The sequence below is a fragment of the Saccoglossus kowalevskii genome, chromosome 15, assembly GCF_978046115.1.
Source record: "Saccoglossus kowalevskii chromosome 15, keSacKowa6.1, whole genome shotgun sequence".
Taxonomy (NCBI): domain Eukaryota; kingdom Metazoa; phylum Hemichordata; class Enteropneusta; family Harrimaniidae; genus Saccoglossus; species Saccoglossus kowalevskii.
This window is the reverse complement of record NC_140655.1, coordinates 6,736,654-6,798,749: the sequence shown is the minus strand read 5'-3', so window position 1 is coordinate 6,798,749 and position 62,096 is coordinate 6,736,654. Positions and strand designations below refer to the sequence as shown.

Genomic DNA, 62,096 nt, shown 5'->3' with positions numbered 1-62,096 from the left:
ATTTAGTAATCCTCAATGGTAGATGCCCAGGAGACATGACAGGGAAATTTACATGTCACCAAAGAGGTGGCAGTAGCACTGTAGACTACACAATTGTTAGTCATAGCCTTTTTGATCAAGTCAATCTTTTTCACATTCATCCTCTTAATTTATACCTTTCAGACCACTGCCAAATCTCTTCACACCTAAAAACAAACGCAATATTAAATTATAGCAAATCTAAAGAAACGTGTACTGCACCAAAAACAAACTTCACTTACCTTTGGAATGAACATTCCAAACTGCAATTTAGTAATGCTTTACAGACAAAAGATATATGTAAACTTATTTATAATTTTAATAATACTAATTTTAACAATGACAGAGATTCTGTTAACACAGCAAGTACTTTATTGTCAAACATACTTTTTGAGGCAGCTGATATAAGTTTAAAAAAACGTAAAATTAAAAATATTTCATCTACAAAACATAAAATTACTAAATCAAAGTGGTTTTAATAATGACCTCCTAAATTTAAAGAAGGAAATACAGAATCTTTCATCTAAATTCAGTAAAGACCCAAACAATAAACATTTGAGATTCAAATGCTATAATCTTAAACGTGAATACAAACGAATGCTGAACAAAAGAAAGAGAGAATATAAAAATGAAATCTTAAATAAATTAGACAATCTTGGAAAATCCCACCCTGATAAAATACTGGGAAATGATAAATGAATTGAAAGGCAAGCAACAGGAAATAAATAACTCTGAAAATATTGAGGACCAAAAATGGTATGAACATTTCAAAAATCTAAATGAATCTAAATCTGACAACAGATACATTGAAGAAACTAGTTGCCTTCCAGACTACACATCATCCTCTGTAGACAGCCTGGATGGATTTATCTCTGAACTAGAAATCCAAAGGGCAATTAACAACTTAAAAAATGGTAAAGCTACAGGTACAGACAGGATTAAAAATGAAATGATTAAAACAGGGCGCAATGCATTAATTAAACCCCTGCAAAAACTATTCAATTTAATCTTAGCAAGTGGCAATTTTCCTACCAACTGGAACATAGGTATTATCACACCTATACACAAAAAAGGTGACAAAGCCAACCCAGACAACTACAGGGGTATAACTCTGCTCAATACTCTGAGCAAACTGTTTACATCCATCATGAAACAAAGGCTTACAGTTTATCTACAAGAAAAGAACTATATAATTAAAGAACAAATTGGATTCATGCCAAAATTTGGCACAAGAGACCACATTTTTGTTCTTAAACAGCTGCTAACTAAATATCTTCAAAATAAAAAATATATATTTGCCTGTTTCATAGACTTCCAAAAGGCCTTTGATTCAGTTTGGCACCATGGCCTATTATACAAACTAAGACAAATTGGCATTTCTGGCAATTTCTATCAAGTAATTAAAAACATCTATCAAAACTCAACAAGTACAGTCAAAACCAAAAATGGCATGACTAAATGTTTCCCTGTTCAAAGAGGCATCAGACAAGGGGATGGCCTTAGCCCTCTCCTTTTTAATATATTCGTGAACAATATTAAATCACACATTGAATCTGGCAAAAATGACCCACCAATGCTACTAAACAATAGGCTCTCTTGCTTACTTTATGCTGATGACTTGGTTCTTTTGTCAGAAACAAGTAGTGGTTTACAAAACGCTATTAACAATCTACAGGATTACTGCAAACAATGGATGCTACATATAAACATTTCTAAATCTAAATCAATGATCTTCAATAAATCAGGCAAGCTTCTAAATAATTTCAAATTGCAAATCAACAGGATCTGAAAAATAGGGCACTGAAGGCATGTTTCAAAATTAAACAGCTACTATATTCAGAAACATTAATCCCAATTAAAATATAATTAAAAATGTTTGACTCAATGATCAAACCAATTCTTTTATACTGTTGTGAAATTTGGGCGGGTGACATTGTGAATAATAAAAAATACTTTATGAATCTCATGTCACCCATGGAAAAAATGCACATTAAATATTGCAAATTCCTACTCAAGGTCAATAGTAGAGCAACAAACACTGCATGCTTAATTGAATTAGGGAGATACCCATTAATTATCACTGGCATCAAACAAATGTTAAAATATTGGCTTAGAATTAAAAAAATGCCTGATAATACACTAATATATGATGCGTACAAGCTTGGCATCGCTCTAGACAATTCTGGCACTCAAAACTGGGTATCCAGCATAAAAAATTGCCTAGAGTATACAAGCATGGAAAGTGCATGGAGTGATAAAAACATAGAAGATAACTTTATTGAACAAATAACTGACAAACTAATAACCAAATTTAAAGTACATGCCAGGAACACTCTAAACAACGATAATAAAGGCATCAACCACAAAAATAAACTTCGTACCTATAGGCAGCTAAAAAAGGACTTTACATTTGAAAAATACTTAGACATAATAAAAAACCCGCATCATCGATCTTCATTATCAAAATTTAGACTAAGTGCACATGTTTTGCAGATTGAAATGGGAAGATACAGTAATGTAGAAATAAGTGACAGAAAATGTCCAGTCTGTGATGAAAATGAAATAGAGGATGAAGAACACTTCCTGCTCAAATGTAAACTCTACACAAATGTGAGAGAACCCCTAATTACCATGACAAAACATCTTAATAATATTACATCAAATGAAGAAAAAATGATAGTCATAATGACTAGTGATGATGAGTCAATTATAATAGAACTGTCTAAATATATTTACAACTGTTTCAATCTGAGAGAAGAAAATATTAAAAAAAACAGTATGTCATCTGCCTCAAAATCTAAATAGTTACATGTATTTTAATTTTATTTAATGTGTTTAATGTTATTTTTTTATTTTACTTTTATTTTCTTTTTTTTTTTCTCTATACTTTATTGTACACTTTTGTCAAAATCCTAATAAGGATACGATTACAATAAAGATTATTATTATCATAATATTCATGAGGCTATTTACCCGGATGTCACTCGGACAAACAAACCAAAAATATGGCGGCTTCGCAAGCGTTTATACGTATTGCCTTAACTGAAGACGATGTACCAGGAGCAAAACTTTTGCATTCCGACATACTTGAAAATTCCGCGGACAGGTTGAGACGATGGTTGGAATGTCGTGGATTGAAGATTTCCGGCAAAAAACAGGATCTGGTTAATCGGTAAGTGAAAATTTTCGTGAGCGTCTGACGTTACCACTGGCAACCGTGCCTCATAACGTAAATATTACTTTGACGTGCATGAGGTGGTGTCGCACTGTCGGCGATCGACGTAATACATATTTGAAAGTTTTTAATTAGAATCATTTATCGTTTAGTCGTCTGTCGAATGATGCTTAGTTTGTATTGAAAAATTGTATGTGAGCGAAATGAAACTGCTACCGCGAGTTGCGAAAAAAAATATCGTACGATCACGACGGTCGGAACACTTTCACTGACTTGCATGATAATATTGCACGAATGACTGATCGGAAAGTAATATTGAGGCCTCTATGATTCACATATTCGTCAAAGTTTGTGTTTCCCCCAGTTTTACTTGCCAGAGGCGAAGTGACCATGGTTAGATCGTTGCAGATTTCGTACTTCCTGTCAGGTTGCTAATGTGACCTTTTACGACGGCTGACAAGTGTGAAATGTCCTATTAAATGCGTCATTGTTTAGTGTCTTTATGGTGTTTATAGTGTCTGTCCCTTATTAAAAGATTATTATGAAGTTCTGGAAAGTCTCAATTTAAAAAATAAGTTTAAGTATTCGGGGATGCTGTACTGTGATTTGTTTGTTTGGGAGAGAGTGTGTGTAAAATTGTATATTTTATTTTTAATTCTGATTGCTCTATATTCTAGTCAAAATTCCCTGAATTTAGGCAACTATTCACAGTTTCAAGATATAATTTGAATTGTCAACATTTAATAATTTGTACGATGAATGTTACAGAAAATGATTATTACACACAATAATTTGAATCTTATTTTTACCAGTCTTGAGCACAGTAAATATACATGTATTCTAATTTATTTATAAATTTCTAAATTTATGTACTTTTAACAGAATAAACAAATGTATCGAAGCAAATAAAGGCAGTGAAATTAGTATAACAGTGGATAACGGGAAATGGTATGAAATCAAATGCAGGGAGACAATGCAATCAATACCAGCAAGGGACAAAGGGCCACCACTTTTGCCCATCAATGGATGGAAGCCATTTCCTAGTCAGCACATCCCAGGATGTTTTAACAAAGGACACATCTATTATCACTTAGTGGAGTCAGCACAATTTGTGGAGAATGGTATGACATCAGCTATTGAATATGACTGCCAGACATCCAAGCCAATGCGACGAGGTCAACAGTTTTTCAGAAGTGGTAATGTCCAGGATATGAAGGACTGTAAGAGAGATGGTAATTACCATGTAAAGGCAAAAGTCCTAGCGTCAATGACATCTGTCACGTATGTCGTCACCATCACTATTTCTAGTGAATCTGGTATTGTGCAGGATGCCAGCTGTAATTGCAAAGCATCAGCTATGGGTCGCTGTAGCCATGTATCAGCCCTGTTGTATGCTTTGCTTGATTATACCAACAACCATGGCTATGCTCCTCCTCCATACACTTCCCAAATACGTTCTTATCCTTCTGTATAATTCTCTAATTCTTCCTCATATCTCCTATGGGTTAGAAGTGTGGGGTAGTACGTATCGCACATTTCTAGACCCTATATATAAACAACAAAAAAAGCTTGTTCGTATCATACTATTTAAAGACTACTGTGCACATAGTAAACCTCTTTTTCAGTCACTACGTATTCTCAATATCTATGACCAATTTAAGTATCAGCTATGTACATTTATACATGACCTACAATTTCACGAATTGCCACGTGACCTTAATTACTATTTCAATTTCCATACTCGCCATTATCACACTAGGTCAAGGGATAATTCAAACTTTCTTCTACCAATGAAAAAGACAAATTTGGGTCAGTTTTCAGTCGATTACCAGGGAACTAAAATTTGGAACAGCTTACCCCTGGATAGCTTACCCCTGGATATCCAATTGATTCGTATTCGAGCAAATTTTAAAAAAGAAGTGAAAGACTATTTAATCCACTGTAATCATCCATAGTTATATTCCAATATGTATATATAGAGGCATACAAACATGTATTAGTGTGTAAGCAAACCATTGTAAAAAAGTTTTTTTTTTACTGTCTATTTGATTGCCCTTTTTAATAAATAGCTATTTAAAAATATATTTTGATGGGAAACAGACTAGACTAGCTCTGCATGAGCTAATTTCTGTTTCCCAGCCATAGATTAATATTATTATTATTATTTATCAATATTTATTAGTTATTATTTATTGCTGTATTGTTATTTTTTTTATGTAATCTATGGCAAATAAACATTATTATTATTATTATTATCATCCAGCACAAGCCAGACTTGCAACTGGAACAAAGGCAGACAGAAAAAAAGAAATCCAAAACGTGTAACTGAAGCTAACTACCCATCCAAAGCAAAGAGAAGTGATAGTGATGTTTCAAATTTTGACCCTCGCCCACCATCAATGCAGAATTCTAGACTAAACTCTCAGGACATTAACAAATTTGTAAAATTACTGCAATCTGCAAACCAAAAGACAGTCAGTTTCCATGTGGCAGACACTATTATTTATTACATATGAGAACTATGAACTTGATGATACACGTATGGACATATTAAGGAAAAAGAGGACACAGATACTGGAAAACTTGTCAGTACCATCTCCAGTGTTCTCCACAAATAAAATTTAAAGAGGGGTGCTAATTTGCATAAAATTAGCATATCTAATTTGCATATAACTAGCATACCAATCAAACATTTCAAAGGAAATTCTTAGCACTTTTATATTTACATCAACCTGAAATATTATGTACAAGTACTATATTAATGTTCTTGAATGATTTTGATGAATAAGTTAAACCACTTGATAAGTAAAAAAAATATCAACTTTGACAAATGAAGAATATAAATTTTATTCTCTGAAAAATTCTAATGGAACAAGTTGTGAAATTCTAGCCTTTCATTTATTTCTTTTAAATTTCAAGTATTTTCATAGGTTTTATAAATACACTGACATATTGTAATAGTTGAAAAACCCAAGTAATAAGAAGAAAAATATTTTCACACAACAAAATTATCATTTAAAAGAAAAAGAAAAAATCGAATCCGATGACTGTAAATAAATTAATCATTATGTTGATTGCTTTATGGGTACTGAGGACAAAGAACAAATCAGATACCGTGACATCCATGTTATTTCAGTGTTCGCCGCATGTTTTGTTTTGGTGATTTAGGCCACACTGATTTAATTTTATGGATGACATCCTCTGGAGACCCCAAATCTAATGCGAGAGGGCGAAAAAAAGAAAAAACCTGCCAAAAAAAAAATGCGGAGCTGGTATAAAATTACGAATTGAACTACAGAACACAGTGTATCATAAAAACAACAAGAAATACATAAATACTAAATAAAGAAAAACTTACTGTGTTGTATTGAAAACAAAATTGAATTAAAAATGAACAATAGGTTTGTCAACAGCAACCTGGAAATTAACTTCTTTGACATTCAAACTACAGCTTTTAAAGTGACACTTCAGATAGACTAAGTGTAGACACAGATGCTCTAGAACTACTTCAACTACGTAACAAATTATAAGAGGCTCGATATTGAAAAAAAAACACCAACAAAAATTTGGATGCCGAAAATTATGTACATGTATCTTGATGAAAATTTATCATCTGATCAAAATATTACTGACTGTGTGTGCAAGCAAATTATCCAAATCAGAAAATAAAAAAAAAAATAATAAGAAACTTTTCTTCATCTCAAAAGCGGACTTCGGCGGAGGAGCTTCCTCTGCTTTCGTTGCAGTTTTGTCGGCTTCAATGCGGACAAAGCAACCAAACTGACTTGTCGCCTGACTGACTTTTAGGCCACCATACACCTCCGCTCCGGGACAGCCACTCTGGACAATATGTCCTTAAATTTGTCTGGGCGAAACTCGCTTGCCGCTACCAATCTCTCGTATAGCTGTGTAAACGTCACATCTCCCTGGCCGACGTCAATTGCGTACCAGTCTACAACAATCCCTCCGTTTTTCCTCTGAACTTTTATGGCTCACGTATTTTGGTGGCGTGGTCGCCATGTTGGAATTCCCGGCAACGCAATACGCATGTGCAGAAGATCATTTACGACAAAATTGGCACGTTTTGAGGTAGTCCAAAACGAGTTTTATGACAAGCCGGCGCTTTGCGACAATATGAGTCGGCATGTTCTGGACAGAAAACCAATCTGTGGAGACTCGTCTTTGGTGATTTTTTTTTTGAGAACAGGCGAAAACTACTGCACGCGCGGATGTCATCCATAAAATCACAGTCCCTCTATCACCGGTCTCGAAACGCCTATTGTCTTAGGGGGGGATTAGCAATAAACATCCAGTGAGTGCGTGTAGCGGTTGTTGGCGTCGCATAGTCACTTGACAGTATAGCGTCGCTTTCCATTTTGAAAACGTATGATCAAGTGCTCCGTATTTTATTCCTTGCTCTTAGCTGTAACATTTCATATATTTAACAACTTTTTGTTATTACCGAAGCGAAATACCATTAGTTAACAGGTGAGTTATTATCCATTCTTTCATTTCGAATATTTCGTAGTTTTTTCGATCTTGAAAATTTGACCTCGATTTTCTGACTTCCATTTTGTCAAAAAGTTCATCGCTCAAAACATGTCGGTAGTTTTTCAGTTCCCTTTTCTCGCTTGATATGCTAGCAAAATCTTCAACTCGCATCGTTTTGGCGGGTGGAAGTGTATTTGCTTCGAGTGGGAGTGTTTATATCGTATTATTTTTTGTCGAATTCTTGAAAACTGTGTGATCCTGGTTATTCACATACGACCAAACATCCTGAGAATAGTCGATTGTTGCGATAATGGGTCGTGTTTCTTAAATCAGATATTCTTACGTTATGATCACTAAATTCACTATTTTATGTGCTGTTGAAGGTGCCATTCACGGTAAAAGATGTTTTGTGCTGCCAACATTTTTTTGTGTCCCGAAAAATAGATTGTCTGTGTGTATTTTTCGAAACGCGTGGTTCAACTCGACGCCATTTTAGATACCGAACTGTGCGTAAATACATCAACGAGAGTTTCTCGTTTCGGTTCCTTTTTTGAGAATAATACAAATCCGGTGTAGATAATAATACCCAATACTGGTTGTTATGAAGATTAACAAATGAGTTGTGGGGTTAAGGTATATTTGGGTATCTGCTGTTTTGTTATATTCGGTGAAATATCTTTGTTTACATTTTTATTTTATTTTCATATTGTCAGACGAGAACGTGCAGCTGTTGAAGCCATACAAGCTCTTGACAACCATGCCTCGTAAGAAGAACAGTTTTCGGAGGCCCAAGAGTTACTACAAGCAATTTGAAAAAAAAGTCTAGTGAATGTGATGACTTTTCACAATCGCATGTTACCATTGCTAATGATGCTACAATGCAACAGGTAAGAATTAAATGTGGAAATTATTATATTCTCAAAGTGCTGGAAATGCTATGTGTCTTAGTAAACAAACGGTTGATGAATTGAAAATGACTGGTGAGTTGAGTCGCACTTATTTTTATTTTATGTGAAATTGTTATTCACTGTAAAGTTTTCCAGAAATTGTTAATATGCTAGTAATTTAAAATTTATCTTACGAGTTATTTTTATTTTGTTTTTCCCAGTGCATTCTTTTGTAGAAGTATCTAAATATCTACTAAACCATGGAGTGGATTTTATATTGAGTGAGAGGTTCCGTCAAGACCCACTACAAGCCCACTTCAGTAAGCATCGGCACAGAGGAGGAGCAAATAACAACCCAACAGTTATGGCTTTTGGGTATCAAGAGAATGTCATCAGACTTCAAAAATCTTATCATATGCAGTGCATCACAGGCAATACAGGGAGACACAAGAGACACAAGAGAAGGCCCTTACAGCATATAGTAGATGATACTTCTCTTCCCAAACAGAAGTGTTAGTATTTCTGTTTTTGAAAACAATGTAAAATAGTAAAAAAACAAGATATACTAATATATTGCTGTTTTTTGTATTTATTGTTAGATGTAAATAAGTTATAAATAAATACAAATTTTAATTAATTTTGCTTTTGTGCTTTGCCATTGCCATTGCCATTGCCATTTTCTTTAAGTTGTAGGGAATGTAATCAGCAAAATATCCGAGTGCCTGCTCTTCCTCAATACTTAGTTCACTTGTGCTTGCTGCTTCAACTGTTTCAGACTAGTAGTCCATGGTGTCGCTTCGGGTTCTTGCCAACACTGCTAAGTTAAAAATGCATGTTCTGAACAGTTCATCTATATCTGTGTCACTGGGCCAAAAATCCATAAATACATTATGTCATCTGTGGTTTTTCTGTCTACCCACATATTAAAAAAAGCATGCCAAACCATCTTGTGGTGTAAGGCCTTTGCAACAACAATTTGTTGTACACTGTGCTGGGTCTGGTAAAACCTGAAACGGAAAAACTTAATTATTGCACATGGTAATTGCATTTTTTAAATTACTATATTTTTATTTTAGGATATTACAATGCTCTTCCTTCATGGATACTAGATGGCTAGTAATAATTCATATTCAGTACATTCGAGTTGAAAAAAATATTTATTAAGCTTATCGAAAAAAAATTCTTTGAGCCTATCTTAAAAATAATTATAACATGGCTCTATGGAGATTAAACCTGTAATAAAATAAATGTCTACCTGATCTGCTGTGTTCTTCACTGGACCTGCTTTTCACAGATTGAATATTGCCAGTTTGCTATAAACTAGTGTTCAGGACCTGAAAACAATGTATTGCCCTCTCTACATATAACCATGAAATATACAGATTACCATAGATAGAAACTAAAACTTATAAATATATTCATAATAAATCATTCATATTTTCATATCCGTCAAGAAATCGTGAGGATTTTCGGTCAACAATACTCATTCACACTTTCACAAGAGGCGACAAGTTGGCAGTGATGTCGACTTCATGTTATCGTGTCTGCCCAGTTTGATTCATACACGGCGAGTCTGCCGACCCAAATAAAAAGCAATAGGCTCTTTTTCGTATAATTATTGTACTCAAATTTATTGCCTCCTCCATGCTCAAGATATTGTCACAGGAGCGCCGTGAAACGGAAGTACATGCAATCTCAGACAACTAATAATCGTTGGAGATGCAACCAGCTGCCTGATGTAACTGTGCTAAAAATATGAAAACAAATTCGAACAACATTTAGACCAAACATTTACTAATTCCCCTCGATCATACAGCAATAGTAACGGACATACCTTTGACGTTTTTATCATGAACATTTTTCATGTGCCCCTTGAAGCCACTTAAACTTTTGTACTGCTTGTCGCAAGTCGGGCAGACGTAGACGAAATTTCTCCGTTTAGCAGATTCGCGTACATGTACTTTCATATCGTCTGGAACATCGGCAGCATTAGAGGGGAAAAAGTCTTTCTGTCCCATCACAAAATCCCAATCGATATCTTCGTCCTCGAAGCCAACAAAATCATTTCCGTACTTCCACGACATGCTGCTCAAAAATCGACTTCCAATGTTTTGATTCTGGTTCTGAAAACTTCTGCGCAACCGCACAATTTTTTTTTGCAAAGCATGTCGGGTAAATCATTAATGGTAATAATATGCGGGTCAACTTGAAGATGACCCCTGACAAGTTGCGTCAACCAGTCAGATCGCCAAAGCCTCATTTGCATATGAAAATACTTTCTGCGCGCGTCCGCTACTATTTAAACTGCGATAAAATGACATCTGCGAGGATGTTTTTCTGTGTGCTATTTTATGAAAAATGAACAAAAACAGAAATTTTCTCTTTACATAACAACCTTAACTGAACCCTTTTGTTTCAAATGGCTATAACTTTTTAGACATGGTAAGAGAAATTACAACTAGCGAAGCTGTTTTTCGAGACCTACGTAAAGGTCACAACAGAAACTGTAATTCAATCATCTGTGAAGACGTGATCAATACGTCGGACACAGTTCAAAATTTACAAGTACATAACTAGTGTGATTATCATCAAAAGTAAAATAATATTTTATTATTTTCTGTGTGCGAAACACTAGGATTAAATTAAAACGCACCTGAGAACAGTTTGCTGACCCGGAAGTGGATTTGAGGTCACATACATAAGGTCAATCATGGAAGATACTAACGGTACCTTCCGTGGGTCAATTGAAAGAACCCCCGGACAAATAGAGGATAGAACGCCATACAAGACGTACAGTCAGAGGTATTATTTATTTAACCTAACATTTTTGTGTAAAATATCGATCTAATATTGTTTGTTGACTGTCAGAAAGCACTGAAATTACAACTGCATTCGTATTTATGTTCAGACAGTTTTCTTTTGAACTTCTTGCTTGGAATATTTCAGTGTGTTTAGATGTCAAAATTCATTTCTATTTTATTCACAGTCAGGAACAATTTGTATTGTAATTTTTAAAAAGATTTTAAAGGACATTCTTTATAGTATAATATACGAGTGAAACACATTTACTTGTCATATGGCTTGAAAGAAATGATTATTCCCAGCACACTTTATTTTACATTTACACAAAAATTGGGAGTATTCCACATATGTTGTAAAATGGTATAAATATCAGATTCTCATGGGATTGTGGTCACGGGCAAGACTTTCATATTGATTAGAACATCATTCATGAAATGTACAACAATGATAAATAATAAAAATTGAAAAGTTACCAAATCTGTGTTAGCAGTGTATTTTTTAGGGGGAGCACACAAAAAACTGGGATCAAACAATATTTGGGATTGGCTGTTTTCAATTTACAGATTACCAATCTGCAGCTTATTAATATTTTCAGCACACAAGGGAGGTTTTGTGTTATTGATGTGAATCTGTCCCGACAATTTTGGCACGCAGCTGATATATTATAAATACATGTGCTGAATAGATTTTGTTGCAATTCCGTGCTTATTAATTAGGTTTTTTGGCAGAGTTCATAAACGTATATTTGTTGTATAATAATGTTGTAATTATCTATTAAAAACATTTTGAGATCACTGGCCCAATCAATTGCATGATTGTATCGTGATTCACCTGTCCTACCACAGTGCTTGCAAGATGTGCAATTTGTATGTGGATGACATTTACTTTTCTGGCCATGTGCTCCACCTTTGCCATGGAATAATAATTGCAAGTTCTGATACTCTGCTGAGATCAAATCAGAGTCTTGCAGTCACTGACCATCAGCAATTAGTGTTGACCCATCATTAACACCAGATTCCTGTAACCTATTTTTGACATATTTGGCACTGGGGAATACGGGTGTGTTTTTAACAAGAACCTGTCTGTTCCCAACACTTACAAACAAATGGGTAGGATGACCCACGAATAATATTACACAACCAAACATCAAAACAATGCAGCACACTACAACTTTTGTTGGTATCACTTTGTTTACATCAATATTTTGTTTTCTTGCAGTGTGCTTTATTACATCAGTAATAGGTTTTGTCATTACTTTGTTTACAACAGCATCAACATGTGCTTTTCCTGCATCTTTTGCATGCAAACTACTGATTAGATGTGTTGGTGGCCCATACTTTTCCTTCTTTATTTCTAATCTGTATGCATGAAGTTTGTTTTTTGACGTAAAACCGCCACAGGCAGACAAATGTTGAAAGAATTAAATAACCAACAGAAATCAAGGTTGTAATAATCCATTTGTACAATAGGCATTGTAAAGCACAAGTGATGTAGACAACAGAATAGAACAATTTCTTCAATCAACCAGCCATATTTAACAGGGATATATGATGATCCAAAGACAACAAACAGAGTAACCAAACAGACAACATACATGATATATGGGTCAACAACCCATCCACGTTTATCATCTGTTGAACCATTACCAAACAATTTCAACATCAACCTCCTATGATGAAGCATCTCATCATGATACATGTTTTGACAAACAAAATAATCGCAAGGAAAGAAATACATATGCAGCATTTTAACAACCAGTTTAACACAACTCATAAAGGAAAACAGAAAGACAATTAAAACAAGAAGCAAAACAAATATTAGAAAGGGCAAAAACAAGAGGAACATAGTCCAAATAATATCAAACCACACACCATACAATTCACTGTGACGAACAGGTAGTTTATTGTATGAACTGAGAGAAGTCGATAACATTGTGCTTTCATTGGGTACACAAATAAAAAAATAACATTAAAACATAATCCTGATAGCAGTCCAAAGCAAATAAAATAAAGATTCTCCATTTCCACTTCTGGCACTTGATTTCTGAAAGATAAAAAAAAAGAGAAAATAATTAGAATTTAGGTTTAAATTACAAGTATTATTAGGGAGAATGACAAATGGATAGGCAAGGTCAATGTTCTCTACAACTGTATACCTAATTAAATGAATAAGTTTTTGAGGGGACACAATTCTGTGGTTAACATGTATTCATACCATAACATTAACAGTTGTGTTACACAACTGACATGTGCACACTATTTTTTTTTTCAACTGTGATAAAATTCCTTATCTGCACCATACTAGTATTTCAAAATTCCCTTTAATGTAATGTTGTGCGAAATGAAGACACTGCAACGCCGGCAATGTGGCGACCTAGATCTGACAAACCCGCCAAATATTATAATGAGGTCACTTCATGCTTGACCCCGGAAAACCCCGCAAAGACCGCAGAAAAAGAGGCATTTTACACCAGCCGTAAAACGAGATTTGATTATTGGACATTCACAAAAACACGTACAGAGTCAAAATAACATTTATATTTTATGTTGCCACCTTCTAACGGTATCAACATATATGCGAAACACTCAGACGAAACTTTCATTACGCAGATGCAGAGCGTCGTGAATAATGTCATTCATACTGAAAAGTTTACAATATCGCAAAATTTTGATCATAATTGCCAATAAAAACTACCCACAATAAAACTATGGTGCTTACCTTTTTGAAAAATGTTTTAAATCCTTAACCTTTCGCTGATGAGTGTAGCAATTGTATAAGTAAAGAACGCACTTCAACGACGAACAATTTACCGCAACTGCAATATGGCGACCTCAACCGTCACAAAGTTCAAAGTATAAATATGTAAATGATATGTTAATGAGGCTTTGGCGATCTGACTGAACTGCTGATTACGTATAGGTGTCAATGGTTTATTTACCTGCTACGCGCAATAGGACAATAGGACAGCGGCCGTTTCGAGACCGGTGATAGAGGGACTGTGATAGAGGGACTGTGATAAAACTAAGTCAGTGTGGCCTTATTTGATGATTTTTTACTTTTCGCCAATAAAAAGCAAGTAACAAGCAATTGACCAATAAATTGTTGCTGGTTCTTCTGTTCTTAAGTATCTAAGCTAATTCAGGAATGATGAGGGAACTTGTTTTGACTCTCCCATTGCGTGATTAACGCAATGCTTGTGACAATAACTTCACACATCCAGCCATTGTTTTTTTGTTTATTTATTCAGCCAGTTTTTCTCCAGACATCCAATTCATTGTCCTAGTTGTCACCTATGCCACTATCTGTCTCTTAGTTCTTTGTGTTATCGCCTGTCAATTAATAAGAGGTCTCTCAATAACGTCGTCGGGACATCTTCAGGGACTTGTGAAACAGCTGTTCACCGAAAACAAAGGAGGGCGCTGAAGAATAATAGAGGGGCGCTACAAATTGAAGAGGGGCGCAAATAAATTAAAGAGGGGCGCTGCGCCCTTCTTAAACCCCTCGTGGAGAACACTGATCTCATCAGCCATACATGTTGGTAAAGCAGCAAGGTACTGATGAATGGTTCTCCCAGAGATTGTTGCGTATTACTGCGCCAAATTGCTGAGAGATTTACATGGCCAATTCTGATAAAAGAATAATGGATGTCCTCAGAAGAAAGCTATGGGAAAAATCCCCAACAACATTTGCCATGCAGTATGGAATTGGGAATAAAGATCAGGCCAGAACAGACTTCATCAAGCTGATGGAAGATACTGAATCAGATATGAAAGTCATACCGACTGGTACGTGGGTAAATCCACTTTTTCCAGAACTTGATGTGATCCAGATGGATTAATATATCAGCCATCTCAACCTAGCAATAAATATGGTGTACTGGAAATAAAATGTCCGAAGGTGCTGGAAGATATTGACCCCAATAAAGCGAAGTCAAAGCTCTCTAAAGAAAAGTGGTCGTCATTATGCTTAAGAGAACATGATGATGGAGTGCTATCCCTGAAAACCTCGCACCAGTACTACTTTTAAATACAGATGCAGATGGGTGTAACTGGATTGTCTTTCGCTTACTTTGTTGTATGGTCTAAGAGGGGCATTTTCTATCAGCGAGTGACTTTTGATCATGAGCTATGGGGGAAATTAAAGCCCAGGTTACTACAATTTCATCACAGTTTCATCTGTCCAGAATATTTTGAAATGAGAATTCCATGAGACCTGGAACCAGTACATTTAGAGTAAACTTTATGTACATGTATGTACTGAATCTGTAGATTCTGGATTGATTGTTCGTTGCGGCAATGAAATTTGTTGTTTCCGAAAGGTCTGGACTATTTTTTATAAATATTTATGTCAGGAATCCAAAGTTTAATTTATTTCCAAGTATTACGCCCTCCCTGTTAGGCTTATAAGCTTTTAAATGCATACATGATTTACATAGAAAGGGGAATACTTTGTGACTTGTTATAGGTGGAGAAATAAAGAAATACTTAATACATATATTGCATGCACGAATTGTTACATTCTTCGCAAGGGGAGCAGCCTGATTGGACGACAAAGAATTTACCTGGGTTGAGATTTGTCTCCAAATACTATGGTACCGAAGACTTGATTCCCGAGAATCAGGATGAATTTGAGGTTAATAAACTTTGGTGAATTTGGTTAGCCGGGTCAACAAACTCGGTTTTGCATTTCTGTCAGTTTGCATAACATTCCTGTCGCACCTGATGTGGTAGTTTCTCGCAATTCTTCTGGTTTCGACCAATTAGAAATGAGCAGTGTAAACAAAGGGGTGTCATCTTGATTTACATATGGTCCACAATAAATTGAACAAGAAAGCGTGCCTTGGTTGGCGTGTTGGACGATCCACCAGAAGTACGGTATAACACAGATAACGTCACCATTGAACTCCGGATTGAGAATTCACTCTCTGGTCGTCCTGGTGTCAGCTATAGTACTGCACAGCGTCCTCGTGAGGTGAGCCACCCCTGGAAACCAAGCCGTCTGAAGTTTGTCGCCACGTTTGTTGCTGCAGTTCGACATCGTTACGTCCGGTATAGTACATCTGCCTTACACGCACAAACAGCCAGGTTTCAGTTTCCCCTTGCCTTACCTGCATATTTCGACCGCGGTTACGTTTATCGGAACCGTCTAAAATATTTAGGCAATGCAGTAATATTTAATTAGCCGATTTTGTGAAGCTATTTGTGTATTTACTGTCAAACTTTTGCTCTTGTATTAAAGTGTGCGTACGCACATTGCAGTTAATTCAAATTTGGTGTCATTCAGTGCTGTGCGTGTATGATGAATGTGTTCGTTCCCTTATTTATAAATTCTCTATGGTTCTTAGATGTCCAATTGTTATTGGCCTGAGATCATTGTCGTCTTGTAACGATAACCATCTTAATGATTTCCAATGCCTTTATGGCCCGTGAAAAGAACCCACAACAAGTGTGATCTATATAGTTTAAGTTATACGAATCACTGTTTGGCATTCCCATTCGCTTTGTATGAATTATTGCAGATTTAATACAAATATATATATAGACCTCTTGACATATTTACAAGATTCAATGTTTTCACCTTTTTTATGTACAGTTTTATCACAGATATTTAAAAAAAAAATATTTACAGTATTTGATAATTAAGGGATTGGTCAATTAAATTTGAATGAGTTGGGAATATTTATTATGGCAAGGACAGTTTTGCAATATTGCTCAGCTATTACTGCTAAATTATTTTGTTGTAAATATGCAACATTACATTTACATTGCACCAACAGTAAAAACAACAAATACTTCAATTCAATATTGTGTCATTTTTTTATTTACTAATTCTGTCATGACAAAGAAAACTTATTTATTCACTGAAAATAAAGGTACTGATAAATAAAATGCATTTCCCTTGACCTTTGTAGTGCTTTCATAAACACACGACAGATGCAAGTTTACACACAAATAATCTTGATCACAAAATCATATCCATTCTTAACTTTTGTTTATTTCTTGGTAGTTTACAGATCATACAAAGTGAATTTCAAATCTAAAAAAAATGGGGGGTAGCCATACTCGTTTCCATGGAAGGTAAATTAGCTAACCAGTGGCTCTTGAAAATTCATAAGACAGCCAACAACAAAAAACATTTGAGAAACTACTGGAGCAAGCGACAATGGAATTGTCCTCTGAAATAATCTGTAAATCTTCAATCTCTCAATTGCCCTCTCTACATGAATTCTGACTTTGGCAATCTGTTTTGTTTCTGCCTCCTCCTGCACAGTAAACCTGTCACGCCCATGAAGAAAAAGAGGTATATTCAAGTCAGCCTTCTTATCAAACAGTACATCCCTAATTGTAAAGCCACGGTCAGCTAGAATAAGATTACCTGGTTCTAATTTGTCTAAAAACCCTGACTCAATTACTATGTTTCTCTCTGACGCAGCACCTTCAAATAAACCTGACAGGTAAGTGACTGCCCCATTTGGAGCTATCCCTACTAAAGCTTTAAACGTTGGGTGAGATTTATAACTACTATACAAAGTTGTTTGCTGTTTGGACAAAAGTCTCTGTACAATCTATGATTGACCTGACATTTTTATACTTTTTGAAACACTTTGGCAAAGACTTCTTCAAAATATCTCGTGAATGGAACATAGAATCTTTCAGTGTGCTGAATTGAAGAAACATGCACTGTACCCAAGTTATCACACTACTAGAGACTTTGCCTTTACTAATTCCAAAACGATAAGCCAAATCTGAATGTAGCAATCCTAAACGAAGTCTAACTGAGGTTAAAAACAACTCGTTCATTGGTTCTAATTTCCGTTTTGAACCAGGTCGTTTTGACGGTGATTTCTCATTATGTTTCATTGGTCTGCTCCATAAAGACAATTTGTTTGTTGCTCGTTCCAAAAAATCCCACAAACAAAGTAACTGCAACCAAGTAAGCCCAGTATAAAATTTACATTTCACATCATCATCACTGACATCTTCTACAGAGAAATGTTTCTTTTTACTGGAATTGTTTTTCTTACTTTTTAAGTCCATAAGTTCATTTTTTAAGCACAGATTCTCAATTTTGAGAGCAACAATATCAGCATCTTGACTGCGATCTGTCTGTGTTGATGCATCGTTCATTTCTGGTATTGATTGAATGCCTATTGAGTTAGTTGGAACAGAATTCTGCCATCGCACGTCACAAGCTATAATAAATACATAAATGAAATGAATTATTTTATGAAAATTTTCTGTTTAAAATGTATTATAATAGAAAAATAATTCACAAATCAGGAACATAGTATTGAAACTCTTGCTCGAAAAACATCAACTAATCCATAGCTATTATCACTAATTATGGGAAACAAAATGTCTGACATTCTAGGGGCATAATTAATTTGTGTAAGGGTAATGGGGAGATAGCTGGGAGATTAACTAAACATGCCATTAACTCAATACTGTGATAAAATATGTCTGATCATTTATTTAATTAAATATGAAAAACATCTTTCATGCAAAAAATCTCAGATTTTAATTTCCACATCTTTATTTTCAGTATTCTGACCCCATCAATTTTTCTTTGTACAACGAACAAAATATTGTTTGCCAAGTAAACTTTTTTTAAATTAATTTTTTTAATTAAGTGATGACATAAAAATACCTACATGCTGAAGTATCCGAAAACACAATCTCATTTTGAGCAAGGTCAAGAAGTGTATCAGCCATCTCGTTGTCAATTCCATCTTCAACAACAGTCTTTCTTTTCCGTGGTGGTGCAGCCTGACGATCCGTGGGTGCTTTTCTCTTCTTCATTTGTTGGACCTATGCCAATATATGAAAAAATGTATAAGCACAACGTAAAACCGTTTAAGGATCCGTGCATCTTTTTCAGGTCGGTCAGTATATTTATATTTTATTGGTCTGCAAATATACCAGTCGATCTGGCGTACGGAACCTAAAACGCTGCTAGCGAAAACAAGATGGCGGACGAAACTAGTGGTGGGGAAACATACTATTCTAGTGTATTTACCTGCGTCGAAGTGGCTGTGGCTGGAATGGGATCTGGATGTTCAGCTGTAGGCCCCTTTCCAACAATAAAATGCAGCGAACAAATATACGTGTCCTTGGTTATGTTGCTGACCGTAACATTTTCGCGACGACATGCCCTTACCCATCTTAGGGACTTTTCCATTCCAAGGTGTGGTTTTGGAAACTGGATAAAATACACTCCTTTCATGGATTCTCTATATCCATACCGTGAATCAGAACGGCATAATCCATAACAACAATGTCGAGTAGCCACCATAGTAAAATTATATTGATATTGTGGAAGAAAAGCGATTAAAAATATCCACAGTAACAGACGCACAGTTTTGGTTTGTTCGAATGTGTTTCAATTTGCCGCGCGTACATGGTAGCCAATTACGTCATTAGTTATTTTTAGCAAATTGACACAATTGCAACCAACGCTATTATGAGAAATTGTGAACCTCGTAAATTTTCTGCGAGCGAGCGGGCAGTGATATTTCGTGTTTTTTTTTTGCGATCGAAAATAAAGCGAAAATTGTCCAGTCGAATTCAACAAGCGGTCACAAAAACGAGCGAAAAAAGGCGAAGTCATTGCTCTTGTTCCCACCACGGTTACTAAAAAAGAAACCGCGTTCGCACGCTTGCTACGACGTACCACACGGCTATCAGTTTTACAGTGAACAGTAATCAAAACAAACTTGAAAATATCTTGTGCACACGGCTTAAGGTAGAGATGCAGTTTATTTGTGAATTTCAATCAAAAATAGCTTTTTTCGTTTTTTATATAGATTTTAATCTAAAGAACATTCTGTGAAAATTTGACCAATGAATTCTTATTGGAACACCGTTAAAATTGCTGTTTATTTTCTGGTTAAAAATAAAAAACACTCACACGTGGCAATGTTTATGTTCAATTGCCAAATTTGCATGAGTAACCAAATAACAGGACCTTTGATTGACAATATGCAAATCGAGATTGTACGGGTCATAGTTCATTCAATTCACGCATCATTCAGGAATGATTGAAATGTCCGAAAATGACGCCAAAATACACCTTAAAAGTCCTATTTTTTTTCTAAATCCCATCCCGAATTTACGGCAGAATCTGGTCCCTCAAATAAGGGACACGTGAGCTTTGATTCTAACCGGATATATTGCACTGGGTCGGGGAGATACAAACTTTCGTGTATCTTTTGTCTAATGGGTACCTGTACTTCGATCATTCACAAGTTTTGCTAGGTAGTGCGAGACAGCTTTGTTTGCAACCGGACGAACTCCGTTTAATTCAATGAAGCAAACAACTGACAATGCTAAAATAAATTGCAGAGGTACGCTAAAATTAATTGAAAACAACCAATTAATTTCAATGAAAAGGTAACTTGATACATTACGGTAACAACTCTTTTGATGCGCTGACCGCTTCTCCGCGTCTGATGTTTTGTTTTCCTTGTCATAATACTTACTGATTGATGATTTTGTTTTGATTTTTGAGTTTTTTAGCCTGCAACTCGGCCACGACCTTTGCTTTTTCCGTGAAAAATGGGGAAGTTTACGTCAATTTGACGGAGATTCCATTTTTTTTAAAACTAACACACTGTTTAGCACTCCGATTTTTTTCATTTGCTGATTTCTATTCGGAAAAATTCGACCGCTCGAAAATGCACCTTAATTTTGCACTCTTAAAACATGTCAGATTTCCAACACTAATTATTTAATCCAACACAAATTTTTTAAAACCGGTCGAAATTTTTGAACTTTTACGTTGCAGGCGACCGTCGCCGGTAGTACAACAGCATGTTTTGTACGTACATCCGTGCGCTGATTGTCTGCGACTGTCTTAGAAAATCCCTGAATAAGGCGTTACCAAAATCGTAAAAAAATAAAAAAATGCCTCCTTAAAAAACGAACAGAATTCAAATATTTCTTTTAACAAATATGTTGCAGTGGGAAAAATGGGATTGGAAACGCTGAACAAAACTTCTATGCCTCGCGTTTCGATTCTAGGATTACGCGATTTGTCATTATTGTGCGTTCGCTTCCTGGAGTTGGTTCTCAATACTACATAACAATTATCGAGGATAAATAATTTAATATCCCACTTTGTACTCTTCACGGTAAACCATAGGCTCTGAAATACTCGTAGATTTGTTATTGAAAATACATCGAAGAGAAGCCATGATGTTTTGATCGTGATAAAAGGTCACCTTCCTAGGACCGCCTCTTGTTTAATAATTCATGAGATGACGTCATATTTACTGGGCATTGACACGTGTTTTTACCGACCCCATCAAAACACTGGTATGAATGACGTGTTTCTGATTTATATATTCAAGAGCAGTTGTTCTGGTCCAACGATTTTACATAAAATGTCTATGTCTATACGTTAACTTTCAATTTCAATAGTCTAGAAAGTATGACAAAGCAGTAATTCCCGGTTTAACGCGCAAATATGCAAATTAGCCTTTTTCTCGTCTTCTATTTTTGGTGAATTCTTGGGTTTTAAATTAAAATAGCTGATAGACGCTTTGGCCATTTGCCTCGAAAATTTCACACATTATTGACAAGGTGTTCCCCCTTCAAAATGCGTCCGGACAGTTTATTACGGCGAGTGGAACAAAAATAACAAGTCCGCAATTAACATGGATATATAAATTATGCAAAAATAGAAAAGAGTGAACTTTGAGGTCATGCTGTGCGACTTTGAAAGCCGTTAGAGAGATGAGTGGACGCATTTGAATTAGTAGTATACCAAGGTATCCAGTGATGTAATTTTACCCACAAACGGACTTGAAGTTTTTAAGCTAATTTTTTTTTAAACCACTTTTGTCCAAAAAAGCATATTTTTGACCCAAAATCAAAAACGCATTCTGGATATTTAAAATAAAGAAAAGTTTTACAAAGTTTGTATAATAAGCTTTCAGAAAATATATAACATGTTGGATATATAATACCATCTTCATTGTCTAATTACTCAATTAAAAAGCAAGCCAAATAAACTGCATTAAACCTTAAACCATTTTCTTTATTTGGAATAACTCCGCCTCCACACCATATTAGTAATATGCAAATCACTACGTCACTTTCGCGGGAAGTCATCACGTTGTCGGTTGACACACGGTAGGGCCGTTCTGAGATTTCAAAACATATTTCATCCTGTCTTTAACGCGTATAACATTTAGCCCCGACATTAGAAGGCATTATTTAGTAGCTGGTCGCTAGGCAGACATGTTTCGCTAATTATAACTCCATATTTTTCAAAATTGTTAGGCCTAGTTTGAAATTCATTGACCTTGGACGTTTTTTGCATTTATCTTGAAATTGATTTCTACGTAGTTCTACAGATTCAGTACGCAATTTCTAACAAACGAAAGGTCAGATCGTCGCCATTTTTGGTCAACTTTACCGCTATATAGAGTACTGGAGGAATGTTCTTGGATTTTTTTCTGTCTGCCTTCGTTTTGATTTTTTGCTTATTTTTATGTAGAGACATGTTGTTTTTACTCAGGTATTAACGTCCAAACATTTGAAATAAGGCTACATAAAAACAAATTATAGTTGCAAAAAAACGAAGAACATTGTACATAAAGCACCCTTCCATAATATTTACATAAAAATATATTCAGTCGTGCTGCAAATTAATTATTAATTGCGTCATTAACCGTTTTATTCAATTTTCGCGTATTCTTGTGATCACGTGACTTGGTATTTGCATAATTTAAAAAATTGCCATATTTTCAAAGTTTGAAACAAGGTCTTTATTATGGTATATAACATGTCTGGGTAAAATATATGTTTCAGTCTCTGCACTAAGGCCAAACAATTGAACCAGTGAACGTATGCTAACCCCTTAACAACGATCACATAGCAGCGTACAGTGGAAATGAACTGGACGAATAGCCACTTCATTCATAATATCCAAAACATACGTACACAAAAATTAAATGTAGGTAGATATAAACAGTTCGGATAAACAATATGTGAAAATATAATGTTGTATGGCAAAAATCGGAATATCTGCAACTTAAATTGTGACCCGACCCGACGATCTGATTCGACCCGATGCGACCCGACCTGGATATTTTCCTTCCGTATTAGTTTGGTTTAAATACGACAATTGTTTATAAATATTTATGTGTGTACTCCTTACACTGAAAACTGCACGGCAAATGTGATATCCCAGAGTTCAATGCGTTTTGTACCATCCAATATACACTTTATCTCCGCACGAGGGCGCAATTTCAAATTGAAAGAAAAACTAGCATACACGCTATTACCATTCTATGACCTCAATTGACCCACCAGCCTCATTCCCAACTTGATACTGGAATTCTCATTTTTTTGATGTATTTAAAGTTTTTTAAAGTTTTAACCATTTCAATAAATAGTTATAGACTATAATTGATTATGCGAAATTACTGCATTTTTGGTGGTTTTTGGCCTACTCCTCTCACTGTTATGTTAGAATTACCGCGAGAGTGCCTCCTATGGATTGTCAACATGGCGGCTCACAAAGTTACGTTCGGTAAGTCTTTTTTTTTACGTTTTACACAAGAAAAAAGCAATTTTTAGAAAATAACGTTCGATTTCTTCAATTGTTGGCGCCTTTTTTGTTGCAAAAATGCTGGTCGTGAAAATGAAAAACGTAATTTTGTTGGGGATTTCGAGAGCTTTACAACGATATGTAGATCGACCATATACACGTTATGTCCCTCATAGGAGTAGTGAAAAAAGTGTCATAATGTATTTTGTCATTAATTTGCATACCATATATTCACTATTGAGATAATATATACACTATTGAGATACTATGGGTATAGGGATAAAATGAACATTTTCCATGTATCTGTTTTTGATACCAATGCATTTCATTCGTTTCTCTCAATATTATTTTCTGACATATTATTGGGGATTTCGAGAGCTTTACAACGATATGTAGATCGACCATATACACGTTATGTCCCTCATAGGAGTAGTGAAAAAAGTGTCATAATGTATTTTGTCATTAATTTGCATACCATATATTCACTATTGAGATAATATATACACTATTGAGATACTATGGGTATAGGGATAAAATGAACATTTTCCATGTATCTGTTTTTGATACCAATGCATTTCATTCGTTTCTCTCAATATTATTTTCTGACATATTATTCATAATAAATTATGTAATATTAAAGTGAGAATATACTAAATATAGTTAATAACAAATGATTTTCAAAAAAAATGTGCCACGCCCCCTCCACTTGCCCCATTTCTCCAGTAAACGTGACACACATTGATGTGTTTGAAGTTGAAGAATTAATACCTAGAAAATAGTGTCATTACAAATTTGACAATTTAGGCTGACTTTAGAATAGTTTTACCAAGTGTAAATAATAATTTATTATTATGACAGATTTTTTATATTAAATATTGAGATTAGTTTAATAACAAATGATTTTCAAAGAAAATGTGCCAGGCCCCCTCCACATGCCCCATTTTTTACAGTCAAAGACTTCATAGAAAATAGTGTCATTACAAATTTGACAATTTAGGCTGACTTTGGAATAGTTTTACCAAGTGTAAATAATAATTTATTATTATGACAGATTTTTGATATTAAATATTGAGATTAGTAATGCATCTTGTGTTTTGTTTCAGATCTTTTGTGCTGAACTTACCATGGACAGTTTGCATGTGACAAGTGATACCTGGCTTGATTTTATATACAACATGGAGATGTGATGCACATAGTGTGCATTTGTATTCCTTGTGTGTGCCAAATAAAATTTCAAAATGTGATTCAGCAGAATCCAACAAATTCACTTCAATGTGTTCAGTGTATTTAATTTCAAATGCTAGTGAAGCTGCTTCAAGTTTCTTATCAAGTTTGTTAAGATCATCCTTTTTAGTAACTTGAAGTAACTTTGCTGAATGATTTGCTTCATTAATTTCAACCTTGGTATCAAATTGGTCGACCAGTTTTGTTTCATATTGCTTCACATCATGTTTTTGTATAAATTCCAGTTGTTGGTCGATCTTTTGAGCCTCGTTGAAGAGCTTGTCAATTAGTTTACCCACGTTTCTCAATTTAGCATGAAGGTGATCCATAGTGTATTCATTTATGGGGTCATACTTTATAAGAGGATGATTACTCTGACCATTACTTTTTCCTTCTGCCCATGAATTCATATCCGCAAGAGTGATAGACATATCCCATTCATGATTTGGATTGTGACATTTATGAACTGTAGCCAAACATAAATTGCAGAAAAAACTGGTATTCTTTCCCTGCAAGACCAAACTTTTATACTTTTCATCTCGTTCCAGTTTTCTACAGTATTTCATCCCCTTTATACCATGTTGGGCAAATTTTTCAGTGCATGCCAGAACAGGAAGAATATCAACTTCTATCAGTGCATCACTCTCTGGGGCATTTATAATGGCAAATGGAATGCGGCTTGCATCAGAAGACTGGATTTGGATTTCTCCATACTTCATTACCATTATATTTTATCAGACGTATAGCACCACTGATGGCAAATACTTTGAAATTTTGGGACACTCCCTTGAAATCTTGGAAAGTGTGGCCACCCTCACCTACAACTATTTCCAACTTCTGTCTCTCATTTTCATCATCAAGGTCATAATCCAATTTCTTTTCAGTCAATATGTTGAGGACACTTCTCCAAACCAGGCCTTCAATATCATGAACAAACCAGCCCTTTTTATCTTGAGAGGCAGTTTCTGACACCATAGTGTGGAACCATTTCAAATTATTTGAGAATTCTTGAAACATTTTCTTGTGTTCTCAGAGATTTCTCTAAACCATCATTGTCAGATTCAGATAGACCGCCCCCTAGATGGATAAATATGTGTTCTGCTTCAGAATCATTCCATAATTTAGCGTCATTTGTAGTCTGATCTAATTTCTGGGAAGATGGTGCTGCTAATAAAGCCAATTTAACAGAAGGAGGCAGAATATCTGATGTAATGGCTTCCTTGAAAAATGATACAGATAATACTGATTTGGCAAATGTTTTATCTTTATTTAATCGTAATTGCCAAAGGGCACTCTCATCAAATCCAGACAACTTTTCACCTACTGCCTGGTGCTGATTTAAGATTTTACTGATGTAGGCTCGACTCCCAGTGGCTTTCTTAGAAATTGCTGATCTTTTCGTGCTAAATAGAACTGCAAGAGAGACTTCCAAATATTTCTTTGAATCATCCCATTCGTGACCCTTTAAATTTTCCAGCAAATTTCTCACCACTTGTCTTACTTGAGATGGCCCTTTTTGAATGATCAAATCGGAAAGTTGCCCTATTTCATTAGCAACGAGCGATCTCGCCTTCATCAGCTTAAATCTGTGAAAAGCACGGCTGGCAATAGAGCTTGCCGTCATTCCCATAACGAACAAATCATTCGACGCGATAGCATAAAATCGCCTACAAACCATTCGAAGTGAGCACATCGTTTTAACTTTCTCGAACTGTGAACTATAGTCATCACTGTCATTAAAAAAGCAACAAAACCCGAATATTCGAGTCAAAATCTCGGAAGAAAGATCAGAAAGCGAACGACCTTGTGTGCCGACGGACAACATCGGCGATCGAGTGAGCAGTTGAAGCCAATTTCCCACGTAATTTTGCGGCTAAACTTGCCTGCTTGACTCTTTTGGATACTCTTAGCATGATTGTGTAGGAATACGTCCAGAAAATGTGATATTGGTACAATAAATCGCACGATAAGCACATGGAAGGCTAACCCGGAAACAACTCAAGCGCTAAAAACGATTTTTGCGCAGAACGATGCCAGAATTTCAGTTCTGCGCATAGCAATATGCGTTGGTACAGAACGTGTTGAATTCTGGGTAAAACCTCGTACCGTGAACTGTAGCAAGCTTGCAATCATCACAGCACCACAGCGATAACGCGTATAGGTAAGTTTATATTCAATTCATCTTTTCATTTCAGTTCAAAACCAAGGATCACATGCCTGTTGTGTAGGAGAGATGACACTTCTACGTAATAACAGGGTTCCGTGTCTCCACTCTTTTCACAAATATAAAACCAATAACGGCATTGTGGTAAATTTCCAGAAAACAATGTGTGAAACCTACGCGATACTATTCTAGCGACGTGGCAACACGTACTTCACATCGCTCCGTGTCATTGAATGTTGCTAGTGATTTTTGTTCTCGCTGTGCTATCACAGAATCTCGGCTTTCAAGCCAGGTATTTGTAAATATTGTACAGACTTTTTACCGTGTTTTTATTGTAGTCTTTTACCGGGTTATTTTGCCGTTTTGGGAGGTGTTTTGATTTCTAGTTCTGGCAAGGTGAACGGCAACCAAGATGACGGCGTCTGCTCAAATAAACACATTGACCACACCTAAGTTTAAACTGTCAGGAAACTATGCCGTTCGCTGTACAGGCGTACGTTGAGGCGCTTGCCGATTTAATAGAAATAATTATTGCAGCTTCTCGTATGAACAGGGCGGTGGTTATTTTTCTTGGTGACGTGTCATTGGTTGCATTTGTGTGTGCAGTGGGCATTGATATTGCTGATCAACTGTGGAACCTTTGGTATGACCATATACCAAGGTAATTTTATCAAACGTCCCCCCGTTTATGCCAAATGACTGTATTGTTACGGTCGTAAAATGTGGAGAAAATATACTAATATGAAAATGTGAGAAATGCTACATTGCCAACAATGTATGGGGTGAGAATACCGCCAAAATTATCTTGGTGTCATTATTTGAACATTGTTTAGTTGTTTGGTCTTTATTTGGAAACTTGTTTGATTATTATTTGGTCATTATTCGGTTATTTGGTCTTTATCTAAACATTATTGTGTGCTTATTTTATTAGTGTGTTATTACTGCAGCATCGTATTGCCATTGTTTCATTATTCCAACTTTATTCCTTAATTATTTCATTGTGTATTTATTACAATATTATTTTGTCATTGTTTCATTCTATTACAATTGTGTCGCTATTTAGACATTATCTTGATATTCAATTGTCATAAGATTCGGTTATTTTCACGTCCAAATGTCTTGACATTCGGTTCGCTTGACTTGCGATTACCTCAACATTCGATTACCTGACCTACATTAGCTGACCCCGCTATACATGTAATATTCAATCCATAGTCCCGGGCCGCCTCCGACAAAGCGTTGCTCATGACGGCAATGTAGCCTTCGTAAAAGTTAGCGGGAATTTCTGAATGATGGCCGTTTCATCAATATCCAGGGAACTGACTGAGGTCGTCAGAGCCTGTCGTGACGAAATATCAAATGCCGCAAAACTTGTTGTTGACTTTATCATTATATGATGACCAGAATGTGCTAAGAACCGTTCACAAGACTCGTTATCCTGTCGTGAACTCACAAAATTTGAAAGAGCAACTAATATTCTTCAAGCTGGTATTTTTATAGATTTTATTTTTCATTCTTTTTTCGCCTATTTTTCTAGTTTAAAAATGTGAGCTGGCTGGAGCCTTTTTTGTAGGGGGCGGGAAATATCAGTACCCCCCCCCCCAGTGGGCAGGGCAGATTTCTAAAAAAAATGGACAGGGGAACTTTTTATTAGTGAATAGGATACTTACAGCCAAACAAGGTCAGCTTGGACGTTCAGTTGCGAGACATAACAAAAAAACGCAGCCAGTGATACATTTCGAAAATAAAAATAAAAATAAACTCAATCAGAGGCGTCGACCACGCGCGTTGGAAATAAATATTACACATTGTGACACAGTCTCACCAGCCTCTTTCACTCAGGCAATATAATTATGCCATTTCCCAACGCACTTATATTTAATACCTTGACAAAAACACAACAAGAAAAAATGTACATCAGGCTTGTAATTACTAGTAACTCAACTCGAACGTAATATTCATCACTGTGAAAGTGGATAAATAAATTCGAACCAGCCAGCTCATGACCGGAGACGTCCAGTCGTCTTCGTTGAAAACTCGCCAATTCACCATAATCGTGGCGGTGAACTGTTTAGCTGATTTTTCAAAAGATCTTATGGATATTCAATTCATATTCATCCCAACTTATTTGAATATATCCTTTCGGGAATTTGAAACATTGTTCAAACGATCCTGTACAGGGTTATGTCTGATGTCAACTAATAATTCGCAATTATCCAGGCAGTACTAGAAACTATTGCTGATACTAATCATGTTTTGTAAGCTGGGAAGTTGGATACTTGAACGTGAAGTCCCCGGGCGTGTAGTAGACGAGAATAATCGTACTGTCACATGTGTTCGTCTTGGCCTTGTCTTTTCGTTTTAACCGTCACAGTCCGCTTCGTTGAATGTTTAGTTTGATAATTGATGAACATATATTCATTGTGAGACTGTTGCTTTCAAGTTTTGTTAATACAAATATGATTTAAACTTGTCCTTTCCGTTGCCAACGTATTCAATATATGGAAATAGCATATGTGTGTGCGTTTGCGTGAGTGATTGGGGGAAATAACAGCGAAAATTATTTCCAGCTAAAATATAGTATTTTACTGTATACGAATTAGCCTTTGCGACCCCGGAATAAGACACTAGTAGTTGACCCTAAAGTACTCCTAACCAAACTACTATAGACGCAGTGACATGCGGGCATCAGTGTTTTTTTTCATTCAAAAGATTTAGGGACACGGAAAAAACACGCAGAAATATTTTTTCCTTGTTTATACTCCACACAACGTAATTTGTCAGTCGTGGCGAGTATGTGTGACAGTTTATTACTTCTGTGTGAATATAATTAAATTATTAATTAAACGAATCTATGACCCGCGTATGTATGTGTGTGTGTGTGTGTGTGTGTGTGTGGGGTGGGGTGGGGGTCGATCTTCTTAGCAGTGAAACTGAAACGGGCACGTGAAAATTACAACTCAACCTCGATTTATTGTTCAATAGCATACATACACATTGGCAGCGGCAGCGGTCACCCCACGAAGAAAATGTTGGGAGCGTCGCCCCTCCAAATTTCCCCCTAATGCAGAAAATTTTGCATGCCCCCGGACCCCCTAGAGGTTGTGGGCAGATCTCACCCCCGATGTAAAATTTCGTGCCGCCCCATTTGAATTACAGATGTGCCAAACACGTACAACGTTGCCATAGATCTCGTCGAGTAACAATTTTTAGGGCGGAGTCGTTCTCATTGACCTAATACGGTGTTTACTCCGATGTTCGAACAAATATTGGCCAAATTAATGCTCGGTGTGCTTACTAGTAGTTTCCTGTAGGATTACATGCATAAAATGAAATACGGAGAAAACATATGGTTATGAAATGATGATTCTAAGAAGTATACTGTCAATAAATGTGATATGAATAAACACAAACATACATTATACTATAAACCGTCAAAGGTTATATATAAAGATCCATAAAACGAATGAATCCCGCCAACACATACTGATATTTCTGGAAATTACGTAAATACATTGTGTGGTGATACTGAACAGCAAATGTTTTTAACTACAGTGCCATCTATCAAGAACCTTGTGCAGCAAGCGAAATTTCACAGTTCAAGTACAACTGCAGCCCAGTTTATTTAGTTCACGGCGCAACTTATGAAAACCCGTTGCAACCGGGGCACGCGTTTCGATGGAATTCAGCTCCCCGTCTACTAATTTTTATAGCAAATTACTAGTCAACCACAGAATTGGGTTTTGTCAACCGTCGGAATAAGCTACTTTGGCCAGTAATATATGGGGGAATTTGACGGAGGAGACATTCACAGCAATCGAATCAAAACAAAATTGAAACTGTGAAACTACTTTGCGAGCGGAAGTCGACATTTACGAAAACCTCGAAGACAGCATAATTATGATAACTGCAAATGCGAGGCATGGCTGGCGAAAAACTGTCGTGACACTGACGTGATTGCTATTGGCAATGAAACCCACAAATTCATTGCCAATGCAGTTGTTACCAACGAAGACTTCCGATTTCGTAGCGCCATGAAATGAATGGCGCGCTACAAATCAGCCATACAAGTATATCGGCATCTTGACAATAATGGAGTGAACGTAAAAAATCACGCCCATAACAGGAATATGTCTGTCAATAAGTACATGAGATAAAAGAGGCCGGGGAATGAGAATCAGAATGATACATGGTTCAACTTTTTACTAAAAAAAAAGAACCGTGATGGCACTACCAAGTCCGCTGAAAGGCCGGTTATTGACCGTGTCAGCCGTGTCACGATCAACTGTGTAATAATTCCTCCTCACTTCAGTCATCGCATTTAGAGAAGTAATATTCTCTAACCAACAGGCTCTGACGACCTCAGTTAGTTCCCTGGATGTTGGCGAAACGAACATTATTTAGAAATTCCTGATAACTTTTACAAAGGCCGCATTGCCATCTTGAGCAATGCTTTATCGGAGGCGGCCCGGGACTATGGATTGAATACTACATGTATAGCGGAGTTAGCTAATGTAGGTCAGGCAATCGAATGTTGAGGTAATCGCAAGTCAAGCGAACCGAATGTCGAGGTAATCGCAAGTTAAGCGAACCGAATATCAAGACATTTGGACGTGAAAATAACCGAATCTTATAACAATTGAATGTCAAGATAATGTCTAAATAACGACACAATTGTAACATTATGAAACAATGACAAAATAATATTGTAATAATTACACAATAATGAAATAATTAAGAAATGAAGTTGGAATAATGAAACAATAGCAATACGATGCTGCAGTAATAAGACAATAATGGAATAAGCGCAAAATAATGTCTAAATAAAGACCAAATAACCGATTAATGACCAAATAATAACCAAACAAGTTTCCAAATAAAGACCAAACAACTAAACAATGTTCAAATAATAACACCAAGCTAATTTTGGCGGTATTCTCACCCCATAACAATGTGCCTGCTTCTAACAATTATTATGTAAAGTCACTGTTATCAGGCCAACAACAAAAATGTTTTAATTTGTTAGCACTTTTACATTATTTCATCATTTTTTCATTTTTATCATGTTTTCATGTTATCTTTATTTCATCATTATGTTAGCATTTTCATGTTATTTTATCCTTATTGTATCATTATGTTTTCGTTTTTAAAGCCCACTTTCGTTTTCATGTTTTTATTGACATTTGAAGTATAATTATATCCTTTTTATGATTATTTTATCATCATGTTCACATTATTTTTTAATTTTGTTTGCATTTTTACATTATTTCATCACTATGTTCACATTTTATCATCATGTTCACATAACTTTTTAATTTTGTTTGCATTTTTACATTATTTCATCAGTATGTTCACATTTTTATATTTTATCATCATGTTCACATTATTTTTTAATTTTGTTTGCATTTTTACATTATTTCTTTATTTTGTTCACATTTATATATTATTTTGTCATTATGTTAGCATTATTTGATATGTTTATCTGTCTAATTATGATAATTTATGCACGGTGAACAAACTCCCTAGATCAGCGTAGGCGGGAGTACATGCGTAGTTGGTTTTAAACTATATACGCGTTTTGGGCATAAATATACTGGTATCTTGTATTTATATCCCAGTGTAGACCCTTGTTTCGCCGACTACAGATTTTGTATTATCAGCGCCATCGGCATTCGACACCACAGCGTGAGCCGACAGATGAAGCCAAAAACCCTCTATTGATTCAAATGAAAACGAATTTTACAAATAAAAATGGATTTTAAAAACGAAAATGGGTTTTGAATACAAAAATGGAATTTGAAAACGAAAATGGAATTTGAAAACGAAAATGGATTTTAAAAATGAAAATGGAATTTAAAAATGAAAACGGATTTTAAAAACGAAAATGGATTTTAAAAATGAAAACGGATTCTGAAAACGGAAATGGATTATGAAAATGAAATGTGACAACGAAAATTGATTTTAAAAATGAAAATTGATTTTAAAAATGAAAACGGATTTCAAAAATGAAAATGAATTTAAACAATTCGTTTTTAAAATAAAAACGAAAGTGGGTTTTAAAAATCGATTCCAGAACCGAAAATGTTTTTTTTTTTAAAAAGTATTATAAAATAAAAATGAATTGTTAAAATGGTTTTATAAAATACCATGTTGTGAGCCACCTCGGTTGCCGTACTACACTCTCCTCGTGGCTTTCTTTGAATACACCGCATCTCGAGTGAAAATAACTTCAATACGCAACGAGAGCCACGGGAAGGGTGTGGGGTTCTGTTATTATTACACATGTTCCATATTTGATTATTTCATATTAAAGAAAGTACATGCAACAAACCGGGATGGAATTTAGGTCGGGGAACCCCATTGCCCAATATGTTCCAAGATAGTGTTACGCCCTAGCAACGCGTGTCAGTGTAGAACGCGTGTCACTATCTGTGTGAAATCTGAGTCACTGTGCGAATAAATAACTCGTGGACGTTTAGTTGGGGCCACGACAGAACTTGAACTGGACGACTGTGATACACAGGTTATGTTCAAGTTAAAAGTTCCTCCTCAGAATTGTGCACTGGCAAACATGCCGTGCAACACACTACAACTTCGTTTGTGATGTCGCTTGCTGGTTGTGTATTGAAGGAGTCTTGGTTACCGGTTAAAATTCTGCTGGTTTGGCGTTCGTAATTTTTATTTGGATCTGAGTAACGCCGCAACGTCGCCAGCAGAAACCTACTGGTACAACAGGGAGCCCAGGAACTATTATCAACTGTACGCACTCGCCGGGGGGTTCACTCTATATGCTGTTACTACCCAATGTGCGTTCCAAATTTAGCGGGAAAGCGGGGTGTTTTTCACCTTCCAGAGCGGGCCCGCGCGGGAGGCAAATAGGCCCCCGAGTATACGGAGAAGGCTTATTGTAATCGAAGAAACGAAACGAAACAGGATAATACACATAAAAAAAATTGAACTGTATTCAGTGAATATGGGTTTTATATGCTCAATATTTACATAATATTTGCCGAAAATAATAATATTTAATACGTATATGGCTTGTTTCGTTAATTACAGATAATCACAAATCTGTAATTAGCGAAACGAGGTTCTTACACGTACAAAATTTACAACTGTCGGTGGAAACTTGACCAGTATATTTAGCTTTCAGTAGTGTATACAATAACATAAAACATTTGCCGAAAATAACAGGATTTTAATTAGTAAATGGTTTGTTTTGCTAATTACAGATAACCGAAATCTGTAATCAGCCAAACAAGACACGTACGTGTCAGACCCTTGTTTCGCTGATTACAGATTTTGAATATGTTTTATATCGTTATATACACTACTGAAAGGTCACGGAATATACTGGTCAAGTTTCAACCGACTGTTATTAATATTGTACGTGTATTCGCTGATTACAGATTTTTGATTATCTGTAATTAGCGAAACGAGCCATATACGTATTAAATATTATATTTTCGGCAAATATTTTGTAAACCCATTTTCACTGATTACCGTTTTGTTTCGTCGATTACAATAAGCCGCATACAGAAAGTCATTCCCCAGAGTCATCCACACTTCCGAAACTTCTTTCGCGCCTCGGTATCATTTGCATCCAGCTCCTGCTTTTTTTCTGGATTTTCTACCCTGTATTCATGCCAAAGTCACTCGGAGCTGAACATAAAATTGCGTAATGATATCTGATGGAATAAGAATCCTGGCAAAGTCGTGTGCATTGTAATATAATAAATGATCAAATTCACTATCATGTCAATAGTTCTCATCTTTCTTCATCAAACAACGAATGACACCAACAGGAGCTGCATACATAATAACTTGTTTGAATTGATCACACTCCACTTGACTGCAAAAAGAAACGGCAGAGAATGCTCGCAATATGGGGTAGGATGTTCTCAATATGTGTCTGAAATAGGGGGTGTTTTTTCTGGTTACGTAACCAGTCTTGTGATTGGTTGTTGACAAAATGCTGAACAGGCCACGCCTCCAACTGTGCCGTGCGTTCGGGCAAACCATTAGGAATTCCTAAATGGAGTCAATTTATGTAGTTTTTTTGATTTATTCTGCAGATATCGGTAAAATGTGGGTAAGGCTTTGGCGAAATTTGAAGGAGCAACTAATATTCTTCAACCTGGTATGTTTTTTAGATTTTATTTTTCATTCTTTTCGTCTGCTTTTTCGAGTTTAAAAAATGTGAGCTGCCTGGAGCCTTCATCCCTTGGCCATTTTTTACACTAGATACCAGCCGATACCCCCCTCCCCGCTCATAGAGACTGCGTACTACAGTTGATTATAGTTCCTGGGCTCCCTGTGCTGGTATCTCGATGTTGATGGTTGCGGCTCCATGTAATCGCTGATTTTACTGCGGGTGGATCTTCCGAGAGCCCTTCAAGGTTTATAAAACTCAGTTTCCAGGTGGTCAACATACATTAAGTTCTCCCAATTGTAGTATTCCGTGTGATGTACACCTAATATGCCAAAAATGTTGCTGCCTAAAAATACCATTACTGTTGTTCAAATTTCATCTCACTCGGCAAGTATATTCATGTATCCCAAGGGAAAAAATATCGTACTTCTAAATATTGTTTATTTCTGCCATGTTTCGAAAAACGGTACTCCTGAAGGGACTACTTTGTTTGCTCTCAGACCCCAATTGCATATGGGTTGTGGAAATACCGATTTTGATTTCAGGGACAAATCAAAATAGCTGCAGTAAATATGTAATAATACGCATTATACTATGTGATCCAGTGTTATTTTTCTATAACATGGTAATATTTCAGCAAACGGCATGTGGTGGGTCATAAGGGATTGGTCAGTTTCTTCGGCCTAGGGGGGGTCGACAGATTCTATTTTGCCAGCTGTAAATCTCAGTTGACCCACCCCTTATCAAATGAAAAAAAAACAAAACACAACATATTTTAAAACATCCTTACCCCCTGAAAAATAAAGAAACATTAACAGTTTTGGCTCTGACATGATCACAAAATGTATTACATGTGCATTGAAAATATCATGGTTTGCCATAATTTTTAGTGTTTGATTTTAAAGCGGGAGGATCGTCACCTGCGTACGCGCGGGAATTGAGTTCCACGCGACGATAACAACACACATTAAAAACTCAAAGGCTCATGGGTAGATGCTTGTTTGTAAACAATGACACGCTATGGCCACCTGACGCATGCACAGGTGTCGACTCTCCCGCTTTAATAGACCTTAGGAGGGAAGGGAGGGGGAGCATAAAGCCAAACAACGACTACAGAAAAGGTAGCCCAGGACCCATGTCGTTGTGTCGAGCGCACGATATTTACATCGGTCGTTTGACTGTCCGCTCTACCACAGTATCCTTCCATAGCATTTTGACATAATTTACTAGGAACAGAAGTGTACCTCTTTCTAGACTAAAACATATCAGAACGAATGTATTTATTATTAGCATTATCATTGTATGACAACGAAAAGCCGCAAAACGAGAAACCAGTTTGGTAGCCGAACGTTGTGCGCTTATGCAAACTGCAAACAATCACCTGACAGGTCATGTGATCGGACAATTCCCCTTTAGGTAACACTGATTTAATTTTATGGATGACATCCTCTGAAGACCCCAAAACTAATGCGAAAGGGCGAAAAAAAAATCCGGCCAAAAAAAAAATGCTGCTAAAACCACAGGACTACGGAGCTGTTATTACGAATTGAACCACAGTGTATCAACAAAACAACAACAAGTCTTTATTTGTAGGAGGCACATGTTGATGTACACATCTCGTACTGTATTGCAGTCACAGGTATCATCACCTTTGAATTTGAAAAGGCAAGAGGATAAGGTAGATGTTAGCTTTGCCAAAAGCATACACATCAACTCAATAATAAAGAAAAACTTACTGTGTTGTATTGAAAAAATATATAAAAATGAACAATAAATTTGACATTCAAACTACAGCTTTTAAAGTGACACTTCAGATAGACAAAGTGTAGACACAAATGCTCTAGAACTACTTCAACTATGTAACAAATTATAAGAGGCTCGATATTGAAAAAAACACCAACAGAGAGTCAACAATTTGAATGCAGAAAATTATGTACATGTATCTGATGAAAATTTGTCATATGATCAAAATATTACTGGCTGTGTGTGCAAGCAAATTATCCGAATCAGAAAATATAGCTGTGTAAACGTCACATCTCCCTGGCCAACGTCAATTGCATACAAGTCTACAACAATCCCTCCGTTCTACCTCTCAACTTTTATGCTCACGTATTTTGGTAGTGTGGTCGCCATGTTGGATCATTTATGACAAAATTGGCATGTTTTGAGACAATCTCTTTCCCATAGGTCTTTGCGCTTTACGTAACGCGCATCTAACTGTTTGGTGTTTGGTTTTGAGTTAGTCCAAAACGAGTTTCACGACAAGTTGGCGCTTTGCGACAATAGTCGGCAAGTTCCGGATAGAAAACCGATCTGTGGAGACTCGTCGTCGGAGATTTTTTTTTTTTTTTTTGAGAACAGGCGAAAACTAATGTGCGCGCGGATGTCATCCATAAAATGAAGTCGGTGTGGCCTTATATAGTGGCAAATTTAGTTCATCAGAAAAGTGCAGTTCAAAGCTATGATGTGAAAGAGGTTGATTACACTTCCCGTTCCCTTTGAAGTAGGTGTTGATAGTATCTTTCCATTTGGTAGGAATAGAATCGTGAATGACCTTGATACTGAGATGGAGAATACGCTCCGAATGTGGATTTTAATTTTATCCGACATATCAGCGGCCTCCAACCAAGTTTTATTCGTTTCTGAGACTAAATCACATACTTTGGTTATTCCCGCGTCAACAAAGTGTTTGAGCGCAAAAGGCTCATTTCTTATGGAATGTATGATGAGTGGGTTGTTAAACAGTGGCTCATTAAGAATATCAGTTACGTTATTATCATTGAACTTACGCACTTTATCTACAGATTTCCAACACTGGAGGAGCTCACAATAAAATAATGGCAATCTTTGTAAAGGTGCTTGGATAGTGGAGCATTTTCTGTACCTTCAGAACTACGTACGATGGCGTATTAAAGCGATACATTAACTGCGATGAAATCAGATTATTAATAATAAGAGCGCGCGCTCTGTAAGACATGCTGTGAACAAAGTGATCCCAGAAGTTGATCTTATTATTTACTTTTGCAACAAGTTCAGCCCAGTTCTGATTCGTATAAGTTAGATTATTCCCAAGATAAAACCCAACAGTTTCAACCCCTCGCTGTTCCATTTGATATTGAGAGGGGAGTAGGTGATGTTGCGCCAGCTACCTACCCATAACCCTTCTGATATTTGGAGATTGATTTTAGAGTTTGACGCAAGCTCATAGACATGTAACCAGCGACTTAGTAAGTTGAAATCCTGCTTGCGAGTTATGAAAAATTCCACGTCGTCAGCGTAAGCGGTGAGTTTTAGAACGTTGGTTTTTTCTGTGAGGTATAATCGACCCTTCAATGTTTTCATCATTCCTGATTTTATGAAATAGTGGTTCAATGGCAATGACGTAGAGCGCAGTTAATGCGGACCAGGGACTGGGTATTGGTATACTTCAGACGAATGTAAGAAAGAAAACGGTCACCAAAACCAAAGGCACGAAGCGTATAAAAGAGGTATCCGTGATGTATCCTATCAAATGCCTTTTCCTGGTCAATGGCAACAATGGCCAGGGGTGAGTTAGTTAAGTTAGCATAGTCAATACTGTCACGAAGTAGATTTATATTGTCGTGAATATGCCTGTTTTGGTATGCTGCATGTTTGGTCTGGATGAATAATGCTGCCTAAAACACCGCGCAAACGCAATGCAAGCGATTTAGTGAAAATTTTGTAATCGCTACATAACAGACTCACAGGTCGCCAGTGTTTTACGTTGGTAACGTCACCTTTTTTAGGGAGAAGAGTGACCACGGCCCTTGTGCAGGATAGGGGAGCACATTTTCGTTAGTGGCAGCAGTAAATACCTCGCACAGATCACCACCGATGATGTGCCAAAACGTTTGGTAAAATTCGTTTGGTATTCCGTCGATACCGGGAGTACGACCATGGGGAAGTAGTTTGACCATGGCACTCAGTTCGTCAAACGTGATTGGTTTGTCAAGGTCATCACGATCTGTTCATTTAGTTTCGGTAGCCCTTCATGGAGGCTATTTTGGGCTTCAATGTCAATGTTGTCAGGTGTATACAGGTTATTGTAAATTGTGTTTATGATTTTCCGTATTTCAGTTTGATTTTCAGTAAGAGTGTTATCCTGGTGCCTCAGCTGAAAGATCGCCTTTTTGGTCCCCTTCTTTTTCTCTAACTGGAAAAAGAAGGAATTGCAAACATCACTTTCATTTAAAAACTGATGTCGCGCACGCGTAGCACTGCCTTTGTGTTCGCGTTGAACAAGGCGTGCGAGAAGTTTTTTTCTTTTCAGTGTAACTGTTTAAAAGCGGTGCATCGTGTGCAGTACAACGTTCGATGGTTTTAATTTCCATTTCCAATGCTTGTTTTTCGGTTTTGTATTTATCTTGTTTGAGTGTGCAATACTGTTGTGTGAGTAACTTTATTTTAAGATAGCCACATACACTTCATCGCGCAGAATTTCTGTATTCATACACCACACTGAACTTTTGTTTTTACTGTCACCAATGGCGATGTTGATGTGGACAAGGGAATGGTCAGAAAAAGCTAATGCACCATTGCTTATGTCAATATTCTTAATTTTCTCACGCATACATTTGCTGACATAAAACCTGTCAAGGCGCACAAGCGTACCACCACGCCCCCAAGTAAAGTTTAATGTGTTCCCGTGGTATTGGCGCCATGCATCAAACAGTTTGTGATGATTCAGGACAGATTTGAGGAGCTTTGCAGTGCGCATGTCCAGTTCAGTCCCTATATTACGGTCAATGTCGGGTTCAGTAGTGCAATTAAAATCGCCTCCTATGATTACTGGGTCATTATTTAGAGAACTGATGAATTGTTCAATTTTAGTGAAGCATTCCACATGCTCAGCGCCATTAATGGGTGCATAGACATTAATTATGTGAACAAGATTTTCATTAGTTTGAACATGAGCGTGCAACACATACCCAGGCATGATTTCACTTTGTGATAAAATATTCACAGTTGCTGCTGGAGAAAACAAAATAGCCACACCCGCACGATTAACGGTGCCATGGGAAAAAATACCAAGGCCACGCCACACAAGTTTCCAAATATTTTCAATGGAGACAAGAGAGTGTGTTTCTTGTAGCATATAAATATTACAGGGATGGTCACGCTTGAGATAATTGAAAACACTGTACCGTTTGAGGGCGTCCCGGCAACCATTGTCATTGTAAGTTGCGCATGTAATTGTGTTTGCCATCATAAAAGGGGAAATTAAAAATCAGCGATAAAGTTACCAGTTTTGATTTGCTGTTTAATTTTTTTAATGAGTCTGTGTATGCGAGATTTATCAGATGTGTCCAACTGCGTGGTATTGCGGTAGTTTATCAGATGTCGGACCAATATTTTAAGATTGGGACAAAATTCAAAACACTTGTCTATAAATCTACGTGAGTGAAGTGTAGACACCAAAAAGGTTTTGATATTAGCGTTTGATATTGTTGATTCGCTGTTATCAGTACATGTTGAAACATTTGAAATGATAGACCCCTCATTCTCACTACATTCGCTGGCAGTTTCCTCCATATCACCAGCGGTTTTATTTTGTGACATAGGTGTGCTGAAAAGGTCTTGTGATTGATCAGTTAAACCACTTAAATCAATAGGGATTTCGGATAGCGGCGAATAACGCGGGGACTCAACTGTGAACTCAAGTGAGGGAGATGATGGAAATGGGGCAGACTCCGTAAGCTCGGACTGTGGCTTTGGAGTACACACTGTTACATTGGCATAGACGTGGGGGAAGGGTTTGTGGGGTGGAGGGGGTAGGGGAGGCGATGGTGAAGCAATGGAAGGGGAAGGAGGGGTTCGTACCCTCTCTTCAACAATCGAACAATTTTGTTCAACAATTTCGATTTCATTTCCATCATTATGCTTTTTAGAGCTTGGTTTACATTTATTTTCGTCATTCAACTGGTTATTGTTTTGTTCTTCTCTATGAACAGGTGATTTAGAGCGCGTGCGCTTTTTGCTCATATTTTTTGATGAATCTGTATCCATTTCAGTTTCAAGTTCAATGTTATCTATTGTACCATCGGTCTCATGATTGTTTATCTCAGTATCTGGTGCTTGGGTGTTAATTATATCAGTTATGTCTTTGTCGTGCAATGTGTCAGGAGAATTTAAATTAGTTATTACATTCACTTGTTGAGAGTCTGTTGGAGAACTATTTTGAACACTCTTGTTTTCATCATTTGTCATTTGCATATTCATTGTTTTAGAGTTTGGGCATGTTTTACGTGTATGTCCCTTCATGTTACATGAAAAACAATGTTCGTCAGACGAAACGTAATATTATATGTCTGACCTTGAAAAGTAATAGGTAATAAACCGTTAATATTGAGATCTTTTAAATAAACATAAACTTGGCGACGAAAAGACTTTACGTGTTTTAGTGCTGGTCTTTTGCACCCGAGTGGGATCGTTCGCACCGCGCTCATTACACGCCCGTATTTAGCTAATGCGTCTGTAATAGAATTGTCAGGTAAAAAAGGGGGAACGTTTGAAAGAACAATTTTTGTTGAGGGGCGGACAAGAGGTTCAACAGAACATGGAGGTCTCCAATGTCAAGGCCAGCGGCAGAAACCATGTCGACCCATGTGACCTTATTTAAAAATACAATAACTGACCGGTTCATTCGGGATGCTGCTACAATATTACTGGCCCCGACTAAATCCGCAACCGACTCCACATAAGTCTCTACTGGAATGCCTTCAATGTTTTCACATCGTACCGCATGGTTTCTAGTGTGGTGATCTGTTGGTGTTGACGGTGGCCTTGTGTGAGCGGCAGCCATTTTGGTTGCCGACCACCTTGCCAAGGCAAAGGCAAAAACCACAATAATAACAAAAACAACAACTATACATTACTCACTTTATAGACAACTGTTAGTACGCTTCGTTCTTCCAATGAGTACTTTCTTTGCACCACCAAATATAAACATTCGAATCACTTGTCCATCTGACATGCGTCAAATCACTGCTGTCAACTTATTTAGAAAAAGATACATTTATTCACCAAAGCCTACAGCGTGGAATACCCCCCCCCCACATCGCATTTGAATAAATACGAAAAAACGTTAAACAGAATAAATACAAACTCAGCATTTATTATACATATAATACTGGCCGTTCATATATCAACATGTTGATTCATATCTTAGGTCAATAGTCATCGGAATAAAAAAAATATTGAAAAGTGAAATGAATTCTAAACGAAAACAAATTTGACAATGGAAACAAAAACTGAATTTTAAAGTAAAAATGAAAATGCCTTGAAAAATAAAAATGAATTTTAAAATAAAATGAAGAGGAATTTTAAAGTAAACATTACTTTTAAAACGAAAATGAAGTTGAACATCAAAACGAGTTTTTTTGTAAATAAAGAAATATATTGATAGTTGCCCAAAATACCAATGCCTGGCTTGACATTTTTGTCTATTCAAACATTTATGCAGGTATTGACGTCACAATGAAATCCCTGGTCGCCATGTTATGCTTAATGTTATTGATATCCGTTATATTATTGGAACCATGTGAAGCTGCCGCTAGAGGTCATGGGAATGTTCAACATTCGAAAAATCACGTGAAGTATGTAAATATTTTATCAAGTGGACATATATGACAGTTTAGTATTGCATTGATTTTTTTTATTTTCATATAACAGTGTTCAACATTTGAACAATCGCCCATCTGGTCTGCGAAAGTGTTTATCTATCTTAGATGACAATGGCCGCTAAGATCTCGTCTGCATACATGTATGCGGAATGTCGGAAAAAAGACAACAGTAAATATCAAGAGGTCCATAACAAGCTGAAGATTGGGGGCGTGCATGACACGATTGCTCTACAGACGACTGACATTGTTGTCCTAGTTAGATAACGCGGTTTTCGTTTTAGTGAGTGTTTAATAAACATGCTATCGATTGCGTGATATGAAAATGGTGTACTTTTATTTGCGATGCAATTTCTGAAATTTCCAGGTACTGTTGTCCTAGTTAGATAACGCGGTTTTCGTTCTAGTGAGTGTTTAATAAACATGCTATCGATTGCGTGATATGAAAATGGTGTACTTTTATTGACTTTTACTTGCGATGCAATTTGGGGTTGCACATTTGTGTTTCACTTAATTGCTCTTCTGTGTCGATAAATATTCAAAATATCCAAAAATAGGACACCTAATGTATAAAAAATGACTAAATTACAATTGCAAAAACAAAAAAAAGACACTAAAAGATATATATATATATATATATATGCCACGATGACAAGAGTGATTGAGGATAAATCAATTACTGCTGCTCTCCAATTCCCCAGGAGTTCTAGGTGGCCATTTAGGGTCTAAGGTTTATCAGATTGCGGGAATAATGCCTTAATTATGGTAATGTGTTTCTATTTTTTCAGGACTCCAAGACGTGATCCTTTCCACAAAAGGCGTATTACAGAAAATTCACGACCACATTTTTGACATCCATTGGCATGACAGTGGAGGGTGAAGGTGAACCGTCTGGCGTTTTGGTAGTACAATAATAAATAATATACATCAAAGAGATCCATATGAGATTGCTTGTTTCTCTTTATTGGGAATTGTTACTGATCTAAATGAAAATTACTTAGTAGGCATCACTTGTTAAAAATCAACTCGCCCATGTGTAAGAACTCATTTCACCAGGGCAGAGGGCCCAACAAACCCAAATCTAGCCAAGTCATCGATGTCTGACTGATGTACCAATCAACTACTCATTGATAATCTCCACGCCAAGCCATCAGTTTGTTTTGCTGATCGTCGCCATTTCACAGGCGCTTTGGTATTAGACAATGATTGCATTTTATTCAAATAAACATGATAATCACCTCCCTTTTATTACCAATAGTAAGCAAGACATGAATACTAGAAAGCCTGCAATATTCAGCCCAGGGAAGAGATACTTCACCCATGGGGTTAGAACATTTCATATAATTGATAAATGTCAACCCAGGTGAGTCGGACTTGAAACAAATAGAACAGCAACGAAGGATCTCCACTCCTGTCTTTTTTTAGCTATTTTCTGGACATCTCCTTGATGAAGTTCATTGCTTTGCTATCGTCCAATGCCAGGCAAGTAGTATTTGGCTGTCCTCTTTTTTTCCATCTGCTATTCAGTGCTACTTTCGGGAGGCTGCTTGGTTTTTTCTCATCACATACCCGTTGTGTGCTACCTATCATGTCTCAATGTGCTCCTATGTTCAGATTATTTTCATCCATTTGGATTGGCAATAGTGTGCAACATTTAACTTAGCGTAAAGCAAATTTGCTGAGCAAAGTTACTGAGAAGTGATGTTTTCGTTTGCAAGGCCCAAATCATCGGCAAAAACAAGATCTTTAATGCTGAGAAGAAGGTCCATCATATGCCTCTTTTTTTGTCCCCTGTTGTCCGGTGCATTAATTAGTCAATCACATCACATCAGTCAATCACACCAGTCAATCAATCACATCACCTCTTAGCTTGTGCCTTGAGGTCCATGTATCTCTCTCACCGATTTGACAGTGTGTTTGTTTTGTTTGTGTGTCCCCTGTGTATTCTCGGATTTGTAAATATTGCCTTTTGACATTGATTGTTTGGATTATAGTTGGGTATTGTTGCTTGGATTTTCAATAGGGATGTCAAAGTGTAATGCCCACATGACACACTCTTATTTTGCTTCAGTTTTCACATTGAACGATGGCTACTCGTTTCATTTGATGTTCGTGTGTCGCATACGTATACACATACACAGAGATAACACATGTCGATACATATTTACATGGTAATAATAACATGGTTCCAATAGGGCTGACACATCGGGTATAAGATAAATGCTGCCATTACACAAATACCAGCATTAAACAATGCTCAAAATTTGAGGCCATATATGACAATGATAACATTTATTATATATGGATAGAAACAAAATATGACTTGCATTGTGTGAGAAGTGTAAAATAAACGACATTCATTCCATTTTTGTGCGTATTTTTATTCGGGAATTTTTGGTCTTGGTAGGTTAAATTCCCATTCCTGCATTCGTATTGTAAAGAACACTGAAGAGCTTAGCTTGTATGAAAATGTATGTATTGTATTTCATTATGTTAAAATGTACAGACTATAAATTTGCATGTGCCACTATGTTTGTAATACTAGGAGGGAGGTGTGGTGTCCATGTTTTATAACATTAACTCATATGTGTTGATGTTTTCAATACATCGCTGTATTTTTTTGAGAAATGAATTATTTTAGTTTCTTCTCTCCAATTAATAATCAAAGAAAGCTTAGAAAGAACTCCCGTGTGCTGAGAGTATTGAAGACACATTAAAAATTAATTAAAAATTACTTGTACCTGAGATATTGATGGAATAGCTGAAAACTAATTATGTAAATCAGGTAACTGATATGAACAGATTTTATTGTAAAACTAATAAGGCCTGCGTAATGTAATATCTATGTACCAAGTTTCATTGAAATGTGATTAGAACAAAAAAATATGAATTATTACTAGAGAATTAATATGAACAAATTTCAATCCAAAATTAATCGGGCCTATCTATTGTTCTAGAACATGTACCAAATTTTATTCAAATGTGATGATCAGTAATTGAGATATCAGTGTTAATTAATTATTTTAATTAGGTGATTAATAAGCATAAATATTTACCAAAAACTACTTGGGTCTCTGCATAGTCCTAGGTTCATTGAAATGTGATAATGAACATTCTATAAAAGTTTCAATAAAATCCAATTAGTTGTTCTTTATATATCAGTGGAACATTCATGGAAAAAAATAACTAATTATGCGAATTAGGTAATTAATATACACAATTATACCCTAAAACTAATCAGGTCTCTGCATAGTCCTAGAGGATCTATGTAGCAAGTCTCATTGAAATATGATGATCAGTACTTGAGCTATCAGACGAAAAGCTGAAAATTAACTAATTATGCTAATAAGGTGATTAATATGCACAAATATTTACCCCAAAACTAATCAGATCTCTGCACAGTCTTTAAGTAACTATGTACCAAGTTTCATTGAAATGTCATAAGTACTTGAAATATCAAAAGCTGAAAATTAATTAGTATGTACTGATATTACCCTAAAAACTATCAGGTCTGTGCAGTGTTCTATGATATCTATGTACCAAATTTTATTGAAATGTGATGATTAGTACTTGAGATATCAGTGGAAAAGCCAAAAATTGATTAATCGTTATGCAAATTAGGTAATTAATATTGCATAGATTTTTACCCAAAACTAAATCTGCGCATTAGTTCAAAGCATCTATGTGCCAAGTTTCATCAAAATCTAATGAGTGGTTCTTTAGATATCAGTGGAACAATCATGGAACAGCTAAATATCAGCTAATTATCATGCAAATTAGGTAATTAATATGCATGGATTACTAAAACCTAATCAAATCTGCGCATTGGCCCAGAGCATCTATGCATCAAGTTTCATCAAAAATCAATGTATGGTTCTTGAGATATCAGTGGAACGAACACACACACACACACAGACACACACACAAACAGACACACGGACAGACACACTAACTGCAAAGACTCCCCTTTTGTGCTTCGCACACGGGAGTCAAAAACAGTGGATGTGATAAAGCTTAATGTGTATGTATGCATGTGTCCAATAATAGTAACAAGGCGGACTATTTGTGGATAGTTCAGATTAAATTGAAATTTAATCCGGTTGTTGTTCGTGAATGGAAAATATATAAAGCTGCAGGTAAAATTCACAAATAAATAATCTTATGATCAGAGAAAACTGTTATATAGGCGTTGTTTATTCGTGAAATAGCAACCGATGAATAGTCTAGTAGACTTAATCGCGGTAAAACATCTGAGCACTAACATTTTAAATCGCTACACAACAATCACCTTTTCATCTATTCTAAATATTCTAAATAAAGTGATGTATCGTGATATAAATTATTTTGATAAATTTGTATTGTTTGTGCGGTTCAAATGTATAACGTTTCCGGGAACACAATAAAATGTCAGTGTCCTGGTACTCATACTGGTACACATAATAACTGTTTGTGTTCAGGGTAAGTAATTGGTACACTATAGTAAATAAATAAACAAGTAATAAGGCTTCATAACTTGATATCCAGATACCAGGGAACACGCGTACATAATAAACATTCATGTGTCAGCACTTGGGTACAGGGCAAGGGAATGCCACAAGTCATTGAAACTAGAGACACAATGGTCTCTGGATGGCTGAACACATCAATATTATAGCAACAATCATCAATGGTAAGATATATTGTCATTAAAATCACTACGTATAGTTCAGTTGGCCACTGCAGGCATCGCATCCAGTTGAAACAGAGGGAAATAGCACTTTTACAGCATTCAGAATCAAAAGTCACGTTGGTTTAGGTCAAGTTAGGGGGTCGATTTCTGGGTCAAAGTCACAGGTCACTGTTGGATATGCGTGTGCTCTACACATTGTCGTGGGCATTTACACTTACCAGAATATTTAATTATCACTATAAAACCACATGTTTCGATGTAGGCCCATGTACTATGTATAACCCTATACTTTAACATGGGCAAACATTTCTGTGAGTGTCGTTTTTGTTTCCAGTCTCGTGTATTACAACGCATATGCAATACTAGAGTCAGAGCGAGGTCACACAGAGCATCAGCACAGTTCGGGATATGATAAAGTCAACACGCGTCCAATGTATACACGCGATAAAATGGTAATAAGAAGCTCGAACATGAGGTCTATGCAAATGAGCATGATGCACGGTTTTCCCGCGATTAAACGTGGAAGTGTTATTTCACAAATTGCTCACAATTCTCTAATGGACTGTCAGACTTCGCTTATTTTCATGTATATCTTCCTAACACTTTGTATAGTAAGGCAAAAATTAGCTACGTCGCATAGGCACTGTAAATACACAATCAGTCGACGTAGCAAGGTTACATCCCAGAAGGACCAATTTTTATGATTAAATCCTGCGAGAATTAGTTATTAAGTCACTGACATCGGAATGTACTCACTGTTCTTATTTTGTGTTGATTCAATGTCCGCCGTTCATATCGCTTATGCTCATCGAGATAAACAGGTAGTAGATTCAGCAAAATAAGTAGTGACAGTTGGTTGGAAAATAGTAAATGTAGATTAGAAAGCCGAGAAATTAAGTTGAAAAGTCATAAAGTTGTTAATGGTTAAGCAAAAGAAGCTGAAAAAGTTGGTCTGAAAGTAGTGAATTTTGGTTTGAAAGTCATTAAGTTAAGTAGAATTTGTTTTCAAAGTTAGTTTGAAAAGTGCAAATACATGTTGCATACGTTCAATCATAGGTTGGAAAGTCGATTGTAGTTAAGCAGCATCACCATTATTTCGAACCAACGATTTCCACATAGAAAAGCTGTGTCTGCACGCATGGCCACGTACATGCACCAGGTGCGATATTTACAAGTCTTGTGGTGTTACTTAGATAAAGTATGGCAACTTGGACATTATCACAAGTCAACAGTCTGTTTAAGGTCTTGGTTCTAGGCGCCATCCTCGAAAAGAAAAAAATATTGGTTTGAAGGCCATAAATATAATTTGACATGTCGGCTGAACAGTCGTAATAGATGGTCGTAATGGTAAAATTCAAAGTAGGTTGGAAAGTAGTAACAGTATTAACAACTAGTTTTATGGAAAGTATAAAAAATGTAAATGAAATGTCACAGGTTGAAATGTTGGTTGGATTGTCGTGAAATATCGCATTAAAGCAGTAACAACTGGTTAGAAAGTCAAACTTGGAAAAGCGCAATCACATATATGTAATAATATCAATGGCGAAGGTTATCATGACATGAACAAAGACATACGGGTTAAGGTAGAAGATAGAACACCCATCACAGAAGAACCTTCCACGCTTGAGAAGAGAGAACACTTGCAGCTGACGTTCCTATGGCGGAAGAGGACTTGGATATCAACACGGGAGACATCGCAGTAGATAAGATCAAGGAAGCCATTCTCAAGCCCCAAAAGATGGCATATGCCACGAGATGTTGAAGACAGAAACGTGAGATGCCACTTATTCTCTAATGTATCCTGCAGAATATATGGAACCAGGAGACAACCTTATTTGACTGGAGAACTGGTATCATCATCAAATTGCCAAAGAAATGAAACCTAGGAGATGGAGATGACTAAGATATATGTGCCACCCAGCTCACTTCCCAAAACGGCCCCATGCTGCCCCCAAGTAAAAGAAAACGGGTACAACCAAAAGAAACCTGGCACAGGATAATAGAGCGGGAGCTAGAAGACACAGACAGACAATTAGAGACAGACAGGTGGTGATCTCTTGTTTTCGACTCAAGCGCCAGTCAGCATGAAGAGGAAATTGAATGAATAAATGTATCAAGCGTAGATATGCAAGTTACATTACGTTTATGATTTTTTAAAATACTTCCACAGCTTCATAAGTATTTATAAGCTAGTGCAGATAAACACAGTCAGGAATGCTCATTATATTTTCACAAAATACTTAACATTATATATATATATATTTGTATGTACATAAATTAGTAGCCTCAACTTGCATACCAATATGTTACCTTAGAATAAGTCACACGGTACATATAATTAATAGCCACTGAAGTAGATTCTTCTATAAATTGTATATATAAATATAATTATACTATAATAATCACATATTTTATGTAAACCCACGTATATGAGAAATTACATACATATGTAATTGCAGAGCAATAGTGTGTAATTGATTTGATTTGAAACCCAATCGTACAAATTAAAAACAGTTGATATCATTTTACCTTCATGTAGATCATTCTCAAAAGCGCTTTCTACCACGACATCTGTAACATGATCACTCGTGAGTGTGCATATGCACTCGCATTACGAGACACATCCATGCAATGACATCAGAGGCTATGAATATAGTAATTGAATAGTCTAACTACGCCCTCTTAGTTGTACTACTACGAATGTTCCCGCCCAAAATTGTGTTGCAACATGTTACAATTTATTTTATAATTTCTTTGTTAATTTTTTACCAAATTGATTTAATATTCGGCTTACCTAGCTTGTTGGACATTAAAAAAAATACTGAAAACAAAATTGCCAGGTTGCGAAATTCCGACTTTGGCGTTTGAAGAATAAACTCATAGAATGTGCTACGTTTCATATAAGCAGTCTCTTTTGATTGGGTGTTGACGATGTAGTTGTCATCCGCTGTCGGATTTGCATTTGTCAGCATTTGGTTGGATGGCATTTATAGTTTTCGCAGTTAGCCAGTATGTTGTACAGCGACCTTTGCCCTGCAATGAAGAAGGTCATCATTATTATTCATTCTATTGTCATCGCCTGCTGCTGCCCTCTGGGGGATTAATTTAGAAAACTGATAACCGTCAGCCATTGTTATTCACTTCACTTCCCAGCATTTACTATGTGTTCTTACTACTTATAAATAGGCAAGAGTCTAATGTCACGAACCCAGCGTACACATTCAGACAGTTATTGCGAATCAAATGCTGGACATATGTATTTATAAATTAACCAATGGTGGTCATTTGCGTCCAAGGTATACATCTTTTCATGTTAACCGTTCCTTTTTTTGGGTGTGATTAAACCATTTTTTCAATTATTTTTATTTATCTAATTGTAATTGTCTGATCAGGAAAGTCCAATAATCTGAAAAACCTCTACAGGTAATTTCGTTCAGCTCTCGCAAACTTTAATAACCAATCAGAGAAGCATGTTTATACAGCCATGGTTGGATATTGACGATTGCACACAAATGCAACAACCGCTGTGTACGAGGCTATTTCTGATTGGTCGACTAATCGAACGAGAACTTCACAAACTTATAAAATGAAAGTAAGAAACTATTTAAAAAAAGGATGACTAAAATAAAGAAGAAAAAAGAAAAATGATCAATTAAAAGAATGCAAAGAAAAGCCCAATAGAATCTGATTTTAATCCGAATCTGGGAATTGCGTAGTTACAAAAAACATTAAACCAACGTACCTCTATGTCAACCTTGCCTCTCTGCTCTGTTATGTAACCACCGAGCATATCTAGAGCTGCTTTGCAGTCAGAACTAATATGAATATGATTAGCTGTAATAAGAGGGTTGAACTAATTACACATTCACGAATGAATATGTTACTGTAAGATTTAAAAACCACACACGCCCACAAATCGTGGTAATCAGCTTTAGTCAAAGACGGTCACTGAGAAATCATACCTATAAGTCGCGCCCTCTACTGTGACGTGAAAATACGTACATCATCAAAAGCATTGTCGTTTAAAACGACTCGGGTATCTGGTTAAGTAGTCATTCGTCATTTAGAATATAATGGATCTGTCAAAATTTCGACATTACACGACAGACGAAAACAAAATAGACACTGTAAACGGCCATACTTTCACACATTTACGGCGCGGGAACTTCTCGGATATAGTGGCTGATCCAAGATGAAATATTGAAACCACAGGTCGAGACATTGTATTGCCAACACGTCCTTATACCACATAGGGGTTCGAATACGTAGGTTTTATTTTAATTGAGATCATCCGCCTACACATTTAGGGAAGTCTTATACTTTTGATGATATCAACGAACTATATGTTATCAATTATATACGTACATATTATTATTGTGTAGCTGTTAGTGTACAAAGAGTGTCACACGTCAAACACCGAACATAGTTTTCGTGACAATGCATGTACCGTCAGACAGTATGTGTCCCAACGGTTTACATCTTTTCATTTCAGATGGCGTAATTTGAAACGTAAAGCTATTTTGAAACATGCCAGTATATGGCTTCAATTTACAAATACATGTGTCGAAGACCATCGAATGTTAAATTGTAAAAAGCAGACGAAAAAACCAAGCCAAATAGAATAACGTTTCACAAAATTTTTAAATCACGTTCTTTTATTTAACAAGGAAATGCATAGAAATTTGCAACGGGTTGCAACAACAGTTGGGTGGGTGAGGTTCTAAAATTTTGAAAAGAGTTACAATGTGCACGAAAATGCGATAGCATGACGTCATATCATGATATTCAATTTTCAATATGCATTTTATACTTTTGAACTGTTTTTGCAATCAATGACGTCAGCGTGACAGTATTTAAAAACGATACCATTTATTGCTTCTTTTACGGCACATGAATTGTTTTATTATCACTGCCGTCGTAAACATAGTGGTTGTGACGTAAGCGGTTGTTGTGAAATGTAAAATTGCGATGACGGGCGGAAGAACATCATTTTCCCGTTTTAAAATTAACGCCTCTGACGTCATTATATAACGATATCGGTATAAATAATGCATATTGCGCTGAAATTCTGGAGCACGATACACATACTTGAGAGAAAACTGCAACGCCCACAATAAGTCTCAGACAAAAATTGCAGGTTTCCATCATCACGATTACATTTTGTTTAGAGAAAGTTCAATAATTATTGCACATTCCACGTGACGGACGCCTTAGTTACCGACATATAATATGCGAAAAGCTATAATACGAAAAATGAAAGATACAGATAAATAAAAAAATAGAATAACTCATTTGTGTGGTGTATATTTCTATATCGCATTTCAATCAAACCGAGTACATGACAACATATTTCGCCTAATTGATCTAACCGAGCTACATTGGTAGAAACAATGGTCTATGCTAAGCTGCAAATCAAATCCAAGTAATGTTGTTTTTATATTTTGTATTAAGTTAACAGCCAACGTACATCACTGACAAGCAACGGCATAGAATGAGTACGGGACGTATGTTGTAACTTACGCAAACTATTCGATTGCATTCGAGCTGCGTGGTTTATCGTATCTCCGAAGAGGCAGTACTTGAGCATCTTCGACCCGACAACGCCTGCTGCACATGGACCTTTAATAAAATACACATATGGTAATGTGTTGATTATATTGCGTTACGTTATGATGTGTTCATTTTGTATCATGTTATATACTGTTACGTTGCACTAATTACTATCGTACAATATTATGTCATATTAAAAATGTGGAAATTGGTTCACCTGTATGAAGCCCAATCCGTACTTTTAATGTTTCGTTCGGAAGATGAGTAATTCTAAACTGTCGTATTCCACTCATAATATCAAGAGACGCCGAGGCAACTTCCCCGGCATGTCGACGCCCATTTCGTTCTGGTAAACCACTGGCAAGCATATACACGTCCCCTGTCGTTTCTACATTGTACATATCGTACAGCTCTGTCTGCTGGCTCAAGAATTTGTACATCGCGTTGAGAAAGTTCACAGATTCCGTTGGTGAACTCTTGGCTGCAAGTCGGTTAAAGCCAACTACATCACTGAAGTAAATAGTCACAGCATCGTACGATTCGGCGAGGACAAACTTACTCATTCGCAGTTGCTGGGCGACCGACCTGGGTAGCGTCTGGTACATCATCGAGTTGGTTTTCTGTTTCTCGTTATATAACTCGTATGTTTTCCATTCGAGATTGTGGGCGTAATACTGAAGTGAGGACGTCATTTTACGGACTGTTAGAATGATAATTGGCAAAATAACGACTACAGTGATAACTATTACCAAATCGATAGCAATAGTTTCCCTTACTCTTTTGACGTCATTGTTATATTTTTCGATATTCGTCTTTATAATGTCATCGCGCAATGAATGCAGAATGTCAATAAAAGTAGTAAAGTTCCTATACCATTCATTTCTAATTGTTGTTGTTTCATTGCCATGAACGACTTGTCTAAGCATTGTTTTCATAGCAGTGTCCACTCCCCCGTTAACGAGCAAAAGTTCTTCCCATCGCATTCTTAATTGAGGGGCATTCCTAAACACGATCTCAAGGTGATTATCAGCCATGGCGAGGTTTTCAAGAGCATTCACATAGTCGTCGCTGTGTCTGAATCCACCGAGGGAGGAACATTCCATTCCAAATCCAAACACCGAACTGTAATTTTCTTCTGCACGGATTAACATGTCATAGACAAACAGTGTTTTCCACATACTATCATAGTTGTTTTTATTTATGGATACGGTGATCCCTGACAAAAGCGTGTCTATTAGGTTCGAATAGAAGCCGATTGCATCCTGCGCATAGGCGCCACCAGAAGTATGGTTTCGATGAGCACTTAACAAATTCTTGCAGGTTTCTTTCGAAATTGTCATCGTAGTAAATATGTCTAGTGAAACTGACTTTAATATAGAGTCCGTGTGGTTATACACCGCCTCCAAATCGGTAAAAATACCTGTTTCGTTCGCATGCAGATAGACAATCGTCATAGTCCTCTCTATTTGCACAGCGCTGATTAGATCATCTGAGACGGAACATATTTCTATCTGCTCTTCAATCATTACCAGTTTCCTTTGCTCCGTTGTCATGGCTATAAGCTGCAGTGTGGTCTGAATTAGAAGAAGAGAGATCGGAATAAATACAACTGTTAAAATCTTCACCAAATCGACTTGTTTCCCTCGTTTTCGTTTTGGAAATTCGATTGACTCAGCTCTGGCGCTTGATATTGAAGTAGATTCCATTTCAAGAGCGGGACTTGTCTTTGAATTGCACATTTCCGTCAGTGTTAGCAACACTCAAAACCACCGTTTATATAGATGCGAAATTACGGCGTGTTTACAATTCACGGCAGAACATGGGAAAAAAACTGCTCACGGAAGCGGTGGTAAACAACAAAGTACGTGCCGCTCGATGGCATGTCTCCCTACTGATCAAATTACTGTGATTCACGAGGAAATACTGCTATAGTATGATGGGCTATTAAAATAAATAGATCGTGTTCCGAATTGCTGACGAGAAAACGATGACGACAATGAGGCATTTGTGGATTTTATATGACACTTTTCTTTAAATCGTTTTCTCTCATTAAGCCGAAATTTTACTCCCCGCATTGCATACGTATAAATCACACTCCTAGTTGCCACAAGCAAACAGGAAATCTTCTTCCTTCCTCTTATAAAATAATTGACATTAGAAGTAGCTGACGTGAGTAGAAGATCTGATTTTCTGATAACCGCCCAGTACGTTTAGACAAGTATACCCATTATAATTTGTTTGCTTTCTAAAAAAAATACCAAATAGTTTTAATGAATGTAAAGAGCTGTCCCAAACCATACCATCTTTATCGAATGTAACGTGTTTTGTAGATACTTATTGTGGTTAGCCTCTTAAACATTACTGTATTCCAAAAAATACTGCTACAACCAGTATAAATATACTTTAATTGTGAATGATTTCATGAGAATAAACCAGTCTTCTATAAATGTTTACGACATATCTAGTTATACTAAACATATTAATACAGGAAGATAATTGAGGGTCGGCAAGGTGTTTTTCGTAAGCTGTAATCGCTTGTTTTATTTTCGTAATAAAGTAATTTAAATAAATAAAAAAAGTAATTACGTCGACATACACAAGGTGTAAAATGTAATCAGCTATTTTATTCTTTCGTGAATTATACACTTACAAAAAATAAGATCTTTGTATAAAGCATTTTCTCCATTAAATATCGTAATTCGTATGAAATTACAAAAATGTGATTCCTCTATTGAAGTCCGGTGTCAGGTCTTACGCCACTAATCAATTTATATACCTTGCAAGAACCAATGAAATTTTTTAAATATTTTTTTTTCTCAGGTGCTCCCTGTTTGAGGGCGTGATTACCTGGATCAAAGGTGAGACCAGTACGTGGTCTTTTGTTTACTACTTAGCGGCTGTGTACCTGTGGGTTTATTCTGTGTGTATTTGGATTTTCTAATCTTGGTGTTTTTTCAGTGATTTCTCTAGGTGCAATCCAAATACAGTTGGTGTGTCTTGTTTAACCTGAGATTTGTAAGAGTTTGAGTTGGACAACATGTTGCATCTTTTTGAATGAATCCTTGCAGTTTTATATATTTATATTTAAATTATTTATACTAATAACTCGTACATTGAAAGTATGGCGTATTTATATTTGTTTGCCAATAACTCTTAAATTTTCCGAGATGATCAGTTCAGAAATCTCATGTACTCGCTTGTCCTTCAAACAATTACATAGTTTAATTTACAGTCTGTATGTTTGATACTGATTTTTAAAAAATTACATTTAAAAATTTATTTTTAAATGTTTACATAAACAGACGCATTTTTGTAAATTAACAAATTTATGTTTTTATTGCTTATGTATGAATATTTTTGAATACATTGACATTACCTTTTGTAATTGTATTAGTTTTTCATACTTTGTATTTCACATTAAATACAAATAAATACACCATACTTGCAAAGAACGCAACGAATTATTATTAGATGAAAGTAAATACGCTGTACTTGTACGGTGCGAGTTATAGGTAAATAAAAATAAATAAAAACTACATGTAAATGCATAAAAATACGCTGTGTTTTCAACGTACGAGCTATTTTTTATTTTCTGTAACCTGTACCAGCTATCCCCCTTGCCCATCCTCATAACTCACTTGAATGATAATTAAAATCCTTTTTACTACTACTACACATTTATGTTGACACTAGAACACATGCTGTCAACACAACGTATTTCAATGTACGGTGAATTATTATAGAGTATAAATCACCTGCCATGCGACAAATACGACGATTCTATATACTCCCATTGTAAATTACAATGTATTTGAATGCGCAGCACAGTGACCGTTCAATATGGCTTAGCTTTCTAATAATTGTGTATGTTTCTATGTTTTTCGTCAGCGTATTTGAGATAACAGCTGAACGGAATCTTCTGAATTTTTGAGAATTTAGTTACATAGCTCGGTGGTCATTTTTAAGTTTAAAAACCTCACTTTCTCGACCAGGCGACTTTCCCAAATATTGGATTATCGAAAAAACTACATGTATTACACCTACATATCTCAATGACTATTCACAAAAGCTCGTTACGATTGGTCACGTGCTTTGACCGCTATCTTGCTTCTACTTTTCATAGCATTAGTGACCTGCAGTATTTAGGTTAATCACATTTAAAATACAAAGTATATTGTCGACCATTCGGATTACTAGCGGATACTTATTTAATATTTTCATTTTAAATGCCCAAATGGTTCGGTCCTAGACATTCAAACGCCGAAGGTGTTTGTTGGGAAATGCGAAGCAGTCTGCTGGATTCTAGTTGATATGAATAATTCATAGTTGATGCTGAGTTCACGAAATAAATTATATGCAAATTTATTCTAAATGACCTCCTGAATGCGTTGTTTGTTCACGTTATGAGCACAATAAATACAGTCACGACATGCAAAGACAGGATAAAATGATAAACATCTGCGCGACTATTCATTTGCGTATGAAAGTACCCGGATCTGGTAAGAAATCTTACCAGTGAATTGCAGCACCGAACAGTCGGTCATGCCTAACAGCACTCCATATTTCCTGTTCCAGCGTTCGCAATTTATTCACACCTATTGGGTTTATACACAATATTTAATAAAAATAACAGAGTAATATTAGGTACGACCGACTGTCGACAGTCTACCCATTGCAATGTAATAATACATTTGAATAAATGATGATTTTTTTAATCGACATGCTATCTTAATAAGTGATTTTTTTTTACTTTACTGTGACATTTGTTTGAGATGACAGCTTGTATATACATATAATAACTATTACACAATGTACTATATCGATGAAGCTCATATGGATCCCGAATTCAAAAGCTAGCTTACAACGATAACACTTCAAACGTAACACTGTTAAAAATGCGAAACCACGCCCAATTCCTACAAGTGAATGATTCCATCAAATATATATCAAAGTGCAAATGAAAAATGAATGTACCCGATACTGTTCCCACGTAATTTTCCCACAATCTTAATGTAGCCCCATCTGTCGTCCATTTTAAAGTCAAAATATCTATTAAGCGTGCAAATAACAAAGCCCAATAAAAGTAGTTTGTGTATCCCATTTTGTCGGCTTTTCAAATATCCTGTCTCAAGGAATATGTTTCATAGAATCTCGATGTCATAAGTGTAAGTTGCACCTATCACCACTGATGATAATTAAGTTTGTAATTATATATAATCTCTTCAACTAAATAACTTTGTGTGCAATGCAAGCCTCGTGACACCTGGTTAACTGTGTTGCCTCAACAAAAAGCTATTGTTATTACTCATTCAGCAGTTGTATTTACATTGAATGACATTTTTAAAACTTAACTTATATTCAGAGCTATGATGAGGACCCATTGTCTGATGATTCTAATAATGAATACACGATTCTAATATTGAGTACACCAAATCTGGGAGAAAAACTACAAGTTACTGGAATAGAAAGTTCTTTGGCGACTATCAATTCACCTCTGGGGAAAAATAATATTTTCTGTAGTTTAAGATTGTAATTGATATGCAAATGTAACTTTTACACTACATTACTTAATACTATGATTATACAAATCCAGTATAAGAGAAATTAAGACCGCCAGTACTAGTTAATAATAATATTTGATCTAGCAGTGGTGTGGCTAGCACTTTTCTACTATAAATGTACAACCTATGATTCTCTTTTTTCATACCACTGCAATGTTTGGCTACAAGGCAGACCTTTCTTTCCCACTCACTCTTCCCTTCACATTATATATGGATTTCTTTGTTATAATTTTAATTTTTTAGTGTAGGTTTTATAGTATGATTATAGAATTGTTATAACATGGCTGTATTTACGCCAAGCTAGAGAAAACCTTTGTTGGTATGGAGGCTGTACATGGGAGAAATTAGGGGAAATGTTATTCATGTCAAAAAATAAAGTTGCGGACCAAAAGCATAGTCAGAAATTTGGAGTGAATAAATGGCTGGTCTAGTATCAACAGAAATGAAATGTATTAAATTACTCTTCCAAAATCGAAATATATGGTCAGAAATTAAACAGGATAAGCTACTCATGCACGTTTTGTTTCCAAACTGAATTTCCTCTGCTTGGGCTCATGTACATAAAAATAGTAGTATGGTCAAAAAGCAAGATTGCAAGCAGTCAACCATCTTTGACCAGATTGTGAAACTAATTGTCATAGACATGTATAATTTGAAAAAAACTAAAAAAAACATGTCAACAATACATTCTGAAAAAAACAGATGGTTGACAGTTGGTCATTTTGGATTCGAGTACGAAAAAAATCATCAAGGACATCTGTATCAACATATACAATGTTTGTACCAAATTTTAACAAAAACCGACAAATCCTGTCGTAGAAACCACATTTTTCAAAAAAAAGATGGATGGAGGTCGGCCATCTTTGATCTGATTATGTAACAAACTGATATGAACATGTATTCCTATATTTATGATGTATGTGCCAAACATGAATACAAATGGTCTAAAAGCCATGGTGATATAGTAGTATAGTAAAAAAAACAAGATGGCCACCAGTCGGCCATCTTTAATCCGACTGTAAAACAAATGTACACGTAATGTAAAAACTGACGAAGCATGCATAATACCACATTTTCAAAAAACAAAATGGCTGCCAGACATATTGGATTGAATCAGTAAACCACTGCATGTGCATATATCCCAGGTAAAGTACTAGGCACATACAAATAATAAACAGATTTGGCCCACATGGTTCTTAAATATGACACTAGACAGACGGACTGATAGGCAGGCGGAGATCGAATTATAAATCCCCGTTTGAATTTCGTTCGAACAGGGGCTAATGAAGCTGATTGTCCCTGATTGCCCAAACTTATATCTTGGTATTGTGTGCATTTTTATAGGTTTATTTTTCAAGTTAGTTTTGAATCATATATCTTATTTCATTCAACATTTCATTCACTGATTCAAGAGAGAATTACACTGAAGATGATTTTGTGCATATGATTCTTTTTCTCATATTTATACTGTGTGGTCTTACAACAAGCTTTGGATAAAAGGCTTTTAGATACATTTTCAATTATTACTAGAATTCGTTAGACTGGTAACATTTGGCTGAATTGTTATAAAAAGTGTATATATAGAGTATGCACACGATTCAACGCACGACACTCATAAAGATGCCAGTAAAATTGTGTATGTATCGCCCTATTGTACATACACAGTATCATACATTGTTTTCTTCTCAATGATAGCTGGGCTAACTGATTGAAGTAGAAATGTTCTGGAACGTCAATTAATATATACATTTAATTTTAATAAATGTACTATCCTCACACTTAGAAGGGGGATGACCACAATTTGTCATGCACCATTCGAGGGGGAGGACAGCAAATTTCATGCAAATGTTTGTGAGGGGTCATATATTTTTAAGTACGCGACTTTCAAAAAACACCGGCCTACCCTACCTGTACTTTCTTCCCAGTCCCCAATGAGAAGTTTCACAAGCGCTGTGAGTGTGTGAATGCTATGTGAGTGCAGTGTGCAATACACCAGTTTAACTATAGCAATAGTTGCTACGACGGCCAATACGCGGGAACCGTAGTTACGTACGATACTAGACGAACGTGAAAGAAAACACACATAAACTAAGGTCATGCTCAATAGGCTTGTAGGTCTGCAGTGACTACTCCTGATTGGTTGGTAAGCTACCTAGCAGAGATTCCTAAAAATAGGAGGACTAGGCAGGAAGAAAATGTATCGTTGGAAGATGGAGACGTATTGGACGTAACTGGAGTTCTCTCGAAAACATACTGGACATGCTCTCGTCTGAACACTGATTGCTGTAAGTGAGTGAGACCGGACTTTAATGATCAGTCGTTGGGAATTGCGATACTGCTTATGTCGTCAACGTTGGAGTAAAATTGTCGTCGGGACGTCTGTCAACATTGAAGTAGAATTGCCGGCAGGACAGGTGATATCGTCTACGTTGAAATGTGTGCATCGATTGCAACGGCAAGACTGTCGGCATTCGCGGATACGTCGGGCTGTGCATGGGTAAGCGTGGTATTTATTGCAGTTCGTGAGTTTGAGAAACGGCTCCTAAAGGTATTCCCCTCACTTCACGGCTTGAGCTTGTCAGTATTTCGGCTTACACATGTGTGACAGAGTTTGTATGAATGTGAATTGACATGTGGCATCACTTGTTCTGATTTGCGGCCGACTAAATTTCTATTTTAAAATTCTATTTGTGTCCTGTAAGTTTGCATACTTTGTAGCGAGCTATTTAGCGGCTTTTTGAGAAGCGTTACATTAGCAACCTATGATAGAGGAGTGAGAGCATACGTGTGTGAAGACAGCGTTCGATTCACGTACGATTGAAACTTCCATTCAAATACCTATAATTCACTCAAATGTTGACATATAGCAATTTGACATAGAAATCAATTTAGTATTTTCTGAGGAAATCAAGGTTATAAATATTTTCATAGTGCGTTCCTTGACGCGTCTGCGAGAATGCGCGTTAGGTCAAAGGACAATGATTATAAATAAAAACATCACCAACGTCCTTGTTTCAAAGATGCTATTTGTTTTTTAAATTGATTGGTGATAATTTGAGACTATATATATATATTTTTACATAGGATTTTCATATTCTTTTAAAAATATTTATGCGTTTCTCGTTTGTTTCTGTGGGTATTTTATACTTGTGAGCCCACGTGACTTTCGATGGGAGCGATACTGTGTGACTATTTATAACCATGACTT

The 62,096-nt window shown here is 36.2% G+C and overlaps 2 protein-coding genes and 5 long non-coding RNA genes across 8 annotated transcripts; 3 read left to right on the top strand and 4 right to left on the bottom strand.

Moving 5' to 3' along the window:
• The first annotated feature begins 7,160 nt into the window (after window positions 1-7,160).
• LOC102807518 (uncharacterized) lies at window positions 7,161-8,825 on the top strand. The gene is made up of 3 exons (XR_014931751.1): window positions 7,161-7,681; window positions 8,398-8,571; window positions 8,793-8,825. It is a non-coding gene; the product is annotated as an uncharacterized LOC102807518 (long non-coding RNA).
• Window positions 8,826-9,144: 319 nt separating this feature from the next.
• LOC144344495 (uncharacterized) lies at window positions 9,145-10,710 on the bottom strand. Its single transcript, XR_014931750.1, has 3 exons — window positions 10,406-10,710; window positions 9,827-9,905; window positions 9,145-9,578 (listed from the first exon to the last, which is right to left on the bottom strand). It is a non-coding gene; the product is annotated as an uncharacterized LOC144344495 (long non-coding RNA).
• Window positions 10,711-13,251: 2,541 nt separating this feature from the next.
• On the bottom strand, window positions 13,252-14,226 carry LOC146733897 (uncharacterized). Its single transcript, XR_014931648.1, has 2 exons — window positions 14,092-14,226; window positions 13,252-13,416 (listed from the first exon to the last, which is right to left on the bottom strand). It is a non-coding gene; the product is annotated as an uncharacterized LOC146733897 (long non-coding RNA).
• A 3,229-nt stretch (window positions 14,227-17,455) lies between these two features.
• Window positions 17,456-19,665, bottom strand: LOC146733896 (uncharacterized). The gene is made up of 4 exons (XM_085508401.1): window positions 19,390-19,665; window positions 19,025-19,181; window positions 18,060-18,565; window positions 17,456-17,911 (listed from the first exon to the last, which is right to left on the bottom strand). Exons 1-4 carry the CDS (start codon window positions 19,663-19,665, stop codon window positions 17,456-17,458), a joined length of 1,395 nt encoding a protein of 464 aa, XP_085364527.1.
• A 4,086-nt stretch (window positions 19,666-23,751) lies between these two features.
• On the top strand, window positions 23,752-25,195 carry LOC146733895 (uncharacterized). Its single transcript, XR_014931749.1, has 2 exons — window positions 23,752-23,910; window positions 25,032-25,195. It is a non-coding gene; the product is annotated as an uncharacterized LOC146733895 (long non-coding RNA).
• Window positions 25,196-27,206: 2,011 nt separating this feature from the next.
• LOC102801863 (uncharacterized) lies at window positions 27,207-44,048 on the top strand. Of its 2 annotated transcripts, XR_014931754.1 has the most exons (4): window positions 27,224-27,313; window positions 35,392-35,456; window positions 42,952-43,084; window positions 43,897-44,048. It is a non-coding gene; the product is annotated as an uncharacterized LOC102801863 (long non-coding RNA). The 2 variants fall into 2 exon arrangements; XR_438307.3 differs by lacking the exon at window positions 35,392-35,456 and having other exon boundaries at window positions 27,207-27,313.
• Window positions 44,049-50,717: 6,669 nt separating this feature from the next.
• Window positions 50,718-55,066, bottom strand: LOC100375767 (uncharacterized). Its single transcript, XM_006816782.2, has 4 exons — window positions 53,545-55,066; window positions 53,298-53,396; window positions 51,520-51,611; window positions 50,718-50,810 (listed from the first exon to the last, which is right to left on the bottom strand). Exons 1-4 carry the CDS (start codon window positions 55,064-55,066, stop codon window positions 50,718-50,720), a joined length of 1,806 nt encoding a protein of 601 aa, XP_006816845.2.
• Between the last annotated feature and the right edge of the window lie 7,030 nt (window positions 55,067-62,096).

What these genes read in the sequence shown, in the direction of transcription:
- LOC146733896 (XM_085508401.1), bottom strand. Translation starts at nt 19,665, where the DNA reads ATGGTGGCTACTCGACATTGTTGTTATGGATTATGCCGTTCTGATTCA. An exon ending in GTTTTCGGATACTTCAGCAT is followed by an intron (nt 18,566 to 19,024) that starts GTAGGTATTTTT and finishes TATTTATTATAG; the next exon opens with CTTGTGACGTGCGATGGCAG. An exon ending in CTAGTAGTGTGATAACTTGG is followed by an intron (nt 17,912 to 18,059) that starts GTACAGTGCATG and finishes TTGTCCAAACAG; the next exon opens with CAAACAACTTTGTATAGTAG.
- LOC100375767 (XM_006816782.2), bottom strand. Translation starts at nt 55,066, where the DNA reads ATGTGCAATTCAAAGACAAGTCCCGCTCTTGAAATGGAATCTACTTCA. An exon ending in ACGGATTGGGCTTCATACAG is followed by an intron (nt 53,397 to 53,544) that starts GTGAACCAATTT and finishes ATTTTATTAAAG; the next exon opens with GTCCATGTGCAGCAGGCGTT. An exon ending in AATGCAATCGAATAGTTTGC is followed by an intron (nt 51,612 to 53,297) that starts GTAAGTTACAAC and finishes CTCTTATTACAG; the next exon opens with CTAATCATATTCATATTAGT.